This window comes from Erythranthe guttata, chromosome 1, assembly GCF_056151865.1.
Source record: "Erythranthe guttata isolate IM_541 chromosome 1, IM_541, whole genome shotgun sequence".
In the NCBI taxonomy this organism is placed as follows: Eukaryota; Viridiplantae; Streptophyta; class Magnoliopsida; order Lamiales; family Phrymaceae; genus Erythranthe; species Erythranthe guttata.
Window position 1 is genome coordinate 5,712,928 of NC_142533.1, and position 68,650 is coordinate 5,781,577.

Here is a 68,650-nt window from a genome sequence, read left to right on the forward strand (position 1 = left end):
TGGAAGTAATAGCTTTAAAGATTAGGCTTTTGAGATCCTACACCGGGTGAAATACACCGGGTAGATCTCTACCATTCATATACACACAAACACACACACACACACCCACATTGGTATGTGTAGATCAACGGTAAAAAATCACCTGGTGTAACCTTCACCGGGTGTAGGATAGATAAAACCTAAAAATTATGAAAATCCCTAAGAAAATGTTGGAAAAACGATATATACAACGGTCAACACACGGCAGAAAAAAAAAAAGGAAGAAAATGGTGTTGAATGGAGCTGAATAGCGTTGGTTATGCTTGAAAAGGCTGTATTTATTTTATTAAATTTTATCTTTTAAGTTATGAATTAGTTACTTTTAGTTTTATAGTATTTTTTTATTTTCTCTTGACATTTACATTATTTATGTTTGGTTTGAATTTAAGATTTTAGGTTATTCATTTTAGTTTCTAATTATTCTCTCAAAAAACTTATAAATTATATATATAAAAAAAAATAGTTTAGACGATAACGGGTTTCGACCCCTGAAGGTTGGGTCCTACTACAAACCCACCATGGACCCGTCTATCGTAAACCCGTTAAAAACCCACAAGTTTGGTTCTTCAAAATTAAGAACCGTTGTTTGACGGGACGAGGGCGGGTTTTGATAGAACCCGCGGGTTTATGTCCCGCGCACACCCCTACCCACATGGGAGGTAATGGTAATACTAAAAAATTGTGAATGTGTTATTTAAGAAGAATAAATATTTCGTGTAAAGTCCCCGAAAAGATAAATATCAAAATTAAATATTAAATATCAAATAAATATTTGCAAACTCATTTTGATACTTTTGGGGATGAAATTGCTCTAAATATGTACCTAATAATATATATCGGTGTTATAGTGGAATATAGTATATAGTACATACGATCATTATATATCTTAAACATACCAATTGATATTTTTAATCTTTGGTATTAAATAAAGCGAATAAACTAATTTAATACCAAAAATTTAGAATAACATTGTTATGTTTTGAAATATATAAAATAGGTTTGTTTATTTGTTATCAGTTGATTAAACTTAACTTTTATTATTCAATTTATTAGTATTATGAGAAGTTTTTTTTTAATTAGTATATAATTAGAAGTGTCAAAACAGTTATAAATTATTACTTTTATTATTCAATTTATTAGTATTGTGAGAAGTTTTTTTTTAATTAGTATATAATTAGAAGTGTCAAATCAGTTATAAAAGTTTTTGTCAGTGCATCAATGAATAGAATAGAAAAATTAAAACATTAACATGAAATTCATTTTCAATATGGTAAAAAAATTGGTAGTTTATTGTACACACCGCGGGAGAAAAAGACAGTGTGGATTACCGCAATATAGTAAATTCAAACATGTATTTTTTTTATATACATATAATACTAATATATAATAAATTAGAAAAAAAGAAAAGACATATTCTTTCATCATGGTCATATATATAAAATATATAAAACCAAATTATTTAACCTACAATATTTTTTAAAATCCATATCCAACTTTATGAATTAACATACAAAATTTCTGTTACAACACAGTCATGCAATTATAATGACTGCCATTTAAAATTTTAAAATAAATAGACAACGACCATATAAAAAATGTGAATTTAAATTTCACGAATCACAACAGTAATAATGGACACAAATCATGTCATGCAATTCACATAACATTGTTTATATTAATTGTAGATAATTAAATAAGTGTTATATATATATATATATATATATATATATATATATATATATATATATATATATATATATATATATATATATATATATATATATATATATATACAAGTAAACATAAATTTAAGGATTACACTTATATATTCAAATGACGAAAATGACATATTAAAACATCGTTCACTAAAATAAAGTGAAATAAAATAATTCAAAATTAACACAGAATGTTACTATTTATAAATACAAAAGGATACACAAAAATTAAAAACATGTTATGAATCAAATGTGAATGAATGTAAAAACTGAAATTGGAAAAAAATAAGTAAAACAAATTACGATAATCATTAAAAAAAAATTCAAGCAATAGAACAATGAAACGATATAGGTAAGAAAAAGAAAAGAAGCACTCACTCATACATTTATTTTGAATAAAATAGAATAATGTGATGATTGATGGTATTGTACAGTTTATTTATATAGTCCTGTTTGCACGATGAAAAAAGAAACTACAAATTGAATATGGTAATGCTATCAATAACATTAAAAGAAATATATATGGACACATTTTTTAATTTGAAATTATTGGAAAATAATTAAAAATCCGGTGAAAAAAAAAGAGAGGAATAAAATGGAACAAAAAATCCGGAAAATAATATGGTAAATAAAAGTCAATAAAGTCTATTATGAGAAATGGACATATGACTTCCTTATTGGTAAGATTTGATGATCATTTTTATAATTAATGAGAGATGGATTAATGGTAATACTACCTAATTATGTAAATGACGTGGAATGTAAATAATAGAAATTGATGACATGTTTTTTGATATTTATTTCCACCAATCAAATTGGCACATAGGATGAAATTGGGGACATGTCACATAATGAAATTGACAAATGTCAATCAATTAGGCATGCAATTCAACTTTTATATATTATATAGATAATATATTATAGCTTAGTAAAAAGAACGAAAAGATAAAAATGAATAATAATAATAATAATAATAATAATAATAATAATAATAATAATAATAATAATAATAATAATAATAATAATAATAATAATAATAATAATAATAATAATAATAATAATAATAATAATAATAATAATAATAATAATAATAATAATAATGATAATAATAATGATGATGATATAATAATAATAATAATAATAATAATAATAATAATAATAATAATAATGATAATAATAATAATAATAATAATAATAATAATAATAATAATAATAATAATAATAATAATAATAATAATAATAATAATAATAATAATAATAATAATAATAATAATAATAATAATAATAATAATAATAATAATAATAATAATAATAATAATAATAATAATAATAATAATAATAATAATAATAATAATAATAATAATAATAATAATAATAATAATAATAATAATAATAATAATAATAATAATAATAATAATAATAATAATAATAATAATAATAATAATAATAATAATAATAATAATAATAATAATAATAATAATAATAATAATAATAATAATAATAATAATAATAATAATAATAATAATAATAATAATAATAATAATAATAATAATAATAATAATAATAATAATAATAATAATAATAATAATAATAATAATAATAATAATAATAATAATAATAATAATAATAATAATAATAATAATAATAATAATAATAATAATAATAATAATAATAATAATAATAATAATAATAATAATAATAATAATAATAATAATAATAATAATAATAATAATAATAATAATAATAATAATAATAATAATAATAATAATAATAATAATAATAATAATAATAATAATAATAATAATAATAATAATAATAATAATAATAATAATAATAATAATAATAATAATAATAATAATAATAATAATAATAATAATAATAATAATAATAATAATAATAATAATAATAATAATAATAATAATAATAATAATAATAATAATAATAATAATAATAATAATAATAATAATAATAATAATAATAATAATAATAATAATAATAATAATAATAATAATAATAATAATAATAATAATAATAATAATAATAATAATAATAATAATAATAATAATAATAATAATAATAATAATAATAATAATAATAATAATAATAATAATAATAATAATAATAATAATAATAATAATAATAATAATAATAATAATAATAATAATAATAATAATAATAATAATAATAATAATAATAATAATAATAATAATAATAATAATAATAATAATAATAATAATAATAATAATAATAATAATAATAATAATAATAATAATAATAATAATAATAATAATAATAATAATAATAATAATAATAATAATAATAATAATAATAATAATAATAATAATAATAATTGCAAATGGAGAAGGATGAATATGTTGCATGTTCTACATGGTACGTAGAAGTATGGATAATTCATTTTACTCAAAAGATTAATTGCAAGAAAAACAATATTAATGGACTAACAAATTAATATCGCTACAAAAAACTATAAATATAAAATAAAATTTATTCAAATATATGCAATGAAACATATATAAATCTATATTAGAAATCAAGAAATGTACAAATTATTTTGTTTCTATTGCATATCCAATTTCATTAACCTCAACCTCTTCTTCATTTGAAATCAAGCTTACAATCATATCAAGTATAATCAAAATATGGAATAGTAGAAATAAAAATTTGTGAAAATCAATCCATACAATAATTTTTTATCATATCGTGCATGCTACACAATGTCACATGACTTTTCACTTGCGGATGTCACATATCATATATAATTTCTGTAGAATTACTAATTATATGAATATGATTTACTATAAAGTTTTGAACTCGTATGATTAGATATTAAGTTCTGTAAAAAATATAGAATAATACATAGTACGATAAATAATTTATATCAATTTGTATATAATAATTTTATCTCCTGATGAAATTTTATAAAGATGTCATTTTGTGTAAATTTTAGATATTTGGCATACATTTCAATGATTCCAATATACAAACATACCTGTTAGATACAAATTATTCAAGAAAATAAGTACCATAATTTTGGATTATAGTATATTTATTGTCGTTATATTTATTTTGTAAACAAAATTGGGATTTAGAAGAAATTATTTAGCAATTGAAAAGGGCATAAACTATAAAATCGGATGAAAATATTTTGTTTGAAGTCGTTTTTTTCTTTTTTATATTTTTTGCGTATTAGATAATTTTTTCCTTCCGTTTTGAAATGTTATCCCGTGCATCGAATATAAATTCTAGTTGAAATAAATGATCCAGAATTCCAGATTATATTTGCACCGATGTTGTTGTATACAAAATTATATTACTAATATACATAATGTAAACAATTTCTACAACATTAATCTGTAAAATATCTAATAACCAAAAAAATCTGAAAAACAAGAACCTCACTCAATGTGAGATTTTTATCTTCCAACCGCCGGCTTCACGGTTGCGGTTGGAAGAAACCTTGTCCTCGAGGTGGCTGCGGCGGCGGCCGTCTGTTCCCAAACTCAATTTGCTGTTCGTGTTGCCGATTAGGGCTATCCGGCGTTCCGGCCGTTCCATCCCCAAGAGCTTCAATCCCAACATACTGCTGCACCACCAGCACCGAGTACGTCGCCGCGAAATCCGACGAAGCCAACAAATCCCCGATCGCGCCTAGCTCCGGGCACTCGCTCCAGTCGGTAAGCCCTGCGGTCACCGGCGATATCAAACCCTGCCCCCTCCCCACGATAAACAAATCGTGCATCGGATCAACCGACCTTATCGCGGCCACCGTCTCCTCCCCGTGATTCACCACTTTTTCGTCGTACACAACCGAAGAATCGTCCATCGTCCTCGCCCTGAAAGCGTTTATATAGTCCTCGTCCAGCTGTCTCTCCCTATCGGTTTCCGTTGCGACCGTCAACATTTCTCGTTGGCTAGGGTTCCGACGAGCCTCCGCCACCGGCTCCACCGCATTTTCTCCAACTATGAAACGTAGAACCGTTAGGTTAACCCCCGAGTGCTCGCACATCCTCCATCCGTACGCTAACGCCTCTCTATCATCTGGCCCGCCGAAGAATAAAACGGCCACATGGTGAGCTATTTGGTTCGCAGCCAACCTCGTTGATCCACTTAATCCCCTGTCGACTAGGATTCCCACCGAACAAGGGGCGTTTGCAAGCACGTTCTGATTGATCGTTCGAAACGCCGGATTCGTTGCCTCCATCCCACCGTCCACCGTTTGTTGCTTGTGGAACGGAACGATGATCAACGCCACCCTCTTATCCTCGGCCACGTTGCATATATCCTCGTGCATGGTGGAGTACGGCGACACCGCCGTGAGCGGGTTCACCGAGACGAAGCCCGAGTGCTGCTCGAAATTCTCGAACGCGTTGATGATGTGGTCCGACTGAGCCTGCGTCCGGTTCAGGGCGGGCCGGCCCGATTTCCGAGTGTTGTGGACGATGAGCATGGCGGAGGCTCGACCCGTTAGCTCGACGAGATGGAGGACGTACGTACATATCGGCGACTTCTTGGTCGGGTGGGAGGCGTCGAGGAGGTTGATGATTGTTGGCACGTTTCTCGGCGTATGGATGCACACGAGGACACGGAATTCGCCCTCTGGTTTCGTTCGTTGAATCGTTCTTCTCTTGTACGGTGTGAATTTCCGGGCTGGCCTGTATATTGTTGTGACGATCGGGGAGATAATCGCTGTCATCACAACCGCTACGATTACCATTATTGCAAAAGACTTGTCATCAAGAACCTACATTATTATGAGTGCATAATCAGATCGGAACATGCTACACCAGGTACATTTATATTTTTGTATATTGATATATGGTAGATGTTATGATTTAGTATAGTTAGCCGTGGAAATCAGATGGATCAGATTGAAATTAGTACTTTCGAAAAATTCTCATTTTTTCTAATTCCCATTATCTTAAAAAAAAAATCCAAATCTGATCGAAAATCAAAAAATAAAAAATATCTTAAATTCAAATGAATAACATGTTCCAAAATTGGAAGTTTTCGGATCATATTCAACATAATTCACAATTTTCATTTGTTTAATCACATGTATCATAAAATACATAATACTGTTGATATTGTAAGTGTATTTTTTGAAAAATGATCATAATTTTAGAAATTAAAATCAGATCGAAAAATTGAAACATAGTATGTATTCCAATTACGTTCCAAACAAAATTCGGAAATCAGAACTTTCATAATGAAAAATATTGTTCCAAAATCATTTTTTTTAGTATTGAAACTGGAAAAAAATTCGGAGATTTCGTTCCAATTTACACTCCTCCTAACTGTGTTAAGCATCTAATAGAGAAAACAATAATACTGCAATAAGAAATGAATACACACAATATTGTGAACATTATATTTGAGTTTAGTATAGTACCTTTTGGTCTTTACCCACATTTAGAACAATCATTTCAACAAGTCCTTTAGTGTTCATTAGCAAACCAAGAGTGAGGCCTTCATTGAAGGGAATCTTGTAATAGAGAGACACGAGAAGCGTCCCCGCAATTTTTCCGGCGCAAGCAAGAATGATCACCACGCCTAAAATCGCCCACGTGGTGAATCCATGTATTGCAGTGATATCCGTCTTGAGGCCGCTAATCGCGAAGAAAAGCGGCAACAAAAGCCCCGACACAAAGTCCTCGAGCCTCTCTATAAGCGTGACACCGAGCGGCCCGTTCGGGATCACTAGCCCGAAAACGAAAGCACCGAAAACGGAATGCGTGCCGATCGCGTCGGTTATAAAGCCAGAGATCATAACCCCGGTCAATATGAGGCAAATATAGAACTCGCTAATTGATTCTCCCTCGGGGGTTCGCCGAACCATCCACGAAACGATAGGCCTTACTATATAAACGCAGAACAAAACGAACACCACGCTCGAGAGTATCACCCAAATCGAAGCGAGCGACATGGACTCATTCTCGGCCAAGGCGATGGCGAACGCTAGTAGTATCCAAGCGCACATGTCGTTTATGAGGGCCGATGACATGGCGATCCTTCCGATGTCGGTGTTGAGGAGTTTTAGCTCGGCTAGAATACGCGCGAGCACGGGAAAAGCAGTGACGGAGAGCGCGACCCCGAGGAAGAGGATGAAAGTGCCGAGGGCTATAAGCTCGGTTGTCTGATGAAGCATGAAGGCGAAGGAGACTCCGATTAGGAAAGGAAGAATCATGCCGGCGATTGCGATGGCTAGTGCGCGTTTCCCGGTGCGTTTGATTACGCCGATGTCCATTTCTACACCGACTAGAAAGAGAAAGTAAAGGAGGCCTACGTTTGCCATCGTCTCGAGAACCATTACGCTTCGTAGAGGAAATATTGTGTCTGCAAATTTGGTGCTTCTTCCTAGTACTGATGGTCCTAAGATTATGCCTCCCTGTGACAATGTAAGAGACCAAAAGTTTATATTATAATTATTACTACTACAGTAGAACCTCGATAAATTAATAATCTCGATTAAATAATAGTTTCTCTCGGTCCCGACTCGGTGAAAACGTGTAAAATTATTAACTCGATAATTTAATAATTCGCTAAATTAATAAAATTTCCCTAGTCCCGACTGTATTAATTTATAGAGATTTAACTGTATTATACGACCATGTAACAAAATATAATTAATTAAGGATAAAAAACAAAATTTTCTTTACTCTTTATACTCACAATTGAATGAAATTAAGTTTAATTGTGGTATGAAAACATAGGAATTCGAGAAATGTTGGGGGCTATGGACCCCAAGCCCTATGCTGGCCCCGCCTCTGCACACAAATGTAAATAGAGATAATTAAGAGACTTACAAGAATCTCGGAAATGACACGAGGTTGTCGAAGGGGTTTGAGGACAAAGACGAGAAGGCGAGTTGTGGTAACAACTAGGGTTAATTGAAGAATGAAGAGGGGAAGAGAATAGTCCAATGGGTTATCCCCTTGCCAAATCCCATTCGTCGTTATCATCGTCGGAGAATAGCATACTATCGTCTGGTCCGACTTGTTCGATATGGTCCCCGCCTGCTCCGACATTTTTCTTGCTTCCTACGTGTATCTATATCTCTATATATACACACACAAGGATATATATATATATATTTAATATAAATAAACCGTTGAAGATTAATTGTCGAGTTGTCAGCTAATTATTCCTCGTACGCTATCATCGTAACGATGGATATCGTCATTCTTTGAAGATACAAAACTGGAAAAAAAAATTAAAAAATAATAAGAATCTTATGGATTTTGCTATAAGAATTAATTAGAGGAGGAAGAAATGTAGAATTGAAAAAGAAAATTGCCAAAAAACTTGGAAATAATTTTTTTTGGTTGTTTTGGTGAAGAGTTGGTTGAAAGTTGAAAACATTATGGAATGTTGTTAGTGGCTGCCCGCTGCATGCGGAGGTGATTGTATATTGAATGGATAATATTTGTCTGGAAATTTTGTATATTTAGAAAGAATTGCTCACAGCTTTGCCAGTGAATTAACCTTATAAATAATTAAAATGATTGCAGCCAGGGAAGAATTATATTTAATTTGTTGAAATGCCATGCTACACGGACACGGATACGTGGACACGGCGATACGCGGGATACGCGTAAATATAAAAAATATAGGGGTATATTTATAAATTCTAAAAATATAGGGGTATATTTATAAATTGTAAAAATATATTTATAAGTCGCCAAATCACTTAAGAGAGCCGCTCGGCCTTGCTGCTCGTGTTCTTGGTCGCCGTTGTCGCTAGAGTTTTTTTGGACTTTTGGGTGGACTCTCAAAGGAGACAGATGAAATATGTGTTAGAAAGAAAAGAAAATGTGTATTTTTTATTAGGTATTTCTCTTAAAACATAAGAGCCGTGTCCTAACTTTTTTTTAAATTGCGGACACTGCCCGACACATGTGTCGTAATTTTAGCTAAATTACGATACGGCCCAACACGGATGTCCGAGCCGTGTCCGGACGTGTCCAAGTGTCGGATACGGGACTATTCACCTCCTAGAAGTGTTCGTGCGGTGGAATGCATTAAATCTCATAACATAAAAAAAATCAAAACGAGACCTATCTGGGCTATTACACAAATGCCCCAAAGAGGGGTAAGAAAGCAAAAAAGTAAAAAACTAGAACAACCTAAACTGATGCAAATAATCAATCTTTGTGCTGTCCTCCAAAGAGAAGTCTGTTGAAGAATAGGAAATTGCGGCAGGACCCCAGGTGGGGGTCAAACTGTAATAAACATAAATCTGGGCTTCTCCACCAAAAATTAAACCCATCATGGACTATATATAAGTTGCAATGCCCAATTTGTCTAAGCGGCCCAAACCTCAAACGGCAAGCTGACTCCGGAAAAAAAAAATATTGACTAGATTTGTGTAAGCCCACTTGGCCAGACGATTCGCCACCGTATTTTCCTCCCTCACGACATGATGAAACTGAAAGAGAGCGCGCAATATCCAGAGTACATTTGCGAAAGATGTATTCTAGCTCCCGTGCAACAAGTTTTGTCCGAATCGCATTTATAACTAAAAAGAAATCGCCTTCCACCGTAACTTGAGAGATACCCAATATCTCGTATAGCCTAAGAGCTCGCACAAGTGCAGTACCAAGTTTTGAATCCTAATTATAGACCGTTTCTATTTGTTGGAAATATGATATATGCAATTAACTAATCATTTAGAGGGAAAATGGAATTTTTTTTTTTTTGGGATTTGGGGATTTAAATTTGGGCTCTTCTAGAATCTTTTAGAATTATCTACCAACAATTATTGGTTAATTCCAAAATGATCAATAAATTATGTTGACTTATATGTTATTCCTACTTATCACTTACTCCATGCAAAGATATATGTGGTTTTATCTACGTAGCACGTAAACTTCAATTTTTTAATGTTTTTGTATTTTGGTCACATTTCGTGTCCGATACTCAAGAACACCTGTCGAACACTTTATGGGCTATTTTGCAATTTTTAAAGAGTTATAAACATGTTTGAATAGTAAAAATCAGATATTTTTATTACTTTCCTAATTAATTACATGATTTATTGATCACCTATAAATTGATAGTTGATAATAATGTTAATTTTTAATATATTTGTATGGAGATATAATGAAAAAGTAATATATAAATAAAAACTTATATAGCATATTTATAAATATACCCTTGTACTTTTAATATTTATACGTATTCCCCAAGTTTCCGTATCCCAATTTTTCGGATATGCCGTTTCCCGCGCCCATTTCTATTTTTCCACGTATCATCGTTTCCGTGTCCGTGCTAGATTGAGCTTAATAAGAAAAAAATCAAAGTTATTTCTCAATTTATAATCCAATTATAAGAAATAATTAATAATAAGTGTTTTCAGTCATTTTCTATTTCTTTTGCTAATTGTTAATATGTGAGAAACAGTTTAAAACTAATCAATTTGCGTTTTGTTTCTTGATTTTCCTTTTTCCCCTATCATTAGAATTTAGAAGAAAAAAAGAAAGTTGTGAATAAAAGCAAAGAGAGTTCACGTGAGGACTTCGTGAAACGGGAACTGATTGAATTTCTGTAAGAGGACAACAGTTGTGCTATTAATTCGCTGTAATTTCAGAAATATTTTCTCAAACTCAGACAAAAATAATTATGACATAATTCACATATATATTACTTGCATGAATTTCCTCGAACCCCAAAAATAAGCCACGTACATGATAATGTAGAACTCATAACAGATATCCAGATACGTACAATTCTATTTTTTTTCCTAGTTTTTATTCTCTAAGAATTGTGTTCATTCACTGTCATTTCTAATATTTTGGCGCTTTGCACCTCGAAGAAAATTAGTAGTACTTTGCATCATCAAAACAGAATAAATCATGCATAATTGGACACCGAATTAATTTTAAAACTAGTGAAGATAATTTAAATTTTTCAGTGGTATTTTTTTTAGGATGCCAAATGAGAAATCAAATTTCTTTTATTCATCAATTTATTCGAAATTATAAATTGTAACAAAAAGCGTACATCTCATTAGCATATTAAAAATTACAATTGTTTTCGTAAAACAATATTTTATAGAAAAAATAAAATATCCTTCAGCTATTTCATTATCAACTTATTTCACTATGACAATGACCGTTCCTTTCTTGCTCTCTGCTTTAGAGACAAATCAACTTTTTCATCTACATAGTAAGCCCTTCTGCGAATATGATCACAGAGAGTGGGAAGAAACATCACAATTTGAATCTTTGTTGATTTATGAGATCTTTCTTTCTACGGTGAACGAATGAATACATCTTTTGAGAGAGGGAAATACAAGAGAGTTCAAATCTAGGGTTAGTGAGAGACTTGGCCATAAATCTAAGTGCTCGATTTCGATCAGATTTAGGGTTCCAGTGAATGTGCTTTGTGATGGGCTGTTGGCGCCAGCGCCAGTTGGTTCTGGACGAAAAAACATGACAAGGAAACTGAACCGTAACATAAAGCTTAGCTTTTTCATCGTTGGAAAAAGCTGTTCATATATCATTTTGTTTAGTTTACATTCCTGCTATAGTACCTTTTGTTTGTTTTTCATTCTTAGTCAAATCTATAATCCCTTATTCTATTCAATTCCCCATAGGTATAATTATGTAATAGATTATCCAAGTTATTTGTTCAGCTTAAAATGGAATTGAACGTGTACCCAAACAATAGCAAATTGTATAAAATAGATGGATTAAAAAATAGTAAAACAAAACAATGGACATGGGATGAGAGTCAAAATGAGTTGACTTTTTTGGGAGCAATACAAATGACTTCCAATTATGATTCAACAAAATAAAAATGAAATTTAGAAATCCATTCCAATTCCATTATAAGCTTCTAAAAATTTCATAAATTTCAAGAAATGAAAACACCTAATTTTATACCATATCACCAATGATACCAATGCCCTGATCTGAAACTAAAGAAACCAAAACCAAATCGAAAAAAATAGAAATTCCGAAAAAAATATGCACATCTCCAGTTTTGCTTAAAATAATATTCAGGAAAAAAATATACTGCGTATTATATATAATATGGATAATGAAGAGTGTTTTTTTTTTTTTTTTTTTGAGAAGCATATATGCATGGAAACAGAGAATGAAAAGCATGAAACTGTGTGCAATTGCTGAAATTGTTCTGAAATCAAAGGGGACGAAAACACATCACGGATTTAGTTTGCAATTCACGGATTCATATTGAATTTCGCAATTCCCTAACTAACTTACAAAAATATTTCCACTTCAATTTCCCACTTCTTCTCTTCCATAACTCCACATTCTCTTATTTCTCACTTATATATATATATATATATATATATATATATATATATATATATATATATATATATATATATATATATATATATATATATATATATATATATATATATATATATAATGAAAAAATAAAATGTATATGTTTATGTAGTCAAGGTTTCATACTTATAAGTCATCCCTCCTCTGCGTTTATTAATTAGAATAAGGTGGTATTTGCAAACGTTTTTTTTTTAAATGATTATGAGTTTTTTTTTGCTTATAATCTGTTTTAAGGTGTTTGCAAAATTAACTTTTGTTTTTGCTTCTATTAAAATAATCTGTTTTAAGCTATTTTTTTAAAAGCACCCATAACTCTGTCTTTTCTATTTAAGTTCATTTTCCGAAATAGTTGCAAACACCCCAAACTTTTAGAAATAAACACTTAAAACTGACTTAACTCGCAATCACTAACTTCTAGTTTTATACATGATTACTATATGTTAATTTTATTGTGTAAAATTCTCTGCCTTCTATTTTTTTTCCTTCATGAAATCCCCCATTATGTTAAAAATCAACATCATATATTAACCTAAGTATGAAGAGGATTTATATTAGTTTTACATCCAAGATAAATTATATAAATATATAGTTTTGAAACAATCAATTTAAAAAAAAAAATCATAAAATTAAAATCGTATCAGAAATTGGAATTTTTTAAAATTCTATGTAACATCCAATTTCGATCCCATTTAAAAAGAACTTGGATGAAATTTTGGAAATCGAAATGAGTAAAAGATTCATGCTATTGAAAACGGCAAAATTTGAAAATGTGTTCCATCTTTCAGCGCCACTGCTAATATTTTATTTTCCATATTGTAAAATAAATGTAATAATAAAAGATTTCAAGTTTTAAATGAATAAATAAAATTTTGCATTAATCCGCCTTGTATAGAAGAAAAAATTCACCAAATTCCCCTCGGTTACAAACAATTTGCATGAAATATCCTCAAAAGTGAATGATGTTAATATATATAAGGATAAATTACGGCCACCTCTGAGGTATGGTCAAATTACAAAAGACCCCTTATATTTGGATAATTACAATCACCCCCATCAATTATAAATCGTTTTACGTACACGTCCATTTTTGCAATGTTAAATTTAGTGAAATCTTCTAAATTATATATATATGTGGAAATAACCAAGTGTACTATCTAATTTCCCGTCCTACCTTGGTGAAATAAAAACAATAGTGATTAAAAATCAAATGAAGACAGAAAAAAACATCCTTAAATATTAATAATATAATAGCTAGCAAACATATTCACGGGTCTTCCATGAAATTCCACTATAAAAATCTTCCAAACAGACCCCATTTCACAAACTCAAGAAAACAAAAAAAAAATAATATATGAACCCTAAATAAAAGCGATGGGTTCAAAGACAAAAGCAACGTTCTTCATCTGCATGCTCTGCATGCTGACCGCACCGCCACCATCTTACTCTCAAGAAACACCACAAAACTGCCCACCACCTTACCCACCCTACGGCCGCCCCACTCCGCCCCCATCAACTCCCCGCCCCCACCCTCCTTCCACTCCCCGCCACCGCCCGCCCTCTCCGCCCAAACACCGCCCGTCTCCAGTCCCCAGACCACTCCCTCCACGAACCCCCCGCCCATCTCCCCCGCCACACCACGGCGGCGGACCACCGCCCAGAGTTCTCCCACCGATAGTCAACCCACCGCCCAGAGTCCTCCCACCTATAGTCAATCCACCCGTCGTCGTGCCGCCAATAATCATGCCGCCGCCGATTACAAACCCTCCGGGCGGCGGCGGCGGGATCCTTCCGCCAATCATTAACCCTCCCCGGATATTACCGCCGATAACAAACCCTCCCGTCACAAGACCGCCGCCACCATCTTCCTCCTACCCACCTTACACGCCTCCTGGCGGTGGCGGCGGCGGCGGTGGCGGCGGTGGCGGTGGAGGTGGACCACCAGGCGTCAGCCCACCTCCAGCCGCCACGTGTCCGATAAACGCGCTGAAACTGGGGCTCTGTCTTGATGTACTAGGAGGATTGATACATATCGGAATCGGAGATCCGATCGAAAACATATGTTGTCCGGTGCTTCAAGGTCTGCTTGAGCTGGAGGCGGCGATTTGCCTATGCACGACGATAAGACTGAAACTGCTTAACCTGAATATTTTCCTGCCGTTGGCCCTACAAGTTCTGGCAACCTGTGGACTTACTCCGCCGCCTGGTTTTGTGTGCCCGCCGCTGGTCTGAACGACGTCGTTTTCAACTAGGGTTTATGGGGTTTTTTTTTTTTTTTTTGCTTTTCTTTTTTTGTAATGAGTAGTTTAATTTTGGTTGGTGCTTTTAAATTGTGCTTCTCTTGGTACAGATTCAGGGGCATGTGCCATGGGCTTCAATAATAACTAATGTGCTAATGAATGTGGAATTGTGAAAAATAAAATAAATGTAATGTTTATTTGTGTTTTTTTTTAGTGCACATCTTGTGCTATGGTTAATAAAATTTATTTTCCGATCAAAAAATAATTGGGCTATTTTTTTTTTTGGAATTATAAGAAAGTGCGGTGTTATTCGACTGGTTGCAGGTATATTCTTGTTTACATTTATCGTGTGGTTTTCCGAGCAATTGTACTTGGACGCAGTTTATACCCAGCGCGATTGAATAGCTTCTGGTCCTTTAGTTAGGTGATGATGTAGTGTTAATGGCTATTAACTACTAAGAAGGTCTGGAGACAAATGCACAAGAATTCCAAGAGGTTTTGACAGCAAGAAAAATTAAAATTACCTTTACTAAAATTAAATAAATGAAATGAAAATAAATGGTCAAAGTCTTTCACGTGAATGCATGTGGAAGTCCTCATTTGTGTCTTATGAGTTTCTTTTATGCTTTTATAATAAGTTGTATTAGATTAGTATGGGGGGAGATTTTTGGAGAAAAATAAAAAAAAACTCAAGGGTTGTTCTTACTTTCCTAAGTATTTTCAGTACTTGGATGCCTTTGTTTCTGCAATTTTGTCTATTAAGATTGTATAGATTCAAAGAAGGTTGGTTATCTCGGCAAGCCGGATTCATCTTACAACGCTCGCTGCATCAGTTGGTATCAGAGCCTGCGCTCGCTTCCTGTAGAATGGCCCGTACTAGAGGACGTGGTCGTGGTCGAGAAGCCAATCTCAACGATGTTTACGAACGTGATGAAATAGCTCGATTAACTCAGCAAGTGGAAGCATTGATGCGTGAAAACGCAGAACTACGAAATCAACACCAACATAATCCATCACCCCAACCATCGGTCGACGACGAATTTTCTGACGTAGAAGGAGAGTACTTTCAAAATCCATTTGGTGAGACACATCGCCAACGACGAGGTTATTTTAGAGGAGATCGAGAAAACTCTAGTGCACATAGATGGGAATCTGGTATAAGAGTGGATATTCCAGAATTTCATGGCAACCTTCAAGCCGAGGAATTATTGGAGTGGTTTGCTTCTACTGAGGAGATCCTTGATTTCAAGGAAGTGCCAGAAAATAAGAAGGTTGGCTTAGTCGCTACAAAATTCCGTGGAAGAGCTGCATCGTGGTGGCAACATAACAAAGCTAATCGTACTAGGCAAGGAAAAGAGAGGATTACATCTTGGGATAAATTAAAGAAGTATATGCGTGCAGCGTTCTTACCGCACAATTACGCAAGTATGTTATTCCAACAATTCCAGAATTTGAGACAAGGGAACAAGTCGGTAGATGATTATACTACAGAGTTCTATAAGTTGGCCGGCTTTGTTTAATGATCTTTGTGAGTCAGACGAGCAAACAGTGGCACGATATATTGGTGGGTTGCGCCCTCAAATTCAGGAAATTCTCAATTTATTTGATCTCTTTTCTGTAGCAGAAGCACATCAAAGAGCGTGTTCCTTGGAAAAACAATTTAATCGGCGACCCGAGAATCTTGGTTGGACAAGTAGCGGAGGAGCCCCTCGTGGTGTTGGAAATTCTTCCAAACCCACTTTATCAGATAGTACAACAGCAAAACATCCTCCTACAGCCCCAAATAATTCCGTGCGAACTAGTTCGAGTGGACCCCGTTGCTTTAAATGTGGCGAACCTGGTCATAAGGCATCCGGATGTCGGAAAGGAGATAGATCTGGGAAAAATCTCCTTGTTGAAGGTGACGAGGAAATTTTATAAGAAGTGGAACAAGAACCTTCTTATGATACTGATGAAGAAATTGTAAGCGGCGATACAGGTCCTCTTTTGGTTGTCAGGAGAGTATGTTTTGCTCCTCATGCATCCAATAACGAGAATTGGCTTCGACACAATATTTTTCAATCCACTTGCACAATCGGTGGAAAGGTATGTAAATTCGTGATTGACTCTGGAAGTTGTGAAAATGTTGTTTCTGAAGAAGCAGTGAGAAAATTAAATTTGGCAACTGTAAAACACCCTCGTCCGTATAAATTATCTTGGCTCGAAAAGGGATGTGAACTGGCTGTGACAAAAAAATGCTTGGTATCTTTTTCCGTTGGTTTAAAATATAAGGATCAGGCCTGGTGTGATGTTGTCAAGATGGATGCATGTCATCTTCTTTTAGGTCGACCGTGGCAGTTCGATAGACGTGCTTGTCATGATGGAAGAAATAATACATATAGTTTTTTGTTCGATGAGATAAAAATTCGTCTCCTCCTTAGTAAAGATTGCAGCCGTCAACCTCGGGATGATACGGGATCAAGTTTGTTGGCGATTAATCGATTCGAGAAAGAAATGAATAAATTTGGTGTTGTTTATTTAGTACTTGGAGTTGAAAGTTCCATAGAGGTAGAGGTTCCAAATGAGGCTAAGGCAATAATTGAAGAGTTTTCGGATGTCTTTCCGGTTGATTTGCCTCCTTTGAGAAAGATTCAACACCAAATCGATCTTGTTCCGGGCTCTAAATTACCGAATCGCCCACATTATCGTATGAGTCCGAAGGAGCATGAGGAGTTGCGGCGCCAAGTAGAAGAGTTGCTAAAGAAAGGATACGTGAGAGAGAGTCTCAGTCCGTGTGGTGTCCCTGCCTTGCTCATACCAAAAAAAGATGGAACTTGGCGCATGTGCATAGACAGTAGAGCAATAAACCGAATTACGGTACGCTACAGCTTTCCTATTCCGCGGTTAGATGACTTATTGGATCAGCTAAGTGGAGCTGCAATCTTCAGCAAACTTGATCTAAAATCTGGATATCATCAAATTCGGATTCGCAAAGGAGATGAGTGGAAGACCGCTTTTAAGACTCGAGAGGGCCTTTATGAATGGACGGTCATGCCATTTGGGTTGTCAAATGCTCCGAGTACCTTTATGCGCACAATGAACGAACTCTTTCGTCCTTTCATCGGTAAATTCTGTCTGATCTAGGAATATATTTTATTAGTATACTGAAGAGAATATACGAGATACATATATATACACACATAGATCTCCTATTCTAAGTAAGTACTGTATCTACTCTACACCATAAATTTCCCAACAATCACGTTACAGTAGAATGGAAAGAATATATTTGTATTCTCAATCCCTTAACTCACGCCAACACTCCCCCTCAAGTTGATACATATGGATCCCTTATGCGCAACTTGATCAGTGAGTTGTGAAAGTCTTTGCTTGACACAGCCTTTGTAAGTATATCCGCAAGTTGATCTTCAGATTTTACAAAGGGAAGTTGGATAACATTGGTATCAAGATTATGTTTGATGAAATGGCGATCTATCTCCACATGCTTGGTCCGATCGTGTTGAACCGGATTATGTGATATATCTATGGCAGCTTTATTATCACAAAAGAGGTTCATCGGTGATGTGGGGGCAAAGCCAATCTCGGTTAGTAAGCCTCTCAACCAAAGGAGTTCGCATAGTCCCTTAGCGACACCTCGAAATTCCGCCTCTGCACTAGAAAGTGCCACTACCTTTTGTTTCTTACTTCTCCACGTCACAAGATTTCCCCCAACAAATGTGAAGTATCCTGAAGTTGATTTTCTGTCTGAAATATTTCCGGCCCAATCTGCATCCGTATACCCTTCAACATTGAGGTGTTTGTTCTTCGAAAACATGATTCCTTTTCCAGGACAGGACTTTAAGTATTTCAGAATTCGAATTACGGCTTCCATGTGATTCTCGTTCGGACAATACATAAATTGGCTCACCACACTGACAGCATATGCAATATCTGGTCGAGTATGGGAGAGATAGATTAGTTTTCCCACTAATCGTTGATATCTTCCTTTATCAGTCATCTCTTGGTCCGGATACATCCCAAGTTTATGGTTTTGAACAATTGGAGTATCTACAGGCTTGCAATCCAGCAGTCCAACTTCTGATAATAAGTCCAAGATGTACTTTCTTTGTGATAAGAAGATACCTTGGTTAGATCTGGCAACTTCTATTCCAAGAAAGTACTTGAGGCCTCCGAGATTCTTCATTTCAAACTCGCTCGCTAGTTGCTCTTGAAGTTTTGCTATCTCTTGATGGTCATCCCCTGTAATTATCATATCATCGACATAAATGATAAGAGCAGTTACCTTTCCCTTTTGTCTTTTGAGAAATAAGGTGTGATCTGCATTGCATTGCATGTAGCCATACTTCTTCATTGCCATGCTAAATCGTCCGAACCATGCTCGTGGTGACTGTTTTAAACCGTACAAAGCTCGCTTTAGCTTGCATACTTCCTTAGTTCCTGTGGCAACTGAGTACCCTGGAGGAATATCCATGTAGACTTCCTCATGAAGACTACCATGAAGGAAGGCATTTTTCACATCAAATTGGTGTAGAGGCCAATCTAAATTTGCTGCGAGGGATAGGAGAACTCTAATGGTGTTCAACTTAGCTACTGGTGAGAAGGTGTCTTGATAATCTATACCATAGGTTTGGGTATATCCCTTTGCCACGAGTCGTGCTTTGTATCTTTCGATGGATCCATCAGCCTTGTGTTTGATAGAGAACACCCACTTGCATCCCACTGTCTTCTTCCCTCCCGGTAAAAGCACTAGGTCCCATGTTTTGTTTTTCATTAATGCTTCCATTTCTTCTTTGATTGCCTGGGTCCACATTGAATCGTTCAATGCTTCTTCGATTCTCGTCGGAATTTGGCACGTTGAAATATTATGCGTCAATTTTTTGAGTGGAGTGGACATTCTTTCTGTGGACACATAATTTGCAATGGGATACCTCGACCCCCTGTTCTTAGCGTCTGGAGAGTATCGAGTTGGAGGCTTCCCACGATTTTGCCTGTTCGGTAAGAAATAACTAGTAGGAATTGTTGTAACATTGGTGTTAATAGAGCTTACCTCAGGATCATTTTGAGGAGTTGGGTCGTCGCGTACTGTAGAGGGGAAGGAGGATGTAGTGTCGTGGTGGTGTTCAACTGCATGATCTTCTTGTCGTGTTTCTGCAATTGTTTCTGGTAAGTTTGGCCAATCCAATTCTGTCCAGTTCGGCTTTTCAAGTCTAGTCTCCCCCTAAAGAGAAGAACGAGGTGCAAAAAAGGTTTCTGTTTCGACAAAGGTGACATCCATAGTGATAAACGTGCGATTCGAGATCGGATCAAAACACCGATAACCCTTTTGGTGAAATCCATAGCCCAAAAAAATACATTTACGAGCACATGGATCGAACTTCGTCCGTTGATTTTTATGGAGATGGACATAAGCAACACAACCAAAAACACGAGGGTGTAGCATTAGATGTGCAGGCACTGAAGTGAAATTTGCAAGTGACTGCAATGGGGTTTGAAAGTTCAATACTTTAGAGGGCATTCGATTGATGAGATGTACGGCAGTAGTTATGGCATCAGCCCAGAACCTCTGTGGAGCATGGGCTCCAATTAGAAGAGCTCGGGCAGTTTCAAGGATATGGCGGTTTCGACGCTCGGCAATTCCATTTTGTTGAGGAGTCTGAGGGCATGAAGTTTCATGAATGATGCCGTGGTGCTGAAGATATGCTCGGAATTGATGATTCACATATTCACCACCATTATCAGACCGCAAGACTTGGAGTTTCGCAGAAAACTGGGTTTGGACCATAGCATGAAATGCTTTAAATACACTCAAAACTTCATCTTTATTTTTAAGCAGGTAAAGCCAATTCATACGAGTGCAATCATCAACAAATAAAACAAACCATTTAAATCCCGAGATAGTAGTAATTGGGGAGGGACCCCACACATCGGAGTGAATTAATGCAAATGGAGTATCAGATTTAGTTAAACTCAACGGAAATGAACCCCGGTGGCTTTTGGCCAAGATACATGTCTCACATCTTAACTCATCAATCCGTAATTTAGAGAATAAATCTGGGAACAAATGTTTCATATACGAAAAAGACGGGTGGCCTAACCGACGGTGCCAAAGTCGAGCTTCAGCTTCCACAATATTCCGAGAATTTGTTGCCTGATGTGCGCGACCGACACTACATTCTTCCATATAGTAGAGATCCCCCCTCTTAGTACCACGCCCAATAATCTCTTTGGTCAGAATGTCCTGAATGATAAAGAAAGATGAATACATTAGCACAACACAATTAAGATCAGTTGTGAGCCGGCTTACGGAAAGAAGCCTATGTGATAAAGATGGAACAAGTAATGTATTTAGTAGAGGCATGGTAGAGGAAAGGTTCACAGTTCCAGCCCCAGTGACTGGAGAAATGGCGCCATTGGCATTAGCAATACTGGATCGGCGAGGTAATGATTGAGACGAAAAATCCGCAGGTGTAAATGTCATATGGTCGGTGGCCCCGGAGTCCAATAGCCAATCATCCCGAGAACTAGAATCAAAGGCAGTAGAGTTACTTGAACCATGGTTACCTGATTCCGAATCTTGGGTTGGCGGAGGGGTGAAAGAAAGATGTGCGGATGAAGTCGCCACAGCTGCCCGTCCAGTGACGTCATTTGACGATCCACCATCTTTACGTTTCTTTGCCTGTAAGTCGTGCCACCAATCTGGGTAACCGTGTAATTTGAAGCATGCCTCGCGTGTGTGCTTTGAGTTACCACAATGTGAGCATGTTTCACCACCAGTAGAGGGACGTGATTTTATTTTGTTGGGACGAGCTGTAGCAGTTGTAGAAGAGGGACGAAGTTGAAGGCCCTTGGTGGCTAAAACGGTACCTGGTGCTATCATCTCTGAACCACCAGTGTTCATAACAGCTTGTCGAGTTGCTTCTCGACGGACATGAGCATATGCCTCCTCGACTGTCGGAAATGGGCGGATCTGCAGAACATCTCCTCGAATTTTGTCCAACCGATCATCTAAGCCATCCAAGAATACATAGACACGTTCTTCCTGAATAAGGGAGTTATGTTTCTGAATATCTCTTGCACATTCCATTGGGTTCGGTCGTCGAAAATCAATCTCTCGCCACAATGCTTGGAGATCATTGTAATATTTTTCCAATGATCCCCCTCCTTGTTTCAGCTGCAAAACTCGACGGCGAAGATCGTAGACTTGAGAAGTATCATTTCCGTCAAAGTATGTGGTTGCAATTGCTTCCCAAACTTGTCTGGCAGTTGAAAAACGAATAAAGTTCCCAATTAGAGATGTATCCATTGAATTAATCAGCCATCCCTTGACAATAGCATTATCCGTACGCCATTTACGAAAGGAAGGATCAGTCGAAGTGGGTGTAGTAATATCACCATTGATATAGCCCAATTTATCTTTGCCGGAGATATACATCTCGACAACTTGAGACCAAAGAGCATAATTAGAGCCGTCCAATTTAATTCTGATCGGTGCAGCAGCGGGTTCTGTAGTAACAGATGGTGGTTGCAGCCGGGAGAAGGCCTCAGCCATTTTGTCAGTGATGGCTGTTATTGAAGAATCCAAAACACCAGTTGGGTGTTCATCAGGATTAGTCATGGGTGGGTGGGTGGGTAGAGAGGTATGGATGAGTATTAGGTTTTTATGGTGGCTTTGATACCATGTCTGATCTAGGAATATATTTTATTATTATACTGAAGAGAATATACGAGATACATATATATACACACATAGATCTCCTATTCTAAGTAAGTACTGTATCTACTCTACACCATAAATTTCCCAACAATCACGTTACAGTAGAATGGAAAGAATATATTTTTATTCTCAATCCCTTAACTCACGCCAACAAATTCGTGGTGGTTTATTTCGATGATACCTTGATATATAGTGCTGACCTCGACTTACATTTGAATCACTTGAAAGAAGTTCTTTCATTATTACGTGAGAACAAATTTTATGCTGCTCTTAAAAAATGCGCTTTCATGACTGATCGAGTTTTATTCCTTGGTTATGAAGTTTCAAAAGATGGGATAAGTGTTGATGAATCGAAAGTACAAGTCATTAAACAATGGCCTATTCATACGAATATTCATGAAGCGCGGAGTTTTCATGGTTTAGTGTCATTTTATCGGAGATTTATTTCCAACTTTAGTACTATCATGGCTCTTATAACTGACTGTATGAAGGTTGGAAAATTTAATTGGAGTGAGGCTGCAACCGAGGCTTTCCAAATCATCAAGCAAAAGCTAACTTCAGCTCCTGTGCTCGCTTTACCCGATTTATCTTTGCTTTTTGAGCTGCATTGTGACGCTTCAAGAATCGGTATAGGGGCAGTTCTTAGTCAGAATGGGAGGCCAATCGCTTTTTTTAGTGAGAAATTGAGCGGGCCAAAACTCAATTACAGCACTTATGACTTGGAATTTTACGCCGTGGTTCAAGCTCTAAAGCACTGGAAGTCTTACCTTTCTTACAAGGAATTTATATTGTACTCTGATCATGAAGCATTGAAGCATCTTCACACCCAAGAAAAGCTTTCGGACAGACATGTGAAGTGGGCAGCATATTTGCAACGGTTCACCTTTGTTCTTAAACATAAATCTGGTGTTACGAATAAAGTCGCCGATGCACTAAGTCGTCGTTCCAATCTCCTTACAATGATGCATACTCAGGTTCTTGGATTTGAGACTTTTCGAGAGTTACTACTCACTGATCCTTACTTTTCAAGGATAATGTTTGCTGTTCAAAATGGCGAGAAATCTAAATTTCTTTTGCACGACGGCTTTCTTTTTAAAGGAACTCAATTATGCGTGCCGGAGTGCAGTCTTCGAGCAAAAATTGTTCAGGAATTACATAATGAAGGGCATATGGGAAGGGATAAGACATTACAGTTGGTTACAAATTCTTATTTTTGGCCGTCTATTCGACGAGAAGTTACAAAATTTGTGCAAGGTTGCCGAGTTTGTCAAGTGTCAAAAGGCACAGCTACAAATGCCGGGTTATACATGCCACTGCCGGTACCTACTCAACCATGGACAAATATTAGCATGGATTTTATATTGGGACTGCCAAGAACTCAACGAGGAATGGATTCGATTTTTGTTGTCGTGGATCGCTTTTCAAAGATGTCTCATTTTATTGCCTGCAAAAAAACTTCAGATGCGAGTCACGTGGCTTATTTGTATTTCAGGGAGGTGTATCGCTTGCACGGGTTACCTTTAACCATTGTCTCTGATCAAGATACGCGTTTTCTTAGTCACTTTTGGCGAAGTCTGTGGCGACTTTCCGGTACAACACTCGATTTCAGTAGTGCTTATCATCCCCAAACCGATGGGCAAACCGAAGTTGTTAATCGTTCAGTGGGAAATTTATTGCGGAGCTTGGTCGGGGATCATTTAAAGTCATGGGATCAAAAATTGTACCAAGCCGAGTTTGCGTATAATCACTCTCACAGTCGTAGTACCGGATTCAGTCCTTTTTATATCAACTATGGCTATGAACCACGAGCCCCGCTAAACTTGGCACCACTACCAAGTGTGAAAAGCATGAATAGCAAGGCTGGGGATTTCATTACTCAGATTCAGGATATCCATCGGGCTACTCAACAAAATCTACTACAAGCTACTGCCAAGTACACACAAGCAGCAGATGGCAAACGTCTCGTTTTGGAGTTTGAAGTTGTTGGGGCTAAATACCTAACACGCAAGTGCACGTATCGCAAACAAGTAGTAAAAGTGGACTCGTGAGAGTCGGATGTCGATCCCACAAGGAATACTCAAATTATCTAATCCTAAGTACCAAATTCTAACAACTATGATTTTTATCCAGCCTACGCAAGTTTGTCAAATTAAATCAATTAAACAATTAAACTAATTATGAAAGCAAATAAACACGAGAAAATATCAATAAAACGGACCTAGGATTTTATCTCCCCCCTATGCAAGAATTGCTCACCCAAAACCCCTCAATTATGAAATATATGATTCATGATTATTAACCCGAGACACTAATTTACTCATAACCCGTTGTCGCGTGTATTATGAGTCTATTATTCATAAACGGTTCACTATATGTCTATGCAAACAAATTATGAATAAAACATTAACTAACAAGTCTCGTAATTGGCTACCTAAGGTGATATCTGTATGTCTACGACACCACATGCAATTGACACACTCATCCGGTGAAAACTACTCGAAGATTCTTATACTTACCGTCTAATTATCAAAATAGCTCTGTCGAGTCAATCCCAATAATCATAAATAAAGCACATAAATTGATCAAGTTCATGCACTAACAATCATAACAAGTAGAAGAAATAATCATAAAATCATAATTGCATAATCTCAAGAAAACGGGTTCACCATCCCCACATAGGGTTCCAACAAAATCCTAGATTAAAATCTTAGCTACTCGTAATTCTTATGATAAATAAAATAGAATTAATAAAAGAAATAAGAAAAACTATGCTTGAGTCTTCGTTGATCTTCGTTCTTCGCGTTTTGTGGTGTAAAATTTCGTGCTTATGGTGTAGAGACTTGTTGTTTTTATAGGCTTTTCTTGATAAGGAAGTAGTGGAAACCTAATAGGAATCAATTTCCGCCACTTTCCCCCATCAGGATTTGTTCGTCGGTTTGTGCCAGGCTGGAGTCCGAATTTTGGAATGTTGAGTAAATAAGAATTGTAGCCCTTGAAATTAGCTTTCCAATGCCGTCAAAATCACCTAATTCGGAGTTCGTATGAGAGAGATATGCTCGAAATGGTGGACACTGTCAAAGCTGTGGCGAGATTCCTTCTTCGAATTTGATTTGTTTCCTTATTTGCAACTTTTTCCTTTCTTTTTGATATTTTTGTCTTCACGGACACCTAATTCTCGTTTTTCACCTATAAAACACAAAATCAATCAATTAAAGCACAAATATAATTAAATCTAAACAAAAGATCCACGCAAAGTAAACGTATTGAGTGTAATATCTACACTCAACAGAAGTCGGGGACTATGTCTGGGCAGTTCTTACCCGGGATCGATTTCCCGTGGGAGAGTATAATAAATTATCGGCTCGCAAAATTGGGCCCTTGGAGATAATCGCAAAGATCAATGCCAATGCTTACCGCTTGAAGCTTCCAAGTCATATCCGCACGTCTGATGTTTTTAATGTGAAACATTTACTTCCATATGATGGTGATAACTCTGAAGATGAAGCTGCACATTCGAGGGCGAATTTTTCTCAACTGGGGGAGGATGATGTAGTGTTAATGGCTATTAACTACTAAGAAGGTCTGGAGACAAATGCACAAGAATTCCAAGAGGTTTTGACAGCAAGAAACATTAAAATTACCTTTACTAAAATTAAATAAATGAAATGAAAATAAATGGTCAAAGTCTTTCACGTGAATGCATGTGGAAGTCCTCATTTGTGTCTTATGAGTTTCTTTTATGCTTTTATAATAAGTTGTATTAGATTAGTGTGGGGGGAGATTTTTGGAGAAAAATAAAAAAAAAAACTCAAGGGTTGTTCTTACTTTCCTAAGTATTTTCAGTACTTGGATGCCTTTGTTTCTGCAATTTTGTCCATTAAGATTGTATAGATTCAAAGAAGGTTGGTTATCTTGGCAAGCCGGATTCATCTTACAACGCTCGCTGCATCAGGTGGTCTACGCAAACGTTTTTCCAAAGTGATTATGAGCTTTTTAATGTTTAAAAAAAATAATTTTGAACCAAAAAAAAAACTCATAATCACTTTGAAAAAACGTTTGCAAACACCACCTTAATAATTTAAATGTTATAGGGGGTTATAAATGCAATACAAGTTTTTAACTTTACATTACAAACTTCAACATATTTTCCAAACCTTGAAACCAAAACTGTCTAGCTAGTTCAAAATCGCAACGTTACAACTGTTTGTTTCGTACGAAGAAATGATTAGCAACACGTCTACAATCACGGCCTCAATTATGAGGCAAATATTATTACACTACAAGAAAAATGAATTTTAGTGACAACACAAGTTGTCACATTAGATCATAAAATTGTCACAAATGAGATTCAGTGCCAATATAATGTTGTCACTACGTTGTCACTGATTCTGTGTCGCTAATGCTCATTGGTGATAACTTACAAAATATTGTCACTATAGATTTTAGTTAAAGTGACAACATTCATGTTGTTACTTAACCAAGAAGAGTGACAACTTGAATGTTGTCACTAATAAAATGAACCTAGAGTGACAACTGAAATATTGTCATTAATAAAATGAATTTAGAGTGACAACTTGAATGTTATCACTAGTTAAATGAACCTAGAGTGACAACTTGAATGTTGTCACTCATTCACTACAATTTGTGAAGCATATCTGTACCCATTTATGTTTGCCCTGAACACGAAACAATAAAAGAAATCAAATATTATAAATATAGAGACACTATTTGAATCAAAATTTCCTCTACAAATCAAGACATATAACAACAAATAAAAAAATATAAAATTTACCAAAGATTTTTTCCTTACAATATGATTTGTAGAAAAAAAGTACATACATGGTAAACTAGCTAGTCTGGTCAGTAGTAAACCTAACTATAATCAGACAAGAACTCCGTAAAATGCAGCAACAATACAATCGATAGCATTTCTTTCTCTTCCCTGCTTCTTTTTATCAATTGCTTCTTTTTATCAATTGAACCTGCTATTTGCAAATTATATATTTACGCTCGAATAATAAATGTACTGTTTAAAGAAAATTAATAAAAATAATCAAAATAAGACCACTTTTTGGGTGTTATGTATTGTACTAACCGTCACACAATTGTTGTTCCATGGCTTGTAACTGGAGTTTGAGCTATGTGCTCTCGTTACTCAGCCCTGATGTATCTCTCTGTTTATAATCCAAATTTGAAATTAAAAAATATTTGTTTATATGTTACAAAAGATCTAGTACTGTTAAAATTTCTAAACAAAACACAACAAAAAACATCCCACGACTTTTCAGAATGAAAAGGAAGTATATCAATCAATAACCAAATATATAAAATACCATCGACTTAAATCAAATATGTGAAAACAATAACAACACATGCTCATTTGTAGACAAACTAGGTAAAAATATGTAAGTAACTAACACCATCACCACTCAAATGATACTACTGCTTTAACCATAACGAACATGCAATGCAAGGTCTTAGACTATTGAACTAGAGAGAAATTATTTTCTTACCCCTTCGGCATATGTCATGTGTTGGTATGTGTAGTAAGAGTTGATTCAAGCAAGTCCCAAAGCGATGTTTTTGGGTCCTATCCTTCGAAATATGCAATTAAAGAAAAAAATGTTAGAACAAGTATGATTTTTTCCCCTAGGTTTTGCTTTCATGATGTTTTTTTTTACCAAGTTATCGGTTGATTATGGTCATGTCTGTTACTATCGCTATATCCTTCACCATAGAAATCTTTGGAGCTGGCTCTCCATTAACCTTCCTGTAAATCTGCAAGTGTGCAATAAATAAAAACCTGATTTGTATTCAGAAAATCCATTAAAAACCTTAAGATCTAATAACAATTAAAAGAACTTATATTATTGGAGAATTCCAATAATAGTGTTGGAAAATATAACTCATCACAATTCCAATTTATCAAATACAGAATTATCCAAGATATGCATATACACATACCTTAAATTCTCGAACTTGCATTTGTTGTTCAGCTTGCAGTCTACCAATGGTGCTCATAAATTTTCTGTAACAGCCTTACTTCTCTACCCAAACATGCAAACTACATATCCACAGAACACCTTGTCCAAGCAAGTGTAGTCCAAAAAAAGCAGTATCCGTTTCTTGGACAAGAGTCTAAAAGAAAATAACCATCATCTAAAAGAACTAATTAGAAATAATGTGCAATAGTTACCCTACAAACATTCAGTGTATATATCTAATAACACAATAGGATAGAGAATAACTAACTTTGCACTGCTACACGACGTCTCAATTTCTGTTTATTGACTTCTTTATCTTTAATGTCCACAACTTCATCTTGACCAAGTTCAAAATCATCAATAATCTCTGGGGATTCCACTGGATCCATAAATATATCATCTTCAACTGTACCGAAAAAATTCAATAAAAAATATCAAAAATTATCTGATTTATTCTGATACTAGTATAATCAAGTAATTAACACCCCCAAGACATTTTTTTGCGGAAATAGACACCATACGATCGACATCCATTTACATGAAAATTGATTGAAGGAGAAGCAAACATGCAGGAACTGAATAAAACACAACTACTAAGACGTTAAGAGGTAACGTACGGCTACAAAATATATTTACATTTTATCCACATGTAAAGATCATGTTTTAAGACATTAACATAATATCTATATTGCCCAGTTTTCATCGAACAATTTGTCTCTCTTTTTTAAGGTTCGATAAAGTGATTGATGCATGTTTTAGGCTGTGATGACGGAAAATTGGTTCTTCATTCTTCAACATTCATGCAACAATTATATGTTAAACTTACCTAATAAATAAACCAAAACAAGAGTCTAATTCACCTCCCCACCAATTGCTGTCGTTGCCCAGCCAAGTTCCCGCATTATAAATAACAGAATCCCAAAATGAAATACGTAGGATTTTTTTTTTTTTTTTTGCAGACAAGTCCTTCAACAATAAATTCCGAATTTGAAGATCTCTATGAATGCACATATATACATATTATTAAACCATAAAATAAACCTGTAAACCTAACCTGGAAACATAAATTTTAGATGTTTGAGGTCCAGCTATCGTGTATGCTCATTGATTTCCACTGAATTCTAACCGCCGAGCAGTTAAGCAGGAGTGATGTTATAAGAACTACAGAGACGGAGAATCAAACAACGAGAACTTCAGAAATTTCAAAAAAAATTGAAAAGGGAAGAGAAATCTCTGCAAAACTGAAACCTAATTGAGGGAAGAGAAATCTCTGCAAAACTGAAACCTAATTGTGAAAATTAAAGTATGAATCTTCGAGTGAAAAAGACGAACGGAAAATTATACTTCGTCAACGAGACGCGCCGATTAGAACTATACCTCGAGCAAACCAGTTCTGATCTGGTAATGGAGCGGATCGAAGGCGATTTTGAGCTGTTCGCGGCGGCAGACGATTCGCCGGAGCTTGTTCGCGGCGGGAGTAATTACTTTTGGCAAAAAAATTGAAAAACAAAAATTGTTCCACCCTTCGCTTAGTACGTACCAATCGCGTAATTCCTCAACCAAAAGTCTACAACTCCATCGATCATCAACACATGTTTTCTCTACGAGATTTTGTTATTATTTTTTGTCAAGAAGCTGTTTTTGTGATCGTATAAACTCTTTTATTTTTATTTTTTTTGTTTTTTTATTTCATTTTTTCGTAAATCAACTCAAATTTTCCAACACTTAACTATTTCACAAATAACATTTAGCATAACAAAATATTAAACCTATCGCATAACAAAATACACAACATACTAGAAAAGATCGTAATCATTAAACTAAAAATATAAACTCAATCCTGATTGCAAATAGACTAAAAAGAAAAATCAGGGCTAAAACATAAAAAGATAAAGATAACGAGACACAAACTTAATTACTCTCAAAGTTTTAACTACAAACAATCATACATATGTTTTCTTGCTTCAGTTTCCATATAGGAGCTTTTTTCGTCTTCTTCTTATTATTATTATTTAATATGTTTTATTATAAAAAAAAAAAAAAAAAAAAATAGGTTTAGTATATCTTTTGAGAAATTAGATGTTACACCTGGTTCTTTAAATTAATTAGGTGGATTTGAACTATGGATTTGATTAATAACCAGGTGTAGCATAAAATTTCTCCTTAGTTGGGTAAATCTTTAGGCTTTTTAATAGATAAAATATTTGAAAGACATAATGGAAAGAAGTGATAGGTAAATTAAATATGAAGTCCTAAAAATATGAAACCTCGAAAGCCGAAGGACTCGCCTTGGACTTGGGCTGGCCCTGCAGCATACATATTCATGCACGAACACGAACACGGACACAAACTAACACATGTACATACACCCAAGAACACCCACACACAAATAGAAAGTAGAAATTCATATACATACACACACACATGGAAAGCAAAAAAAAAAAAAAAAAAAGTGAGATTGTGTAAGTGTGTTCTTAATATTTGTGTGTGTTTTCATAGTTGATTAATGGTATTGGTTGGGGTGGTTAGTATTATGTTAATTACATTTGGATTCGGAGTTGGGATGTAGTCCAGTTTAATTTATTTTTTAGGGGTAATATGCTATGAGCCCCTCAAACGAAACATAATTTGAACTAAATGACAAGTTCAAATTCATTTTTTTAATTAAATCCTTAATTTGAAATAATATATGAGCCACATCCCTAATTTTTTTTTAATCCCTATCTTGCCCTTATACCCTAAAGTATATAACCTACATATTCATGTTTCTCCAATTTAAATTTATTTCGTCTTTTGGTTTCTCTCACGTTCTCTCTCTCCCTTCCTCTATCACACGTTCTCTTCTCTTTTTTCACTCTCGTTTTTTTCTCCATCTCTCTCTCATCTCTATATCTCCATACCTCCCTCTTGCTAATTAATTCAGTAATAGCCGAAGCCAAGGGTTGTGGTGGAGGAGGAGGCGGCTGCGGGGGCTGTGGTGGAGGAGGTGGCGGCGGCGGAATGTGGTGGTTGAGATGGCGGCGAGGTGTTGTGGGCGGCGGCGGGGGCTGGGGTGGAGGAGGCGGTGGCGACGGGCTGTGGTGGTTGAGATGGGGGCGAGGTGTTGTGGGCGGCGGCGGGGGCTGTGGTGGAGGAGGCGGCGGTGGCGGGCTGTGGTGGTTGAGATGGCGGCGAGGTGTTGTGGGCGGCGGCGGGCTGTGGTGGTCGAGATGGCGGCCGGTTGTGGTGGTCGAGATGGCGGCGGGGATGTGGTTATGGTGGAGATTTGACTTGATCTTCAAGAGATTTTGCTTGATTTGGGTTCAAAATCGTAAATCTAGATTTTTCCAAAGTTGGTAGTGAAACACGTGGATTATTTCCACATTGTGTTTTTAACTTTCTTATTTTTTAAACTAAATTTTAGTTATGGAATAAATAGTGCTTAGTGGGTTAAGTATAGTGCTTAGTGGGCTAAGTAGTGCTTAAGTGGGTTTAATTGTGAATATTATTCTAACTCCTTAAACTAACCCACTAACCCACTAACCCATGTTCTTGAGTGCTCTTGTAGTTGGTTTTCTTGCAGATCATGGGCTGAGGAGTGGATGCTTGGAATGCCTATAAATACCGACTTCAATACTCAAGGAAGATTATCGATTCTACGAAATAAAAACCGAGGGCTGAAGAATATTCACGAGAGTTTTAGAGTGGTTTTAGAATCGGTCGTTTGTGCTCCTCATGAGTACAATCTTTACGTACTCCTTATGAGTACATTCTTTACGTACTTCTCATAAGTACATTCTTTGTAGTCTAGATTGTATAGTATATATGTTTCTAGACTTGGTTGTAAGAATGATCAAGATAGTGATTCATTCATAAGTTCTTTACGTACTCCTCACGAGTACATTCTTTGAAATCTAGAATTTTTAATATTTTTCTTTTAGTATCTAGATTTGATTGTAAGAATGATCTTGAAAAAGATTCATTCATAAGGAAGAAGTTTTCGCACCTCTTCTGTTTGTATTCTTGGAATACTGATTTTAATATATTTTTCCGTCCTGTAAAGGGCAAGTTCACAAGTTTTTACTTGTGAACATTTTTAATTCTGAGTACTGTCTTTTAATCTTTATATTTCCGCTGCATGTTGTCTCAAGTGTCACAACATTTCAGATAACATCTCTGTATAATACGAATTCGGGACCATAAATTCTTTCAATTGGCATCAAGAGCCAACACTTGACGTATACTAAGTGTTTGTTCCTTTTTTTACAGAAACGAATTCGTGATGGATACTCAGATGACTGCTTCTATGCGACCTCCTGTACTTGATGGCACGAACTACACCTACTGGAAAGTCAAGATGAGGGCGTACATCAAAGCCATTGATGAGAGAGCATGGAGATCTATTCTCACTGGATGGAAGCCACCAACTATCACAGATGTGGACGGGGATGTGTTTCCAACTCCAGAATTACGGTGGACACCAGATGATCTTGCAAATGCTAACCAAAATTCAAAGGCGTTAAATGCAATTTTCAATTCAGTAGATTTAACAATGTTTAAATTAATCTCTGTATGCACTTCTGCGAAGGATGCTTGGGAAGTTCTTCAGCTACATTGTGAGGGATCAGATAGTGTCAGAAGAACCAAGCTCAGACTACTCTCTTCCAAATTTGAGAGACTGAGAATGGAGGAAACTGAAACAATTTCTCAGTACAATGAGAAGTTGATTGATTTGGCTAACGAATTTCAATCCTTAGGTGGTCCTTTGAGCAACGAGACACTGGTGAATAAGGTATTGAGAACTCTTCCAGAAAGGTTCAGCATGACGGTTACTGCTATTGAGGAGGCTAAAGATACATCATCTCTACGGCTGGACGAATTAATTGGTAGTCTAAAGTCCAGAGAGATGAACTTTGAAGATCAACGGAAGGAGAAAGGAAAGGCCATCTCGAATGCACTCCAGGCAGAATTAGAGAAAGAAGATGTTGCTCCGGAATATGATGATGATGCAGAAGAATGTCTCAACAATGTGGCATTTCAGATTCAGAAATTCAATAGGGCGTACAGACGAAGTGGAATCAAGCCCAGACAATTATTTCCAGAAGGCTCTCCACAAAATCGACAAACTCAGCCCCGGAACAGATCTATTCCACAGAGAACATTTCCTCAAACATCTTCTCAAAACATTTCAAAAAATTCTTCATTTATTCGTTCAAATTCTGAACCACCTAACTTGGATCATATTAAATGCAGGGCATGTTCAGGATTTGGACATTATGCTAATGAATGTGCAAATACCTTGAGAAGAAGAGGAATGAGTCTGATTTGTGCAGTCAGTGATGAGGAGGAAGAGCAACCTGAACAGACAGAGGAACAGCAATCCACTAAACAAGCTCTCTCTGTCAGATATATCACTGGAAATGCTTCTGAAACAGAATCACTAAGAGTTTTCATGGATGCTGCAACACTTTCCGAAACACTTTCAGTAACTGAAATTTCTGAGTTAAATACTGATCATTATACATGTTTAAACTCTATTTCTTTGAATGCAGCAGAATCCAGTAATGAAGCAGTTAGTGATGAGGAAGAAATGTACAAGAAATTGTTCAGTGACTTGGAGAAGAAGACTCATGCTCTAGATGCAGTCAACAAGGAAAATCCTTCTCTTAAAGAAACAATCACTCATTTGGAGGTTAGTATCACCAAGAAGGATCTTGAACTGGCAAAGGTGAAAGATGAACTCAAAGAAGCGACTCTAGCAATCAAGAGGATGAATACAGACACAACTAAACTCAAAGAGATTGTGTCACTGGAGAAGTACAACAAAAATGAAGGTCTAGGGTTCAAAAACCAAGTGAAGAAACACAAGCCAATAAAGAAGAAGAAGATTGTCTTTGTAAAAGAGAAGGGTTCAAATGGAAAAGAATGCAGAAATTCCACAGTCACCACTTCAGAGTCCAGAATAAGGGGATACATTTGTCATGATTGTTTCTCACCAGGACATACCCGTCCATTGTGTGAGAAATTAAGTAGTGACAAAATGTTGTACATGATGAGTCACAGCACTCCAGGGAACACCTCCAAGAAAAAGGTAGAATTTACCAAAAAAGAGTGTAGAATATGGACTCCCAAAGGTAAACTTTTGTGCAAAGCAGTATACACTTATTTAAATGCTAACATTTCAGGTTCATGGTACTTTGATAGTGGATGCTCTAGGCACATGACTGGAACAAAAGAATTTCTATCAAACTACCATACACTCAATGGTGGACGCGTAACCTATGGAGGAGGAGCTAAAGGCAAAGTGGTTGGATGTGGAACACTCAGTATTGAGGGACTTCCAAAACTTTCAAATGTCTTACATGTTGAAGGATTTGGGTCAAACCTCATCAGTATTAGTCAATTGTGTGACGATGATCTACGTGTTAAATTTGATAAATACTGTTGTTCTATGTTTGATAATCAAAATCATTGTGTACTGACAGGTTCCATATCAATGGATAATTGTTATCAAACAGGTAACACCATCTCATGCAAGAGCTCAAGAGTAAGTGAAGTAGAGCTGTGGCACCAGAAACTTGGGCACACAAACTTCAAAAATCTGAAGCTGCTCAACAAGTACAATGCCATAAGAGGAATTCTAGATCTCAAGATCAAGGACATCCCTATATGCGGAATATGCCTGAAGGGAAAGCAAACTAGAGTACCACACAAAGTGCTACAACCCGTTGGTACCACCATTTGTTTTAAACTTGTACATATGGATCTTATGGGTCCTATAGAGGTAGAAAGCCTAGGTGGTAAAAAATATGTATTTGTGTGTGTTGATGATTTTTCAAGATATACTTTGTTGTATTTTTTAAAAGAAAAATCTGGTCTAGAATACATGCATGTGTTTGGATGTGTTTGCTATGTCCTAAATGATAGAGATCATCTAGCTAAATTTGATTCAAAAAGTGATTTGAGTCTATTTGTGGGATACTCTACTAACAGTCATGCATATAGAGTATATAACTTAAGAACTCGAACCATTGTTGAATCTGTAAATGTGGTATTTGATGATTTTGCTGATCTCCGCAGTAAAACAGCTGAAGATGAAGTTGATGACCTGATTGCTGAAGGAGAAACAACCGGAGGAGACACTACTGCCACAGATGCTCCAGATATAAACAGTCCAGTATTAAGAGAAGAAGGTGTTGAGCCAAGTGTCACCACATCTGACTCAACACATCCTACAGAGACTGAATTGCAGCCAATCTTTGATGTCTGCAGAAAGGAACCCTCAAGTAGAATTCAGAAAAATCACCCGTCTACTCAAGTAGTGGGAGATATCTTTGATGGAATGAGGACCAGGAGAAAAGAGAGAGTAAACTACAGAGATATGGTAAGATTTGCAAATTTATCTTCTGAATGTGCACTAACTGGAACCACTTGTTTTGTGTCTTCAGTGGAACCAAGGAATATTGCAGAAGCTCTGAAGGATGAATTCTGGATCAATGCAATGCATGAAGAATTGAATCAATTCATCAGGAATGATGTTTGGTACTTAGTTCCCAGACCAAGCCATGTAAATGTGATAGGAACTAAGTGGATCTACAAGAACAAAACTGATGAAAAATGTACAGTTGTTAGAAACAAGGCTAGGTTAGTAGCACAAGGATACACTCAAATTGAGGGTATAGACTTTGATGAGACCTTTGCTCCAGTAGCTAGAATTGAATCTATTAGATTACTTCTTGCTATAGCCTGCTTTCTTAAAATCAAACTGTATCAGATGGATATCAAAAGTGCATTTCTGAATGGAGTTTTAAATGAAGAAGCATATGTAGAACAACCAAAGGGTTTTGAAGATTCTGCCAAACCTAATCATGTTTTCAAGCTTAAGAAGGCACTGTATGGTCTTAAACAAGCTCCTAGAGCTTGGTATCAAAGACTCACTGACTTCTTACTTGAAATACAGTTCAAAAGAGGGGAGGCAGACAGAACCTTGTTTGTTAGAAGAACTAATAATCATATCATTATTGTTCAGATATATGTTGATGACATTGTTTTTGGCTCTACTTGTGCTAACCTTTTGCAGTCTTTTGTAGATTCTATGTCTCACACTTTTGAAATGAGTATGGTAGGGGAGTTGAATTACTTCTTAGGACTCCAAATCAAACAAACAGGTGAAGGAATGTTTGTGAATCAAAAGAAGTATGCTCTCAATCTGGTCAAAAGGTTTGAGTTGGAATCAGCCAAGCACATGAAAACTCCAATGGGTTCCAGTCAAAAACTGTCGAAGGATGATGTTGCAGAAGATGTCGACAGCACTCTCTACCGAAGCATGATTGGAAGTCTTCTGTATCTAACAGCAAGCAGGCCTGACATTATGTTTAGTGTTTGTGTGTGTGCCAGATATCAAGCTAATCCCAAGGTCACTCATCTTAAAGCTGTGAAGAGGATTATTAGGTATGTTGCAGGTACAGTAGACTTAGGGATTCAATTTTTCAAAGACACAAATACAAACTTGATAGGCTTTAGTGATTCTGATTGGGCTGGGGATATTAGTGACAGAAAAAGCACCTCAGGTGCATGTTTCTTTCTGGGGAATAATCTAGTTTCTTGGTTTAGTAGAAAGCAAAACTGTGTATCTCTTTCAACAGCTGAATCAGAATATGTAGCTGCTGGAGGGTGTTGTGGTCAACTAATTTGGATGAAACAAATGTTGGGGGATTATGGGTTAACCAGTGATACCCTGACCATATATTGTGATAATTCAAGTGCTATTGACATTTCAAAAAATCCTGTTCAACACTCACGAACTAAACACATAGATATTAAACATCATTTTATTCGTGATATAGTTGAGAAAAATATTGTGTGCTTAAAGTACATTCCTACAGAAGATCAACTGGCTGACATCTTTACAAAGGCATTAGATTATGAGAGGTTTTCAAAACTCAGAAAATCTCTCGGGATGTGTACTCAATAAACATGTCCTGAAACGTGTTGCAGCATCTCATCAAATATCTTAAGCTGCAACACAATTTACTGAAGCATTAGCTTCATTAAATAATGACTTCACTGTGATGTATTATTTCCTAAATCAGTAACTGGAAGTCTTTCACCTTGAAACGTGATCATGCTTCATGTAAACATTTAGCCAATAATTACACTCACATAAGTCAAACTCCTCTATTTTGATAGTCATATCTTAGTAACTGAGGAACCTTCAAACTGAACACTTGATCATGTTCCATGTGAATTGTTTGACTTGAAAATAAGAGTTTTTATATATATATATATATATATATTAAAAAAAAAAAAAAATAAAAATAAATAAATAAATAAATAAAATTAAATATATATATATAAGTGTATCTATGCCTGTCAGCAAATTTTTCTCACTATCAATCATTAATAAATGAATTGTTTCTATTTTTGTGAATATTTCATGAGTGCTACGGTTTTATTTTTTTTTTTGTTGAATTATCCCTATTTATATGGGTCATGGGTACATGGGTTAATTCCTTATTATTCCACTAAGTCCACTCCTTATTGTGCCATGTGTCACGGTTCTTCTTTAAACTGCCAAGGAAATTTTATTCTCCTTAATCACACTCTCCCCAAGAAAAACGGATACCACTTCTTCACCTTCTCCACTTCAATTTTTCTTTCTTTCTTCAGCAAAAATTAGGGCTTATAAATTTCGTGCTTCTTTTTCGAAAAATCACACTCAAAAATCAAAAGCACAAGAAGCAATTTTTTTATCTACTGTATCAAGGCATCTCCTCCTAGAAATCCTCTTCCAGCTGTTGGTGATGTCCACAACGATGCTGCAGCACCTGAACCAGCAAACCAGAATCTAGCCATCATCGTTCATCCTGTCAACCTTGAAGCTATGCCGATCAGCTTTATTGAGCCCGGAGACGAGCTGAATCCGATTGACCCAGACAACTTCGAGTACGTGGGTCCCTCTTCCACTGCAGGAAGGTTTCCAACTCGCCGGTCCAAGCGCATGAATCCCTTCCCAGATCTGAATGCTACTGGAGCACAACGCCGAAGGGGAAGACATTCTCCCAGCAGAGGCAGCAGAGGTAGAAGAAGAGGCAGCAGAGTCGGTCGCACTCCAGTTAGGCCAAATCCACCAAGAGGCCTTCATTTGGTTGATGAAGAAACTGATGATGAAGAAGGAGATCCTATTTTTGCAGAACCAAGCCCAAGCTCTCTCATCAAGCTCCACTGAGTCATCTTCCAAAGACTCACCTCCACTAGCATCAACTCAGGGGGAGACATTTCAGTCCAACATGGCAGCAACTCCCTCTCAACATCCTGTTTCCGAAGATGTTGTTGCACATGTTCCAGAAGATGCTACTGCACCCTCTGATTCAGCCAATGTTTCTCAGAGTGCTGCTGAGGATGCTGCGCCCTACCAGGATGAAGAAATGCCTGATTTTTCAGGGATGTCCTCTGCCGAGCATGTTGACATTCCCTCTGTTGATGCTCAGGATTTCACTACCACTGAAGAAACACCCTCAGCACCATATGCAGATCCTCTGGAAACTCTTGCAGAAGCAGCTGTTCAAGTAGATGCAGCACCTTCCCAGGCTGAAGAGGAAAAGAAAAGTGATGACAGTTGGGAAGCGCCCTTGCCTCTTTCCGCAAGAATTTGCCATCCTCAGAGTCAGACAGTGATTCTTCCGAGGTCTCATCTCAGATGGAAGAAGATGCTGCTTCACGTGTTGCATCACCTGAGCCAGCATACATCCCAGGCGAACTTGAAGACTCAGAAGAAGAGGAATCTTCTGAGGAAGAAGAGCTGAAATTGAATGGGAATGATCTGTCAACTCCTTTTGAGGTAAACAATACTTTCAGTACAACCTTTTATTTTGAATCTGATTCAAATCATGAATTGCCAATTCATTGAGGAGAAGAAAATTTCCAAGGATGAGTTTAATAGACATAGGATTACTGATTTTCTTGATCAAAGAAAAATCCTTAGTCTAGTTGAGATTGTCTGTCCTTATGATCCCTCTGTTGTGAAGGAATTTTATGCCAATTTACAAACCTCTTTTTTAAAGAAAAATTCTCCGAACTTTGGAAAAGTTTTTTTTGTGCGAATCAATTTTCTCTTTTTCTCCCAAAATTATCAACCCTCATTTACAAACTCCTACTGTGATTGATGAAGATAATTATGGTGATTTTACTAAGGTTTGTAAAACTATTTTTTGGCAATCGTTTTAAATTCTTCTCTCATCTACTCCATTCTGCTTTCTCACACTTGGCATGATAATTATTTTTCAAAATTTTCTCAAAGCTCCTCATGTCCAAGATTTCCCTGGAATGGAGATAATTTCCTCTCAACTGAATCAGGTCAAAATAATCTTGGTACTGAAGGTGTTGCTCCTCATGTTGACAACATCCCTAACATTCTTGTTTCTGTTCCTAGAGATCTCTTGTTACAACAGCTTACTCATTCTCTAGCTCAGATTACCTATCACCAGTCCACGGTGGAAATGCTTCGAAAAAAACTCTTTCTGATCAAAAAGGGGGAGAAAAAGCTAGTCATGAAGCTGAAGCAGGGACTTCTCATCTCTTGGATGCCAGAGGCAGAAAGCAAGGAGTTAATGAAGAAGGAGCAGAGGAAAGCAGCAGCTGATACTGAGGAGACTTTGGATATTGTTCTGTTTTGTTTTGTTCAGTGATGAAGGAGCAGCAGCTGATATTTTTTATGAACAATATTTGGTTTTGTTCTGTTGTTATTTTTTCCTCTGAACTTTTATGTTAATGTTGGTTGTCAAATTCAGGGGGAGTTCAAGCAATGACTCAGGGGGAGTTAAGCTAAAATTTAGTTTTGATCAGAAAGTTAAAAAGGGGGAGTTTGAAACACGTGGATTATTTCCACATTGTGTTTTTAACTTTCTTATTTTTTAAACTAAATTTTAGTTATGGAATAAATAGTGCTTAGTGGGTTAAGTATAGTGCTTAGTGGGCTAAGTAGTGCTTAAGTGGGTTTAATTGTGAATATTATTCTAACTCCTTAAACTAACCCACTAACCCACTAACCCATGTTCTTGAGTGCTCTTGTAGTTGGTTTTCTTGCAGATCATGGGCTGAGGAGTGGATGCTTGGAATGCCTATAAATACCGACTTCAATACTCAAGGAAGATTATCGATTCTACGAAATAAAAACCGAGGGCTGAAGAATATTCACGAGAGTTTTAGAGTGGTTTTAGAATCGGTCGTTTGTACTCCTCATGAGTACAATCTTTACGTACTCCTTATGAGTACATTCTTTACGTACTTCTCATAAGTACATTCTTTGTAGTCTAGATTGTATAGTATATATGTTTCTAGACTTGGTTGTAAGAATGATCAAGATAGTGATTCATTCATAAGTTCTTTACGTACTCCTCACGAGTACATTCTTTGAAATCTAGAATTTTTAATATTTTTCTTTTAGTATCTAGATTTGATTGTAAGAATGATCTTGAAAAAGATTCATTCATAAGGAAGAAGTTTTCGCACCTCTTCTGTTTGTATTCTTGGAATACTGATTTTAATATATTTTTCCGTCCTGTAAAGGGCAAGTTCACAAGTTTTTACTTGTGAACATTTTTAATTCTGAGTACTGTCTTTTAATCTTTATATTTCCGCTGCATGTTGTCTCAAGTGTCACAACATTTCAGATAACATCTCTGTATAATACGAATTCGGGACCATAAATTCTTTCAGGTAGGTTACGGTTGCGACGGCTGCAGATGTTGGCTACTAGGGTTTGACATTGACGGCTAGGGTTGGCGAGGGTTGTGTGTTGTTGGCGGCTAGAGTTTGGTAGTATACCGTAGTAGACCATAGTGCACCGTAGTATACCATAGTCTACTATAGTATTACAACAAATAAAATATTAAAACGAAAAACGAAATCTGCTCCATATGAAAACGAAATCTGCTGAATAAAATATTAAAACAAAAAACGAAATATTAACAAAAACGAAAAAACAAGTTTTGTTTTGTAATTTTTAATAATATTGTAGATTTTTTTTTTTTTAATAATAGTGTAAAAACGATAGTATACCATAGTACACTATAGTATACCATAGTATTTTTGAAATCTGCTGAATTATTTAACAAAAACAAGAAAAAAAATCGTAATTTTCAGAAAAATGTTATAAATAAGAAAAAAAAATGTTTATAATTATATAAAAAATGCAGAGTGTAAATTGAAAAAATAAAAATGAGTGAAAGGACATTTTTGGAATGAATTTAATAAAGGATGTGAAGCAAATGTTTAGTTGAGCTTGTCATTTAGTTCTAATTAGGTTTGTCACTAGGGACCTATATCTTAAGACCCATATTTTTTATTACCTAAAAATATAAAAACTGAATTGAAGTACAGGAGATACTGTTTTACTTAAGAAACAAAACATGGAATTTTAATTAAGGAAAAATTATCACTATAGTAAATTAAATATTGTGTTCAGGAATTCCTCTTAACCAATTTCCAATTAACATAATGTATATAGAAAAAATAATTATGGAAGCTTCTGGTCTGGATTATTTAATTAAAAATCCACAAATCCTGGTTCACGGGTTGTACTGTAGAATATATATATATATATATATATATATATATATATATATATATATATATATATATATATATATATATTCTAGTTAGATCTTCCAAATTCTCATGGCCCATGAATATTACTTTTAGGCCTAGGACCAAAATATGAATCATTTTTAATATAAACTCATATTATCGCTTTGTCCCGTAAATAATGACTTAGCGGTTGGAGTAGATGAGTTTTTGCCAATTAATTAAAGTTTGAATTTCCTAGACAACGGTCGCTACGTCGTCACCTGTGGGTGGTTTACGTATCTCGTATGATTTGCAAGTTATGATATAAGACTGTAGGTTTACTCAGTGCATCTATAAGATTGATTGCGAGTTCCTTCATTATTAAAAAAAATTAAAAAATTAAAAGTAAACTTTTATACTTTTCTTAATCTTTTTTTTTTTATATCCACTAACCTCCAAGAACCAAGTTACCTACTAATCAGGTCTTAATTAGCAGGAAAGAAATTTGAATAGTTTCTGTCATAAAATTGAGAAATGATATATGATGTAATCCTTTTCCCTTCATAATTGCATTATCTGCTAATTTAATCTGATCCAAATAGTGAATGAGTATCATATTTTCGGACAATTACTTTTACTTCAAGTTAATTTGATGCACTATTTCCCACAGTCCATGCAATAAATCAATACACTGTGAAAAAAAATAAAAGCATGAGTAAAATCTTGCAGCATTAATATAATATTATTACAACCTGCAAACAGAATTATAAATTAAACCTTTTTTTTCTTCCCACACACTATATAATTAAAATAACAGCACTCCAACCTCACACATAGGGATCATGATTTCCCCTCATTTAACTTATTACACAAATGTCACACATTTTATCATGCACAAGAGATGCATAACATATATATATATATATATATATATATATATATATATATATATATATATATATATATATATATATATATATATATATATATATATATATATATATATATATATATATAGATGTGCCTAATTAGTAGGCACAAATGAAATCCTTTGGAACTTTCTTGGAGCAAACATTGAGAAGCAAGCTAAGCGAAAGAGGCACATTTAGGTTTATTCCGAGAACGTTCGCTTTAATGGCGGTGCAAAGGCAAACTGCGGCCTCGAGATCGGCCAATCCCGCGATGAGGCTGCAGCACGGAGTTTTCGGCGGGGTCCCGATCGTGAGGCCGATTAATCCCCCTAGCAAATTGGTGCACACCCCTAGTTTTAGGGTATCCTTTGGGCAATAGTAGCCCTTGCTAGGGTAGTAAGGAGTTGGGTTAGGCTTGGGTTGAGGCTTGGGTTGTGGCTTGGGTTTAATAGGGTCGGAGCAAGTTCCACATGAACTTGCTAGAGTGAAGAAGAGAAGGTTTAGCACTAGAAATATGGCAATTGTATTTGTTGGTGTGTTGTTTTTCTTGGAAGCCATTTTCCCAAATTAATTAATTAGGCACTAATAAAGAAGATTAAGAGGGTGTTTAAATTTGAGATGGGATGATTTTTTTTAGTGATTAAGGGATGGGGTTTTTATAGGGGGGAAATGAGTAATTAAGTATTAATAAAGAAATGGTGGTGATGTCATCATCCACTAGGGATTTTAATTAGCTGGCATATCAATAATATTGGTTGGGACATAGTTTTGGTCATTTTGGATTTATGTGAATTAGAATTGCAAATTGCCATGTTGCATGCTTAAATCTAAATCTGTGAATTCAATTATCTCTTTGGTGTGACAACTATAATAATTATTTAAATATATACGATACATGACAATTTACTACATTTCATTCCATATTAATTATTTGATTATTGAAGTAGGAAAGGATTTTTTTTTTTAATGACTATTCATCTTCTTATAAACAATTCGTAGGATTTAGCCAAATCATCGTAGGAAAAAGTTTTGGCTTTTAGAATTTGTGATAAAATCCACTCGATTTTTATAATCACGCATAACGATGGTTTCGTGGGAAGTGTTAGGTTGAAACTTCTGAGATCTCGAAAACCTACACCACCCACCTCTTTCGATTTGCACATTTGATGCAACGCAAATCAGACCATCGGTTTTCCATTGCCACTTGCGCACGAAAAACGTCGGATAGCAGATTCAATTTCCTTTATACGTGACTTGAGTTGTAGGCAGTTTAAAAATATATATATATTATTATCATTTACAACTATAAAATTAAAGATGAAGTAAAGGAGATATACATTTTACTTAAGATACAGTGTATTGATTTTTAATTAAGGAAATAATTATCGCTGTAGTACATTAAATATGTGTCTCCCTCAAAAAAAAAAAAAAAAAAAAAACAAATAAACAAAAAAACTAATTTCCACATTTACCCTAATGTATAGAGAAGACATAATGGAAGCTTCTGGTACATTAAATTAAAATTCCACAAATCTTATAAGAGTAAGAAAATATTTTCTTGTAAGATTTTCCACATTCTCATGGGCCATGAGTAGACTTCTCAGGCATAAGAACTTTTTATAAGTCAGATTATCATTTTATTTTTCTTTGACTTTGTTCTTACTTGATAAAAAAATCTTCATATATAAAAGAAAGAAAAACTCGTTAATCCTAAGGGTATTTTTGTAATTTTATTATTATTTTTTATTCTTATTTGTCTCTGCTAAAATTCAACTTTGTTTGTTCTCTCAAGAGAACAGCTCCGTTTTCTATCTTTTTCAGCGTACACTCATCGACCCCAGTGACATTTTTATAATTTTTCCCGTCTAAGTATTTTTTTTTCTCCCTATTATAAAAGTATTGTTTTAATTTTTTTATAATATCAAATTTATATGAATGTTGATGTTGTTACTATAATTTAATTATCACTAACAACATATATTTCTTATTAAAATTGTTATTGTCGTGAATTTAAATAATATTTTTTTTTCAATTTTGAAATGCTATCCCGTGCATTTGCAAGAGGGAAATGCTAGTTCTTATAATACCTAAAATTTTTGGACAATAATCATGCTTCGTGACAATAAGTAGAATATTTTTTCATAGTGCTTTTTCATAATTGAATTATATTATATATATTTGCTGATTTAATCTGATCAAAATGGAGATTTTGATATTTACGAATAATTACTTCAATCCATGCAATAAAATCATGACTAAATAAACCAATACATATTGTGAAAAAAGATTGCATTAATTAATATAACATTAATTATTACAATCTGCAAACAGAATTATATAAACCCTTGTTTTTCCCCAACACTAATACAAATAATTATAACAAAACACTCCATATAACTTAATTACGAAATCGACACACGGTGTCGTCGTTACCATGCAAAAGAGATGCATAACATAAACTAAACATAGCATGTGTAGCCCTTCGGAACTTTCTTGGTGCAAACATTGAGAAGCAAGCTAATCGAAAGAGGCACGTTAAGGTTTTTGCCTAAAACATTTGCTTTAACGGCGTTGCAAAGGCAAACGGCCGCCCCGTAATCGTCCAAGTCTGCAATAAGGCTGCAGCACGGTGCTTTTGGCGGGATCCCGTTTGTTCGGCCGAGTAATCCGGCTAGCAAATTAGCACATACCCCTAGTTTTAGGGTATCCTTTGGGCAATAGTCTTGGGTAGGGTAAAACGGAGTAGGCATCGACATCGGTGGCGGTTTGGGTTTATATTGGTCGGCGCAAGTTCCACATGAACTAATTGCAAGTGTGAAGAAGAAGAGAAGGTTTAGCACTAGAAAAAAATGGCCAATTGGGGAATTTTTCTTGGCAGCCATGATATTAAACACAATTAGGCACTGATTAAATAAAGATTAAGAGTGGTTTTTTGGAACTACTTTTAGTGATTAAGGGATGGGGCTTTTATAGAGGGAAATTAAATGAGGATATGATATTTAGCAAGTATTAATAAAGAAATGGTAGTGATATCATCAATAGTATAGTTTGGAACAAAGTCTTGGTCTTTGGATTCATGTGAATTTCAATTGGAAATTGCCATGCATGTTGCTTAATCAAATCTAAATATGTGAATTATATTCAATTTTTTTCTTTGGTGTGACACCTATAATACTTGTTTATATATATATATATATATATATATATATATATATATATATATATATATATATATATATATATATATATATATATATATATATATATATATATACACACGCGATACATGACAATTTACTACATTCTATTAGTTATTTTGATTATTGAAGTAGGAAAGGAATGTGTTATAAACAAATGTTTTTGTTATAAAATATGATATTAAACAAATGAAAATTAATAGTGAACTTTCAAAAATTGATTATTTTAACAAAATATAGCAGCGAAATTTTGAAAATTAGAACAAAACCTTTGAAAAGTAACCTAGTTTAACAAGATGCGACAGTGAACGTCTGGATATTTGCAGGGAACTTTTAAGAAAGAGTATTCTAACAAAATATGGTATTGATTTGTGAAAAAGATGAGACAATTGACAACAAACTTCCGAAATTCGAGTGAATTTCTGAAAATTTGACAGGTGAACTTTTTAATTTGAAAATTGAGAGCAAACTTGTGATAATTGGCGGTGAATTTCGACAAGGCTAGCTAGCTAGGGAGTTCGATCCCCTCGTTGTTCGTTCACATTCATTTTGATCACAAACACGTTCACTCTTTTCGGAAATGTGAGATTATTGTTCTAAAAGAAGTAGCTGAAGAATATAGTTTATCAGAAAACAGAAAAAAAAAACATCTCCGTAAGGAATCCACTCCCGCCATAGGTAGAGAGTGGTTATTACTTATTTCTATGATACATTCGATGAAGACTAATACTGGTTGATTTTTCACCGTTGTTCTACACACACCAATATAGATATATGTCTTTCGGTCAACAAGGTGAGAGTAGGGGAGGGGCATATGACCTTAGCATTCCCCGAAGCTTATCTCACGCGCCTTTTTTTTTGTCTATGTTGAATAATCTTCTTTTTCTTTTTTTTCTTTTTTTGTTTTCTTTCTTTGGCAGCAACAAAAGTCCATTTTAACGTTTTCTTTACTTTTCTTTTTTCTTTTATTTTTTGGTCTTCTTTCTCTCTCTGCTTATAAAGGTATCTTCCACCCTCCATCAAATCCTATTTTCCACACCTAAATTAAATATTTTTTAACCTTCCATTTTAAAATACTGCATTATCACTACACCTAAAATTATAATATTTAGTTTTAATCTCTTATTGTGGTCAAATCCCATACCACTGTATTACCAAATCCTATATTTTCACCAAAAACATTGGTGAAGAAATTTGTATCTTCCACCATTTTACTATTTTTTCCACCAAAATCCTATTTTCTCTATCAAATATAGAAATTAAAATAGGATTGGTGTAATTAACACCATTTTATAATTAGCATATAAAATTATTATATTAACTAATTTCATATGATTACCAATATATAAACATATTTATAGTAAATATAGTATTGTTAATTAATAATTACTGTTCAAAATATAAATACATTTATCTTATAATAATAATAATAATAATAATAATAATAATAATAATAATAATAATAATAATAATAATAATAATAATAATAATAATAATAATAATAATAATAATAATAATAATAATAATAATAATAATAATAATAATAATAATAATAATAATAATAATAATAATAATAATAATAATAATAATAATAATAATAATAATAATAATAATAATAATAATAATAATAATAATAATAATAATAATAATAATAATAATAATAATAATAATAATAATAATAATAATAATAATAATAATAATAATAATAATAATAATAATAATAATAATAATAATAATAATAATAATAATAATAATAATAATAATAATAATAATAATAATAATAATAATAATAATAATAATAATAATAATAATAATAATAATAATAATAATAATAATAATAATAATAATAATAATAATAATAATAATAATAATAATAATAATAATAATAATAATAATAATAATAATAATAATAATAATAATAATAATAATAATAATAATAATAATAATAATAATAATAATAATAATAATAATAATAATAATAATAATAATAATAATAATAATAATAATAATAATAATAATAATAATAATAATAATAATAATAATAATAATAATAATAATAATAATAATAATAATAATAATAATAATAATAATAATAATAATAATAATAATAATAATAATAATAATAATAATAATAATAATAATAATAATAATAATAATAATACATCATTTTGGTACTTTGCAAAACATGCAAGAATTGGAAATACACATTGGGATTTTCTTTGCATTGAGCTAGCGTAGTTCAAAACATGCAAGAATTGTATTGAAAAATGCAAACTTCTAATGAAATACATATTTTGGTACTTTGCAACTCCAATTTATTTACCACTCGTTCAATACTTTCACCATTTTTTTTTTCCCAAATCATTCCAAAATTCTTCTAAAATTTGTAAATAATATTTTTAGTTTTAATTTTATTTACATATTTGTATTGTTTTATATGTATACTACTAAAAGAAATTAGGGGTGCTGCCCCGAACCCCGTAAACTTTTGATCCACCATTTTTATCAAATATTATTTATATTTTTTATTATATTCAATTTCGAACACCTTCATAAAAAATCATGAATTCGCCACTGAGAAGATGCGATGGGGAAGGGAAAACCAGCTCCACGTACGACAATTGATGCTCATGAAATTGCAAATTCAAGGTAGATTATAATAAAATAAGACAAAAGATGACAAGAATAGAACCAAACAACTTCTTCAAAGGAAAGAACTCAAATATTACAAATTACAATCTTACCCTCACAAGCCACACTCATTAGTGTGAATTCTCTTTCTTCACTATTATACCCCCACTTTATTTATTTGATAAACATGAGCAACAACTAATAATAATAATAATAATAGTCAGCCACAATAAAATAAAAAGAACACACTTTAATAAAACTCAAAAATCTGAAATGTATACCAAGCAAAACCTAGTACACTTAATTTGTTTGATTTTAGGCACATTGGAAGCCAGGTGGAATATTCTTCGAGCAAACATTAAGAAGCAAGCTAAGAGAAATTGGAACATTTAGGTTAATGCCCAAAACATTTGCTTTAATGGCGGTGCAAAGACAAACCGCCGCCTCGAGATCGGCCAAACCCTCGATGAGGCTGCAGCACGGTGTTTTCGGAGGGCTTCCGATAGTGAGACCGATCAAACCGCCGAGCAAATCGGCGCACACACCTAGTTTTAGGGCATCTCTAGGGCAAGTGGTTTTGTCGCCGGGGCCCGCCGGCGGCGGAGGGCATGACGGCTTCGGCTTCGGTTTAGGTTTTGGCTTTGGTTTTGGTGTGTCAGGGCAACTCCCACATGCACTTGAAAAGGTGAAGAATACAAGGTTTAGTACTAGGAATATTGCAATAATAATTGAGGTGGTTTTGTTGGAAGCCATTGTTTTTTTCTCTCTCAAGGTAGTAAGTAATAACCCTAGTGAGAAGTTGGGGTTTTTATAGGGAAAAAAATGTTGTGATATTTTTTTTAAAATTAATTTAATTTATTTAATTATTATTGGGTGATTATTGTGGTGATATTTTAAAGAAATTAATATTGGGTATATAATAATGGGTGCATGCACCAGCTGGCAGAAGTAGCATAGGTTGGGCAAAGTAAATTTGGATGTTTGTGAATAAGGGTACCAAATTGCCATGTTCCTTTGCCCCATTTTTTATTGTATACCTTATCTTACTAAAATTATCAGAATAATGTGTGTGCCATGATTTATGAAAAGAAATTATTATTTATGAGTAATTGTTTTCAATATTAATTGATATATATATATATATATATATATATATATATATATATATATATATATATATATATATATATATATATATATATTAGAAACTTGATAAATAAATAATCTCGCTTAAATAAAAAAAATCCAGGTCCCGAGTCAGCAAAACTGTACTGAATTATTAGCCAAATAGTTTAATATTTCGCTAAATTAATAGAATTTTGCAATATCCATATGTATTAGTTTATACACGTTTAATTAACTGTATAGTAATATTTTTTTGGTAATAGATTTCACTAGCTAATATGTGTTAATTATAACTTATTGATGAATTGTCAAATTTGTCATGAATGGTGATTTACATGTATTTGTTTGTTGCACTAATTACATGATGATATTACTTTGACAAGATTTTTATTTGATATTCAGTTATGTACTAAGAGACATAACATGGATGTGAAATGAAATTTCATCATTATGTTATAAATATTCACACAAATATCATATATATATTAATATGCATCTTTTATTTTTTTTTGTATTTATATATTATGATAATGGTACAAGTATATATGTATATATAAATATAATAAACTATAACCTGTGGTTTACATTGGTGATGGTGCAGCAGTCTACATTATCTCAATCTTAATTGTTATTTCTTTTTCGTCTAAAATTCAAGTTATTTAATTTGATCAAATGCGCATCATAAACGAAACTGAAAATATCACTACACTTGCAGTATGGGGTGAAAAGCCTATTGGTTGGTGTCTTGGTGAAAATCCATTTTTTTTAATACTTCATTTTCAATTTCCGTCGGATCTGATTCGATAAGTTTCAATTTTATTTGTAACTACTTTTTTCATACCAAGTTCTGAAAACCCGATTTTCGAATTTTCTATACTTTTTTTAATTGGAATTGGAGTTATATAAAAAAAAATGACATTTCCTATTTTCGATCATATATAATTTCTGAAATTAAATCCGAATTGCGATTTTATTTTTTGACAAAAACAATTGTAAATATAAATATTATATATTATTTATTTCACATAGTGTAAAATATATTAAATTTTAATTGTATATTTTTCTTTATCGGGCACGTTGAAGAGTCAAATTCTTTCATTTTCTATGAAATTGTTTTTTTTCCCTCTCTCTTTTAATAAATTGAAACTTAGTAGTTATTACTTATTAGTTTTATGTTTTTTTTAAAGTGAGCGTTATTAGTTTTGGAATATGAAAGTTTATGTCAAAAATCAATTTTTTTTGAAATTTCTGAAACTTTTGGAATCGGATTAAATTTCGAGATTCTGAAAATTTTAGAATTGCAATTGTTTTTGTATTTCTCAAAATATTGGATTTTTTTCAAAAAAGTTATTTTGAATTCGATCCATCTTACTTTCAGCCGGCATGCAGTCAACTATATAGTCACAATGGATAATAATACATGAAAAATGTATAATACGCTAGAAATCAATTATTTGTGACAAGTTCAATATAAACAAATCAAATTCGAGTTATTTGACATTACACTTTATTTTAGGGCCACTTCATTATTTATTGATATTAGTGAAAATGGTATTGAAGTAAGCCATAGTAGGTAGGTGTTCACGGGCATCCTTAATATCTGATTTTGGGCTCCACCCCAAAATCCATTTTATTCAACTCTTATCTCTTAAGTCTGAACCTTCAATTTAATTTTCATTTTCCAAGATATTAAATAATAAGGAAATTAAATATTTTCCCACAAAAATGATATTTGGGGAAACAATTCATCACATAAAGATAATTATTGATTATATAATACTTTATTCAAGAATAAATATCTACCAAAATTAACAACAGAACATTTCGTTGCTGAAAGGATACAATATAATTTCACTGCTAATTCAAATCTCACAAAAAAAAAATAATAATAAATAAATAAATCGTTGCCATTCGCTTGTTGCGCAAATTCCGGGGCAACAAAAATTATGAAATCGTTCCCTATTATTATTATACACTAGTACTACACCCGTGCGATGCACGGTCAATGGTCATGAGTACATATTTTTAATATTTTTAATGGGAAATACATATTTCTAATCGTCAAATAAATAAATAAATAAATAAATATATATATATATATATATATATATATATATATATATATATATATATATATATATATATATATATATATATATATATATATATGGGGAAATGTGGGATAACCCCCTAGTTTTGAAAATATATAAGGATAGGTCCTATGTATTTTTCTTGTCTAGTCAAAAATCCAAATTCTAAACTTAATTTGATAGACCCCCCTAGACAAATTAAGATACCCGTTTTGCCCTTTAGTTATAATTTAAAACCCTAACCCCTAATCTCTTTCTCCCAATCCCTCCCCCATTTTTTTTGCCGTCAATTCCCTCACCCATTCTCTCTCTTCATGTCTCTCTCTAACTCTCTCTCTTCTCTTTCTTTCTCTCTCTTCATTTCTCTCTCTAACTCTCTCTCTCTCTTCTCTTTCTTTCTCACTCTTCATTTCTCTCTCTCTCTCTATGGCTGCCCACAACCGTCCGCCGTCGCGGCTAGCTCCCCCACCTTCTTACGCCGCCGTCGTCGCTCCTCCCCTCACCTCCTTGGGTTGTCGCTGCTCCACCACCACCTTGCGCCGCTGCTCCGCCGCCGCCTTGCGTCGTTGCTCCGCCACGGCCTTGTGCCGGCCGTCGTTGCTCCTCCCACCGCCTTGAACTCGGTACTAAACCATTCACTTCACTTTTTTAAGTGATTTTTTTAATTTATGAATGTCCATCCATTTTTAATTTATTTTTTAAGATCTGAATTATTTTCACCTTTTCACCTTATTTTATTGTTTTTTTTATTTATGAAAATCAACTAAATTCGAAAATTTTAAATTGTGATTCGACGATGTGTAGTCAGATCTAGAATTTCACATCTGGAATTGGTGGTGTTCGATTTGTATATATTTACTGCATTTATATAAAAAAAAAACACAGATCTACTATGTTTTTGAAGATCTGTGAACAATTAATATTAAAATATTTTTCTTTGGATTAATTTGATTTTTTATTATAAATTATATGTAATTTATTTTTTGTATTTATTTGAAGATGATTCGAAATGCCTAAAGTGTGAGAGCTTTGTTTGTCTGTAATGAAAATTTAACCAGTAGTGGTTACTTACATGGGTGATTTGAGTCAGGTGAATATACAGTTATATTTAGTCATATACAGTCATATATAGTCAGTCAGTCACATGTAGTCATGTATAGTCATGACTACATGTAACTATACATGACTATATATAGAACTTGTATAATATAGTCATTTGTAGTTGATTTTAGTTCAGTAAATTTATCAACAAAAACAATCATGTTTTTTTTTGTATTTTTCATGTAATTTGATTTTTTATTATAAACCATATGTATTAATTTTTTTTTTTTGTATTTATTTGAAGATGATTTGAAATGCCTAATGTGTGAGAGATTTGTTTGTTTGTAATAGAAATCTAACCAGTAGTGGTTACTTACATGTGTGATTTGAGTCAGATGAATATACAGTTATACTTAGTCATATACAGTCATATATAGTCAGTCACATGTAGTCATGTATAGTCATGACTACATGTAACTATACATGACTGTATATAGGACTTGTAGTATACTATAGTCATTTGTAGTCGATTTTAGTTCAGTAAATTTACCAACAAAAAAATCATGTTTTTTTTTGTATTTTTCATGTAATCTAACTCGCATGTTCCATTTTGCTATTTAACTCGTATTTTTTTGTCGCAGGTTTTGCTTTTATTGTAGTATTATGACATGCAGATAATAAAATTCGATGAAGTGCCTTTGTGAAGTTGGATTCGTGATACAGTACTCCAGACTTATGCCACTTACATAACTATAGATAATTGTATATAACTATAGTCACCTGTAGTAACATAGATTTATATGTATGTTATGTGTTTTTTAATGTATAGTAATGCGTTTTCATGTTTTGAAGATTATATGCATGTGATTGTGTTTTTTCATTTTTTTTTGGGTTAGTTGATTTATAATATCAAGATTAAATTATGAATTTTGTTGTTGGTTTAGATTAATTTTGGGGTAAAAAGACAGTATATGATTACATATTACATGACTGTGGTATAATGTAGTCATATATAGTCAATTCAGTACAGTAAATTTATCAAAAAAAATTAAAAAAATTAAAATATTAAAAATTTAAAAAAAATCAAAAAAAGTAGCAAAATTCAAAAAATTAAAAAAAATAAAAAAATTAAAAAATTAAAAAAATTAAAAAAAATTAAAAATTTAAAAAAATTTAAAAAGTTAAAAAAATAAAAAATTAAAAAAAATTAAAAGTTTAAAAAAATACAAAATACGATATATATAAAAAATAATAAAAAAATAATAATTTATATTTTTTATTAAAATAATCTATAAAAATGATAAATGCAGGCCCAAAAAGCTAAATGTAGTTCAGCATTATGCTGAATGTAGGGGCGGAAATACTGAATGCAGTTGGGCGAAAATTGCACTTAAGGGCACAACAGTACTTTTGCATCTCCAGGGGTATCTCAAAGGAAGAATTTTAGGGGTGGACCTATCCCTATATATTTTGCATTCTAGGGGTGTATATCAAATGGACCCTATATATATATAGCAAAACCTCACCAATGTCATGAAAGAATGTTGTAAACTCGCCCTTTATTACGGTCATGGTCCATAAAAGCGATCATAGCATTAGCGCATGAGTGCTGAGATATACTCTATCCACCTAACATATGGAAAAGTGAGGCCAAACAATTATATTAGTCAATTACACAAACATAATAACTCAAGGCAACGTAAAACCAGCAGAGCATTTATATATCTACTATATATTCACTTTAGATTCGATACTGAATGCACCATCTTGTTCAGGCTGGGGAATAGATTAAACGGATGAATTGGTGAGAATTTTTTTAAACGAATTATTTGATATTTTTTAAAGCGGGCGCCGGAGATGATAAAGTTTGAAAACTACTCCTAAATTCGGTCAAAATTGTGAAGAAGGGGAGAGCTTTTAAAAAATTGTAAGAATTGTTGAAAAGAGGTCAGAAGGTTAAAATTTCAAAAAAGAATACTGAAACCGATCAAGATGCGTAAAGAGATCAAGAAGGGTAGCAATAAGTACAAATGGAACTAATCGTAGAAATTATATAGGAATTTTTAAAACGAAAGAGTAGTTTGATGCAGAATCGGGTTAAATGGTCAAGAATGGTCGGGATACTTTAACTTGACGTTTGAGAAATGTATTGAAACAGTGAAAATGGAGAGATTTTTTCAAAAAACGTAAATTTCGCTAAATTGTAGGTCAAAATCTTCACCATCTATTTAATCACTGTCATCCTCTTGAATATGATCAACATCATCGTTTCGATTGTCTCCGTCTGTAGTGACATCATCTCTCTGTCCGTCTATGTCATCACTGCTAACACTATCATCTTCTTCCAATAACTCAGCCTGTGGGATATATATTGCTATCAACGTGCACCTCACCAAAGGCTTTAGGTCTAGCCTTTATATTATACTTGGTCATCAAATGTGATTGAGTAACCTATACCTATTTCATCTGACAACTGTCAGGAAAAACTCGAAACATCTTACTATCCAAAATTCAGACTTTTCCACGAAATCTATATGATTATGTTGAATTTGACATAAGAAAAAATCATAGTTGAGGGGTAGATGTAATTATCCAAACAATAAGGGTTTTTTCGTAAATTGACCATACCTCAGGGGTGGTTGTAATTTACCCTAAATACTTATATAACTACAAAAGTGTACGGGGTTAAAGTGCAAAAACAGCGAGGATCGAGGGTAACTTGCGGAACACCCCTCAAGTTCATGGTTAAATTGAAAATTCGCACTTTAATTTAACCGAAAAATGCCCCTCCCCCTCACTTTTCCAATACAGTGAACAGGTGAGCATTTCCGGCGATTCTCTCCGGTTAGTTTCCTCTTCTTCATTGGTTTCCTTCTCCTCTTCGAATTTCTCCAATTTTATTTATTAATATCAAAATTCCAATGTTTTTGTGAAATTATTAGTGAAAACCTTGCTGAATCTGAAATAGTTCTTCATTAAGAAAGTAATAATTTTAGGGCTTATTTCAAATATCCGCGAATATCATATCATGCAAAGCACAACATGAAGTGCAGCCAAAATATAAATAGAAAGATTCACTGCACTTCTTTTTCAGTTAAGAGATAATCAAGCAGACACTACTGTGATAGCTCGACCAAACACAGCAGCCACTCATTATCAAAATTTGTTGTAACCATTTGGCAAATAAGCCCTAAAATTTAGTAGGCATTGAGTCCACCAACTTTCCATAAGTTAGATATCTCTTAACTTTCTAGACACTACTCACACCCCAATAGCTTACTGCTATAAAAAAGTACGATGGATATTAACAAAATTAACTATTGAACAGCTTCATAATACTCCGGCAAGGCAAATAAGAGATAATTTTTGTGGGAAATAAGTTTAAATACAATAAAAAAAAAAAAAAAAAAAAAAAACAACAATTTTCGAAAATGAAATATAACTCTAATTTTGGATTGAATGTTTTTTAAGAGCTTCGTAAGCAGAGGATATCCAAGAAAAATAACATAACCCCCACACCCCCCAAAAAAAACCAAAAAAAAAAAAAAGCCATGTTTGCCTGAAAATCAGATATCACTAATAAATAAAGCAATCAACCTTCACTAACATCCTAGAACTGATTTGAATATCTGAAAATGTAACAATATAATTGAACACTGCAGAGCAACTTTGAATTATCAAATTTGAACACGGCTGAGCAAACCTTCTTGGGATTAAGCAAGTAATCATATAGTGTATTCTCTCCCCAGTTTACAGCCATGTAATGTCATGTATTACTTATGAATCAAAATTTCAGCGCCAATTGATATTCAACAAAAAAGGAATTTGACCGCCACAGTGCCCAATTTGATTGAAGAACAACCATGTTACTTGCTTCATCGTCAAAGCATATGTGCTATGTCCGAATACATGTGCACAAATTTGCCAAAAAAAAATAATAGGAACCAAAACAACCCCAATGAATTACCTTGTGGTCGAGCAGGAATTTCTTTTTATGCCATCAATCCAGGGATGAGAAGAAAATGAAGAAGATTTTTTTAACAGACCTGACCGTCGGGCCTATACGAAACAACAGCGATAATGTCTTTCATTTCGGTCCAGTCAACAACTTTACAACAATCGGTCGCCCAAATTCGAACCTTCCCATCTATCGAACCACTGATGAAGTAATTATCGTTCACGGCTTTAAATTGGATGCAGGTTGGATTGCAAAATTTGAATAAGAAAAAGGCAAAATGGGAGAGAGAGGAATGGCGGTATTGGAAAAGGGCAGATTAGTGGGTTCTATCGTGGTTTCAGTTTTTCTATGATGTTGCAGTTTTTATCAGCGCGGGCTGAAGAAAGAAAACTGCAAACGAAACTACAAAGGGAGATGCCAATGTGGTTTTTTAATTCCCAAAATAGTCTCAGCGATATATTAAATTACAAAAACTACCATTAGGGTTGAAACCCTAAAAATGCCACGTGTCACCATTTTAGGCAGTGGCGAGTCCAGGAATTCGGTAAGGGGGGCTTCAATTTTCGGGGGTTCGGGGGCAGCGCCCCCGAGATTTTTTTAGGATTTCTTTGAAAATAGGAAAAGGAGAAAAGAAAAAAAAAACAAATTTTAGAGTTTTTTTTTTTTGTATTAATTTGGATTTTTGGTTGGCTAATTAATAAAATTTGGAACTTTTTGTATTAATTTGAATTTTGGGTAGACTAATTAATAAAATATAGAGCTTCTTTTGCATTAATTGAAATTTTGGGTGGCTAATTAATAAAATTTGAGTGGGCTAAATAGAAATATTGTATAATATAGGGGACAAATTAAAAAATGAGGGTGGGCTTGAGTCCATCCTTGCCCAAGGGTGGACTCGCCCCTGATTTTAGGCCCATAGATTGTCTTTTTATATATATATATAGATTCATTATAGTTGCCAACAATATATCGTAACCAATACATTCATTATTTATTTACTTTTTTTGTATTCGTGGATACATTCATTATGGACTACGGACTTATTTTGTACCACATTTTTTGGTTGCCAAAAACCCCCATATATATATATATATATATATATATATATATATATATATATATATATATATATATATATATAAACCCTAGTAAAAAAATCGTCATATTTTATTTCGAAAGAAGTATATTACAACTACCATTCATAAAATAATATTATTACAATTACACGTAGAGGTAAAATGAGTAATTTTTGGATTACTCCATAAAATTAAAAAGATTTCGTCAAAATTCACACTTGATATCCAACACGACAAGAAACTTAAGACAATTTTTGGAAATTATGTATAAGTGAAGATTTTTTTTTTTTTGTAAATTGTTATTAGTTTGGGGAGTATTTTGCAATTTACCATATTTTATATTAATATATTTCAATACATTTGTGGTCCTTGGCTAGCATATTCCATAGTTTTTGTGATTTTGCTTCCACATTCTTTGACTATTAATTACCAAACAGAGACTGATATATTAGTCATTCTCAACGTAATTATATTATTATTATAGTGTGGATATATATATATATAGAGTAAACTGCAAAAACTACCCCTGTGTTATCTCGAAATAGCGAAAACCCCCCTGTGATAAATAAACTAGCAAAAACCCCCCTGTGAAATTTAGTCAAAGGCAGAATCCCCCCTAGCTGATTTTTTAGACTTGAAATGACAAAATTGTCCCTCAAAATGTATTTATATATATACATATTATATGTATATTTATTCTTTTTAATTTGTTTGTTTAGAAATTAAAAAAAATAGTAAACAACTAAATTGATTATTTTTTAAATAAAATAATTAAAATATTTATAAAATATAAGAATTTATTAATTGCAAGACTCCAGGGGTATTTGTGTCTTTTTATATCAAGTCAACCCTCAAATAGTTCCATAGGGGGGTTTTTGCTATTTAAATAATTTCACAGGGGAGGTTTTTGCTAGTTTATTTATCACAGGGGGGTTTTTGCTATTTCGAGATTATACAGGGGTAGTTTTTGCAGTTTACTCTATATATATATCAAGTCAACACTTGTATTATCAGGCAAATAAATATAGGCTTTTATTTGTGGCTAATTTCATTTTATTAATCCAAAATCCACAGTAATTAATCCCATTTGGATAAAAGATATTATAACAGAAAAGGCGGGAAACCTTCTATTTAACTAAATAAAACCGACAAATTACAACCAAATATTTATATATCTGAACAAGGCCTTATACATGTCTATTATCCCAGACACCAACCTAAACGACAAGTATTCTTATTATTAGAATTAAGACGAAAAGCAAAAACATACATTAAACAAGAAGAAATCAAGACCACACGAAAATGAGTAATCGGCTTTGTATTGTATAATGTTTTACGCGCATTGGAAGCCAGATGGGACCTTCTTGTCGCAAGCATTCAGAATCAGGCTGAGTGAGATGGGAACATTTAGGTTAATTCCCAACACGTTGGCTTTCACGGCGGTGCAAAGGCAAACTGCCGCCTCGAGATCAGTTAAGCCGCCAATGAGGGTGCAACATGGCTCCTTTGAGAGTGGTGCTCCGATGACAATGCCCACCAAGTCGTTTAGCAAGTTTGCGCAAGCTCCCAATTTCAGGGTGTCTCTAGGGCACGTGGCCTTACTAGGGCTCGGGGCTTTTGGGGTTGAGGGGGTTGTGGGGGTTTTAGGGGTGGTGGGGGTTGTAGGGGGGGTGGGGGTCTTAGGGGGGGTGGGGGTTTTGGGGTGGGTGGGGGTGGTGGGGGTCTTAGGCGGGGTGGGGGCTTTGGGGTGGGTGGGGGTGGTGGGGGTTTTAGGGTGGGTGGGGGTTTTGGGGGTGGTGGGGGTTTTAGGGTGGGTGGGTGGTGGAGGGCATGAACTCACCACCATTATTGCGAAGAAGAGAATGTTGAAAACAAGAAAAAGGGTTGTCGAAGAAGCCATTTTCTTGATCGATCAATCGAGATCTATTTTTTACGAGAGGGTTTTCGAATGTGTTGTGGTATTAGCTTCTATGGTTTGTGTGATGGAAATATTTTGTTAAGTGAGTTGGGGTTATATAGGTGTAGTATGGGGAACAAGACAAAAATGAAAGGAAAAAAAACTCAATTTTTTTATTTTTTTTTCTTGAAAAATCATGTCGACTGACGAAATAAAAAATAATAATAATAATATATCTACCAAGTCATGACAATAGCTTTTATTGCGATGATGTTAATAGATTGATAGAAATAAAAATGGAGTGATTAGTTTTTGGTCACAAGTATTTCTTTTTTATTTTATGTTTAACATAATATATATGGAGGTTGCAACTATTGATCGTGAATAGCATGGCCGGGTTAATCGGCTATAAATGTGTCAATAATAATAATAATTATGAAAATAAATATTAATGTTTAATTGTAAATTTGGACTAGGAGGGTCGAAAATACGATTTCTAAATAAAGGTGTATGCTTGCAAATACAAATTAAGAAACAATTTTGGATTCAATTGAGATCGATTAAGCAAAGATAAAAAAGTTCGAGGATCTTTGATAATATTAATAACATCGTTCCTCGTCATTTTCTTTCATCGCTAAATTGTATTCCGCTTCATTGAGCTCTTTGAGTGCGTCTCAATGCAAACCCTTGTCCGGAAATTTCTGCTAACCGAATACTAAATTTCTCAGCCTAGTACCCAAAATCTTAAAAGCATATCGAACTAACCGATCGAGTACTAAATAACGATTGATTATTTGATTAATTATAGCTTATCTTGTTAAATAATCAGACGATTTATTATATTGTATATATTAAGGTGTGGGGCATCAAATTTGTAAGGTGCCAAGACAAGCTGATTTGCTGCAGCTTGGAAGATAAGGTTATGGACATTATATATATATATATATATATATATATATATATATATATATATATATATATATATATATATATATATATATATATATATATATATATATTGAGAATTTGGAGTAATATTATGCTCTCAAGGAGCTGTCAATTTTGTCCGTTAGAATTGAAGTTATGATTCAATTGATCTTGAATATTTATCAACTACGCATATATTTCATAGGTTTCACACTTTCAAGTTGAAACGTGTAAAGATATTTGTGTGTGTTTTAATTTGACCCTAACGAAACATATGTGGTATGAAATAATAGTTCATCTCTTTTGTTCGATATATATATATATATATATATATATATATATATATATATATATATATATATATATATATATATATATATATATATATATATATATATATATATATATATATATATATATATATATATATATATATATATATATATATATATTAATGAAATAACCCGCAATCAACCATATATGCGATTGAATAAGCATACGCTCTAGTATAATAGCTTGCAATCTATATGTGAGAAATAAATCACACTAGGCTAACCAGGTGTGACAAACTCGACCTAGCGACCGGTGGCAAGAGCATTCAAACTTGTTTCAATTGTTAAATCAGGCCATTCCTTGCCGGACAATTATTTTATAATTTAGGCGTGCATGAGAAGGTTATTAGTAATTTATTTTGGTTTCTATTTAAGAATAACTTAGATATTCTAGGGTTCTAGTTATAATTTATGATTGACGACCTTTAGTGTGAGGTAGTATGTTTAATATTTTAAACATTTTTTTAAATTAGTTAATTAGATAAAACTTTAGGGACCTTACATAATTTATCCCTTATTACCTTTATATAAATGTATATATGGAGTTTGAAGCCAATCATAAATGTATTGTGTAAACTTCTACTATTGTACAATAGTTTGAAACTAATGTAAAACCACACTAGAAATATATATAAGTCATACGTGATAAGCTGGATCTAAAAAATATTGGTAAGAGAATTCAAATTCGAGCCAAATGACACCGTACTCTTTATTTATTGAATGTTTATTTAGCTTTTAAGTTGCTAGTTTTAGTAAGATTCATCATTTTTCAGATATGATGGCAAAAATCCTAAAGTATTTATTTTTTCCAAAACTCGTGTCAACCAAAAAAGTGAAAAATTGTCATATTCTTAATATTGGTAGAGGTTATTATTTCACAAGAGGAATTGAACTCTGACTTTTCACCAAATACTACTACTGGAGAAATAGTTACGTACATGCATGCATGGGCATGTTATTTATTTATTATTATTATTATTATTATTATTATTATTATTATTATTATTATTATTATTATTATTATTATTATTATTATTATTATTATTATTGATAAATATCTTTCTCGTGGCTTTTAACCAATTAAATACATTGTCGTGATTTATATCGTAGGCAATTCGTGTTAGATCAAGCACGGAACAATTCAAAAGTTGTGGCTAATTTCATTTTATTCCAAAATAATCCATCATCCCATGGGAGCTACAATAATAACAAAAGGCAACAACCTTCTATTTAACCAAATGAAAAAGACAAAAACAAAATACATTTGACAAACAAGGCCTTATACATGTCTTTCCCGGACACCAATAACCTAGACATTAGACAACCAACTATATGTATAATTTAGAAGGAAATCAAACACACACATTGAACAAAAAGAAATCGAGACCACACATAAATGGGTACGTAATCGGCTTTATATCATTATATGTATTGTATAATGTTTTACGCGCATTGGAAGCCAGATGGGACCTTCTTGTCGCAAGCGTTCAAGATCAAGCTGAGTGAGATGGGAACATTTAGGTTAATGCCCAACACGTTGGCTTTCACGGCAGTGCAAAGACAAACTGCGGCCTCAAGATCGGTTAAGCCGCCAATGAGGGTACAGCATGGCTTCTTTGAGAGTGGTGTTCCGACGACAATGCCCACCAAGTCGTTTAGCAAGTTTGCGCATGCTCCCAATTTGAGGGTGTCTCTTGGGCACGTCGCCTTACTAGGGCTCGGGGCTTTCGGGGTTGAGGGGGCTGTGGGGGTTTTCGGGGTGGCGGGGGTTGTGGGGGTTTTAGGAGGGGTGGGGGTCTTAGGTGGGGTGGGGGTTTTGGGGTGGGTGGGGGTGGTGGGGGTGGTGGGGGTTTTGGGGGTTTTAGGAGGGGTGGGGGTCTTAGGGTGGGTGGGTGGTGGAGGGCATGAACTCACCACCATGGCGAAGAAGAGAATGTTGAAAACAAGAAAAAGGGTTGTTGAAGAAGCCATTTTCTTGATCGATCGATCGAGATCTTTATTTTACGAGAAACTAGTAAGTTTTTCGAATGTGTTGTGGTATAGCTTGAATGGTTTGTGTGATGGGTTTTTTGTGTTTAATGAGTTGGGGTTTTATAGGTGAAAGATGTGGAAGAAAACAAAAAAAGAAAATATAAAATAGTGATAATAATAATAATAATACTTTCTTGAAAATTCATGTGGCCAGATGGTGATGCCAAAGTTACTAGTAGCTGTGGTGATACTTAGCTAGTCGACTGGCAAAATTATATTTTTATATATAATTATTGATATAATTATTTATAAAATTAATTGTAATTTATCTTGTCAACCAAACGAGTTTTTGTTATATATAACTAATGTGGGGCTTGATCTGGAATGTGGAATACAAGCCAGATTTGGAAGTATTTGCTCTCAAGGAGCTGTCAATTTTGTCAAATTTAAATCGAATTTATGATTCAAATTATGTTGAAATATTGATCAAAACAATTCAAAGGTTTCACACATTCAAGTTGTGTGTGTTTAGTTTGTCTGTGATGAAACAAGGTGGTCTGACTTAACTTAGAGAGAACATGTGGTGTGAAATAATAGTTGATGTTTTTTGTTTGAATGTGTATTAATTCATATAAATTATAATGCTGAGGTTTTATTGAGTTTATATGATTTTATGATTAACTTGTAAAATACTATGAATTGATAAGTATATGCAAACGTCATTTAATTCAATGTGAAGTTTAAAATTTTGTGATGAGAATAAATTTTAATTTGTACTTTAAAAACGTTGAAATTTGTATGAAAATACTAATTTTAATGCAAATGTAAATTACCCTATTTTTGATAGTTAAGACACTCAATAAAATTGAGGACGAATTGTATATAACCCCAAGGAGCCATATGTACTTTTATATTCTTTTAATTTTAGAACGAATTGTAAAAAACAAATTTTCCTTTTTTTTGTGCCTAAATATAGTTAAGAAAAACAAATTTTCTTTTTTTATTATTATTATTATTATTTTTTTTTTTTTTTTTTTTTTTGTAATTTTGATCTTATCTTAATAAAGATATTCCAATTTTATTCAATTTTATATAAGAAGTTTGTGATAGTTGGAATGATGATGACGTTTTTAATTCATTAGCTTATTTCGTTAGAATTATCCCTTTACATATATTTCCATATTGCATTGGATAGATATTCATTGTTTATATTTTAATTTTTTGAAGAAATTATTCATTGTATTTCACTCACGTCTTGGGAATTGAGAGAAAAAACAATTTGCTTGAAGTGTCAAAATCACGATGTAATAATAAGTGGCCGTAATAGAAAACGAGAATGCTTCAAATATTCAATGCAAAATGTCAACTGTTCCTGGCTTGGTATTTGTACTATCATCAGCTACAAAATGCGGCAAAATGGTCTCTTAACTTAACGATCAACCCTCGAATCTCTAACACCGTTAGTTTATGTAGCGTAGTTATCTTTTTACCTTTATATGATTATAAATAGACATTTTTTGACTTTATTACTAGGCCAATTTTTTTTTTTTTTACTTTATTACGTAACATTCCAGTGGTATCGACAAATTGTTCTAGAAACATATGTCTTGTAGTGCATGGACATAAAAAAATGAAATGCATGATTTTTGAGAATTAGAATTACGGAAAGCATTTTAAATCGAGATTTTTTAGGCTGAAAGTTCAAATAATAAATTCATAAATCTAAAAAGAATTTAAAAATATCATAAAAATAAAAGAAACCCATGAATTATCTCTCCGGAAAATAAGATTAATTAGTGCTACAACTATGTCATATTAGGCCATGTACGTGGTACATGGATAGGAATTGTGTGGTCACATTATACTGCATATCTGGCCATATATTACAATCTGCCCGTTTGGCACCAAATATTAGAAATTGTAATTTTCCATTTTTCCCATTTACGTACTCATATATATATATCAATCAAAAGTTGTGGAAGTTTTCATTTTATTCCAAAATCCATTTCCGTTGACATTTGAGAGTTACAATATGACAGAGGGCAAGAAACCTTGTATATATATTCAACAAATCAAACAGACAAAATATAACATATATCTTAACAAAATTAAATGACATCATATATAGGACTTATATATGTCCCAAAAGACGACCAAATATAATTATTAAGCACAAAATTAAAAACACATAAAAAACAAAAAAAAAACAAAAAACAAAAAAAACAAAAAAAAACAAAAAAGACAACATAATTTTTCACTAATTGGTTTTGTATTGTATAACATTTTACGCGCATTGGAAGCCAGATGGGACCTTCTTGTCGCAAGCGTTCAGAATCAAGCTGAGTGAGATGGGAACATTTAGGTTAATGCCCAACACGTTGGCTTTCACGGCTGTGCAAAGGCAAACTGCGGCCTCGAGATCGGTTAAGCCGCCAATGAGGGTGCAACATGGCTCCTTTGAGAGTGGTGCTCCGATGACAATGCCCACCAAGTCGTTTAGCAAGTTTGCGCATGCTCCCAATTTGAGTGTGTCTCTTGGGCACGTGGCCTTACTAGGGCTCGGGGCTTTTGGGGTTGAGGGGGCTGTGGGGGTTTTAGGGGTGGTGGGGGTTGTGGGGGTCTTAGGGGGGGTGGGGGCTTTAGGGGTTTTCGGAGGGGTGGGGGTTTTCGGGGTTTTCGGGGGTGTGGGGGTTTTAGGGTGGGTGGGTGGTGGAGGGCATGAACTCACCACCATTGCAAAGAAGAGAATGTGAAAAACAAGAAAAAGGGTTGTTGAAGAAGCCATTTTCTTGATCGATCGATCGAAATCTATATTTTACGAGAATTTCGTAAGGTTTTCGAATGTGTTGTGGTATTAGCTTCAAAGGTTAATTTGTGTGATGGAATTTTTGTGTTAAGTGAGTTGGGGTTTTATAGGTGAAAAATATGGGGAAATAATTTAATTTCATTTTATTTGATTTTATTTATTTTGTAGGATACATGCATATGGTGGCTAAATGATGATGGTGAAAGTTATTAGTAGTGATATTTTATCGACCGACGAAATAAAAAATTGTAATAATATGTCTACCAAGTCATGACAAATAACTTTCAATGGCTTGATAAAAAGGTAATTAGTTTTTGGTCATAAGTATTGACAAATGACAATTAATGGCATATTATTTTTATTTTATTTTTTTCAATGAAGGAACCCGCAGTCAGCTATATAGATACACAGGGTAAACCTACACTCTCGTATAATAACTTCCCAGGTCTCACTAAGCACACATACTCATAGATGTGTGTGATTGTATGCAGATCAATAGTTAATAATCACCCGATGTATTCCACTGGGTGTAGCATCAAACAAACCGGCGAGTGAGTTGTCACAATGAAAATGCATGGTCACTATGAAAATAATCCTCTATCATTAATTATTTAATTATTAACTTTTGGAAATAATGATTATTATTTTCATGTGATTAAGCCAAAAAAACCAAAAAATCCACATTCCTAAATTCTCTACTGTATTTTCAGTTGCTCCAATTAATAGAATACTTATTAATTCTAGCAGTTATATATCCCACGTAAGATTTGTGGACATTAAATTAATTAAAGCATATATGTGAATGTATTAGGATTTTTTAAATACAAATTGTGACTCAATGATGTACATTTATTCTTGTGAGTAGTTTATTAAATGTTTATGGCCAATGTAAAATAGATGCTGGTTCATTCTTCCCAAATTTGTTATATAGGAATATTAATGGAGTACAAAATAATATTATTTAATTTATTATAACAAATTATCTTTCTTATAAATACAATTAGCTAGTGTGGGGCTTGAAATCTGAAATGTAGCAATACAAGTGTTGGGAGCTAAATACCTAACACGCAAGTGCACGTATCGCAAACAAGTAGTAAAAGTGGACTCGTGAGAGTCGGATGTCGATCCTACAGGGAATACGTAAATTATCTAATCCTAAGTACCAAATTCTAACAACTATGATTTTTATCCAACCTACGCAAGGTTGTCAATTTATTCAACTAAATAATTAAACTAATTATGAAAGCAAATAAACACGAGAAAATATCAATATAAAACGGACCTAGGATTTTATCTTCCCCCTATGCAAGAATTGCTCACCCAAAACCCCTCAATTATGAAATATATGATTCATGATTATTAACCCGAGACACAAATTTACTCATAACCCGCTGTCGCGTGTATTATGAGTCTATTATTCATAAACGGTTCACTATATGTCTATGCAAACAAATTATGAATAAAGCATTAACTAACAAGTCTCGTAAATGGCTACCTAAGGTGATATCTGTATGTCTACGATACCACATGCAATTGACACACTCATCCGGTGAAAACTACTCGAAGGTTCTTCTACTAACCGTCTAATTATCAAAATAGCTCTGTCGAGTCAATCCCAATAATCACATATAAAGCACATAAATTGATCAAGTTCATGCACTAACAATCATAACAAGTAGAAGAAATAATCATAAAATCATAATCTCATAATCTCAAGAAAACGGGTTCACCATTCCACATAGGGTTCCAACAAAATCCTAGATTAAAAACTTAGCTACTCATAACGAAAAACATAATAAAAGTAATAAAAATCATAGATTAAGAAAAGATAGGTGAAAGAAGAATTATGATGAAGATTTGTCAAATTCCGTCTTCGATTCTTCGTTCTCTCGCTCCTCTCGCTCCAAGATTGTGTCAAAATTCTCCTGTGATTCGTGCTTGGTTTGGGCTTAAATAGTTGTCCCAACTTGGTAGATGATTCTAGGTTTCCTTGTGTGTTTAAAAGTCCAAAATTGCCTCCAACGTGATTTGGCACGGCCGCGCGAAAATCAGTGCAATTCTCGCACGGCCGCGCGAGAATCGCCGAACCTTCTGCCCAAATTCAGCATTTGGCACGGC

At 33.7% G+C, this 68,650-nt stretch overlaps 7 protein-coding genes, 2 long non-coding RNA genes and 2 pseudogenes across 9 annotated transcripts; 2 read left to right on the forward strand and 9 right to left on the reverse strand.

Annotated features, from left to right (window-relative positions):
* Positions 1-5,031: 5,031 nt before the first annotated feature.
* CHX15 (cation/hydrogen exchanger 15) lies at positions 5,032-9,107 on the reverse strand. The gene is made up of 3 exons (XM_012990420.2): positions 8,579-9,107; positions 7,165-8,160; positions 5,032-6,516 (listed from the first exon to the last, which is right to left on the reverse strand). The coding sequence occupies exons 1-3, from the start codon at positions 8,798-8,800 to the stop codon at positions 5,209-5,211; spliced, it is 2,526 nt and encodes an 841-aa protein (XP_012845874.2). The 5' UTR covers positions 8,801-9,107; the 3' UTR covers positions 5,032-5,208.
* A 5,292-nt stretch (positions 9,108-14,399) lies between these two features.
* Positions 14,400-15,585, forward strand: LOC105965874 (Bifunctional inhibitor/lipid-transfer protein/seed storage 2S albumin superfamily protein). The gene has a single exon (XM_088818775.1). It carries the CDS (start codon positions 14,462-14,464, stop codon positions 15,317-15,319), a length of 858 nt encoding a protein of 285 aa, XP_088674901.1. The 5' UTR covers positions 14,400-14,461; the 3' UTR covers positions 15,320-15,585.
* A 608-nt stretch (positions 15,586-16,193) lies between these two features.
* LOC148772679 (uncharacterized) lies at positions 16,194-18,450 on the forward strand. Its single transcript, XM_088820700.1, has 3 exons — positions 16,194-16,841; positions 16,949-17,227; positions 17,413-18,450. Exons 1-3 carry the CDS (start codon positions 16,194-16,196, stop codon positions 18,448-18,450), a joined length of 1,965 nt encoding a protein of 654 aa, XP_088676826.1.
* A 9,546-nt stretch (positions 18,451-27,996) lies between these two features.
* On the reverse strand, positions 27,997-28,831 carry LOC148772680 (uncharacterized). The gene is made up of 3 exons (XR_016032434.1): positions 28,555-28,831; positions 28,137-28,215; positions 27,997-28,023 (listed from the first exon to the last, which is right to left on the reverse strand). It is a non-coding gene; the product is annotated as an uncharacterized LOC148772680 (long non-coding RNA).
* A 463-nt stretch (positions 28,832-29,294) lies between these two features.
* On the reverse strand, positions 29,295-30,490 carry LOC148772681 (uncharacterized). Its single transcript, XR_016032444.1, has 3 exons — positions 30,403-30,490; positions 30,080-30,186; positions 29,295-29,431 (listed from the first exon to the last, which is right to left on the reverse strand). It is a non-coding gene; the product is annotated as an uncharacterized LOC148772681 (long non-coding RNA).
* Positions 30,491-43,282: 12,792 nt separating this feature from the next.
* On the reverse strand, positions 43,283-44,128 carry LOC105965879 (14 kDa proline-rich protein DC2.15 pseudogene; annotated as a pseudogene).
* Positions 44,129-45,755: 1,627 nt separating this feature from the next.
* LOC105965880 (14 kDa proline-rich protein DC2.15) lies at positions 45,756-46,474 on the reverse strand. Its single transcript, XM_012990425.2, has one exon. The coding sequence runs from the start codon at positions 46,361-46,363 to the stop codon at positions 45,941-45,943; it is 423 nt and encodes a 140-aa protein (XP_012845879.1). The 5' UTR covers positions 46,364-46,474; the 3' UTR covers positions 45,756-45,940.
* A 2,881-nt stretch (positions 46,475-49,355) lies between these two features.
* LOC105965889 (putative lipid-binding protein AIR1) lies at positions 49,356-50,117 on the reverse strand. Its single transcript, XM_012990434.2, has one exon. The coding sequence runs from the start codon at positions 50,060-50,062 to the stop codon at positions 49,625-49,627; it is 438 nt and encodes a 145-aa protein (XP_012845888.2). The 5' UTR covers positions 50,063-50,117; the 3' UTR covers positions 49,356-49,624.
* Positions 50,118-59,750: 9,633 nt separating this feature from the next.
* On the reverse strand, positions 59,751-60,579 carry LOC148772682 (uncharacterized). The gene has a single exon (XM_088818796.1). It carries the CDS (start codon positions 60,497-60,499, stop codon positions 59,933-59,935), a length of 567 nt encoding a protein of 188 aa, XP_088674922.1. The 5' UTR covers positions 60,500-60,579; the 3' UTR covers positions 59,751-59,932.
* Positions 60,580-62,960: 2,381 nt separating this feature from the next.
* Positions 62,961-63,815, reverse strand: LOC148772683 (uncharacterized). Its single transcript, XM_088818803.1, has one exon. It carries the CDS (start codon positions 63,724-63,726, stop codon positions 63,199-63,201), a length of 528 nt encoding a protein of 175 aa, XP_088674929.1. The 5' UTR covers positions 63,727-63,815; the 3' UTR covers positions 62,961-63,198.
* A 2,161-nt stretch (positions 63,816-65,976) lies between these two features.
* On the reverse strand, positions 65,977-66,598 carry LOC148772684 (putative lipid-binding protein AIR1 pseudogene; annotated as a pseudogene).
* Between the last annotated feature and the right edge of the window lie 2,052 nt (positions 66,599-68,650).

Bases quoted from the DNA above. Each gene is read 5' to 3' on its own strand.
- LOC105965874 (XM_088818775.1), top strand. From the start codon at position 14,462: ATGGGTTCAAAGACAAAAGCAACGTTCTTCATCTGCATGCTCTGCATG.
- LOC148772682 (XM_088818796.1), bottom strand. From the start codon at position 60,499: ATGGCTTCTTCGACAACCCTTTTTCTTGTTTTCAACATTCTCTTCTTC.
- CHX15 (XM_012990420.2), bottom strand. From the start codon at position 8,800: ATGTCGGAGCAGGCGGGGACCATATCGAACAAGTCGGACCAGACGATA. The intron at 8,161-8,578 runs GTAAGTCTCTTA...ACATTGTCACAG, and splicing joins GTGTCATTTCCGAGATTCTT to GGAGGCATAATCTTAGGACC. The intron at 6,517-7,164 runs GTACTATACTAA...ATAATAATGTAG, and splicing joins ATGTGGGTAAAGACCAAAAG to GTTCTTGATGACAAGTCTTT.
- LOC105965880 (XM_012990425.2), bottom strand. From the start codon at position 46,363: ATGGCTGCCAAGAAAAATTCCCCAATTGGCCATTTTTTTCTAGTGCTA.
- LOC148772683 (XM_088818803.1), bottom strand. From the start codon at position 63,726: ATGGCTTCTTCAACAACCCTTTTTCTTGTTTTCAACATTCTCTTCTTC.
- LOC105965889 (XM_012990434.2), bottom strand. From the start codon at position 50,062: ATGGCTTCCAACAAAACCACCTCAATTATTATTGCAATATTCCTAGTA.
- LOC148772679 (XM_088820700.1), top strand. From the start codon at position 16,194: ATGGCCCGTACTAGAGGACGTGGTCGTGGTCGAGAAGCCAATCTCAAC. The intron at 16,842-16,948 runs GTTTAATGATCT...TCTTTTCTGTAG, and splicing joins TCTATAAGTTGGCCGGCTTT to CAGAAGCACATCAAAGAGCG. The intron at 17,228-17,412 runs GTGACGAGGAAA...ATCGGTGGAAAG, and splicing joins GAAAAATCTCCTTGTTGAAG to GTATGTAAATTCGTGATTGA.